Source organism: Arvicola amphibius, chromosome 6, assembly GCF_903992535.2.
Source record: "Arvicola amphibius chromosome 6, mArvAmp1.2, whole genome shotgun sequence".
In the NCBI taxonomy this organism is placed as follows: domain Eukaryota; kingdom Metazoa; phylum Chordata; class Mammalia; order Rodentia; family Cricetidae; genus Arvicola; species Arvicola amphibius.
In genome coordinates this window covers 18,615,482-18,686,011 of record NC_052052.2, presented here as the reverse complement: position 1 = coordinate 18,686,011, position 70,530 = coordinate 18,615,482, and the positions used below count along the sequence as shown (strand labels likewise).

The 70,530-nt window shown below is 47.0% G+C and overlaps 3 protein-coding genes across 5 annotated transcripts; all 3 read right to left on the bottom strand.

Annotated features, from left to right (window-relative positions):
- Positions 1–17,635: 17,635 nt before the first annotated feature.
- Hmgn2 (high mobility group nucleosomal binding domain 2) lies at positions 17,636–20,895 on the bottom strand. The gene is made up of 6 exons (XM_038333959.1): positions 20,709–20,895; positions 19,881–19,925; positions 19,656–19,685; positions 19,318–19,368; positions 18,862–18,957; positions 17,636–18,497 (listed from the first exon to the last, which is right to left on the bottom strand). Exons 1-6 carry the CDS (start codon positions 20,721–20,723, stop codon positions 18,462–18,464), a joined length of 273 nt encoding a protein of 90 aa, XP_038189887.1. The 5' UTR covers positions 20,724–20,895; the 3' UTR covers positions 17,636–18,461.
- A 1,101-nt stretch (positions 20,896–21,996) lies between these two features.
- Dhdds (dehydrodolichyl diphosphate synthase subunit) lies at positions 21,997–52,236 on the bottom strand. Of its 3 annotated transcripts, none has more exons than XM_038332910.2 (9): positions 52,056–52,236; positions 51,624–51,737; positions 49,986–50,102; positions 47,806–47,948; positions 45,984–46,100; positions 44,814–44,915; positions 36,955–37,069; positions 34,222–34,329; positions 21,997–24,150 (listed from the first exon to the last, which is right to left on the bottom strand). In XM_038332910.2, the coding sequence occupies exons 2-9, from the start codon at positions 51,684–51,686 to the stop codon at positions 23,911–23,913; spliced, it is 1,005 nt and encodes a 334-aa protein (XP_038188838.1). In that variant the 5' UTR covers positions 51,687–51,737; positions 52,056–52,236; the 3' UTR covers positions 21,997–23,910. The 3 variants fall into 3 exon arrangements, with proteins under 3 accessions (XP_038188838.1, XP_038188837.1, XP_038188839.1); XM_038332909.2 differs by having other exon boundaries at positions 52,063–52,236; XM_038332911.2 differs by having other exon boundaries at positions 21,997–24,147; positions 52,063–52,235.
- Positions 52,237–57,062: 4,826 nt separating this feature from the next.
- Positions 57,063–68,887, bottom strand: Lin28a (lin-28 homolog A). The gene is made up of 4 exons (XM_038335424.1): positions 68,857–68,887; positions 68,199–68,395; positions 58,316–58,500; positions 57,063–57,279 (listed from the first exon to the last, which is right to left on the bottom strand). Exons 1-4 carry the CDS (start codon positions 68,885–68,887, stop codon positions 57,063–57,065), a joined length of 630 nt encoding a protein of 209 aa, XP_038191352.1.
- Between the last annotated feature and the right edge of the window lie 1,643 nt (positions 68,888–70,530).

The window sequence follows — 70,530 nt, the reverse complement described above, 5'->3', positions numbered from 1 at the left end:
TGAGACCCCCCCTTACTTCCCCATTGTCCTTTGGCTGGAGCTAGAGGCAGCGTCTGAGTGGCTGTAATTGTACCCTTCCCCATTTAGGCGGTAGGATCCAGAAAGGAACTGTTTCTCAAGAAAAAAATCAAAGAGATCACCACCAACAGAGGTGGTGGCACACACCTTTAATCCCAGCCCTTGGGAGGCAGAGACCAGTGGATCTCTGTGAGTTCGAGGCCAGCCTGGTCTCCAGGACAGTCTCCAAAGCTACAGAGACACCCAGTTTTGAAAATCAAAAAAGAAAGAAAGAAAGAAAGAAAGAAAGAAAGAAAGAAAGAAAGAAAGAAGAACCTGAGGACTGAGGGGTGGAATGACGGGGGTTCTGTGGTTCAGGAAGTGTGGAGTTCCCTCTCCTGACTCATCTGCAAGCAAGCATTGAGACCAGACCTCATACTTGATCCTCTTTGACTTCGCTGACCCTTGTCTTCCATCCTGGTCACAGTCACCTTTTCCTTCATCTGTGTGAGTCCGAGGACCTCAGCAAGGCTTCCAGGCAGCTGCCCCTCCAGCCTGTACATTGTGTAACCAGCAGGAACTGCGTGTGTGGGCAGACTAATCGGTAACCAGAACAGCTCCAGGCTATGATGATCTTTGTTCTGGAGATCTGCAGGACTGCAAGGCAGCCAGTGATTAGGTGATAAGGATCTGAGCAGCAGCATCAGGCCCACCAGCTGAGAGAAGGTGCCCACCAGTCTGGGAACAGCCACCAACGGCCTAATGGCTCCTAACACAGCGTCCCAACAGGGCAGTTTTTGAGAAGTGTTCCATCTTTTCTCCTAATAAAGTCTCGTTCTTTGTCTAGGACCTTTTTCCCTACTCAACTGCCCTGCCACAATTAAAATGAAGACTTTGAGTAAATTCAGTAATACTTTTTTGAAACTCAAATTTAGAAATGGGGAGGTGGGGTTTGTGGGGGAATGGAGGCTGTTGGGGGGAGTTCTGTTATTCTGATTCTGGGGAAGGTCTGAGCCAGTTTCAACATCTGCACTACATCCCTGGAGGAAAAGGAGCCGCAGGTGATATCTGAGCTGTCCCAGGAAAAAGCTTGAGGCATCCACACCAGAATGCGGGTGTTTGCCTCTGGGAGCATAGGTTAGGGAGGCAAAGGATTTTATATACGGGAAGTTCAGTGGGTAAAGTGCCTTATAAGTGCAATCGGAGAGATCATGTTAAAAATGAATAATTGTGGGCATGGAATTGAACACTTATGATCCCAGCACCAGAGAAGTGGAGGGGATTCTTGGGGTTCGATGGGGGCCAGCCCAGCCTACTTGGCAAGTTCCAGCAGGAAAACCGACTAAAAGAGGTGCTGGAATGACACCTGAGGATATCCTCTGGCCTACACACGTGTGCTCATACTTGTGCAGAGAAACCAAGTGTTTGGTACCCTGCTCTATTACCTGTCCCTTTTGTCCCCTGAGATAGTCTCTCACTGACCCCTGAACTCCTGGGTTTTGGTTACACTGGCCAGCAGTCCTAGAGATCTGTTTGTTTCCTAGTTTTGACCTGGGTGCTGGGGATTTGAACTCAGGTCCTCATGCATTTTATGGGCTCTGTGGCACACTTGTCCAAGGCCTGTGTTAGACCCCCAGCAGTAGAAAAACCCTCGGACATCTCCATTGTGAGCAGGCGATAGTTTTAGAAGGAAGAGGATAAAAAAAAAAAAAAACCCGCCCCACCCCCATCCCACTGGGAATGCCTGGCTGCTGTGGCAATCCAAAATGTATGGGGAGGAAACAGGAGTAGGTGAGAAGTCATTAGCACACTCGCCACTGCTATCACTGCTCTCTCCGGTGACAACTGTTAGGTTCTGGGGAAATGTCCAGACTTTGGACAGCTCTGTGTGGTGTAGGTCTGGCAGAATCCGCTATGATTTTGCTCCTCAGCCAGAGCAGTCAAAGAGGCCAGAATCACAGAGGTCTTGATCTTTGTGTCTGAGTCGTGTTGTCCTTGCTCAGGACTGCTTGGCTTGGGTATGTCTGAGCTCAAGTTAGGGACCGTGCTGGGAAGATGGAGCCTAAGGAAGCCCAGAGCTGTGGGCATCATTAAGAATGCTGGAGGAGCCGGGCGGTGGTGGCGCACGCCTTTAATCCCAGCACTCGGGAGGCAGAGGCAGGCGGATCTCTGTGAGTTCGAGACCAGCCTGGTCTACAAGAGCTAGCTCCAGGACAGGCTCTAAAGCCGCAGAGAAACCCTGTCTCGAAAAAACAAAAACAAAAACAAACAAACAAAAAAAAAAGAATGCTGGAGGCCAGCCTGGTCTACATAGTAAGTTCCAGAGTAGCCAGGGCTATGTAGAGAGACCCTGTCTCGAAAAACCAAAAACAAAACAAAAAGGTCACTGGAGGTTCTGAAGTCATGTCCTGCCTGTGGCAGTGACCACAAGTTTGGCCAAATTCTTGCAAACAAGTTCCTTAAGTTTTCTGGCATCAAAATAGCATTATATAGCAGGGCGGAGGTGGCACACGCCTTTAATCCCAGCACTCGGGAGGCAGAGGCAGGCGGATCTCTGAGTTCGAGGCCAGCCTGGTCTACAAGAGCAAGATCCAGGACAGGCTCTAGAAACTACAGGGAAACCCTGTCTCGAAAAACCAAAAAAAAAAAAAAAAAAAAAAAAAAAGAAAGTGACCAGAGGGATGGAGGGATGGCTCAGCAGTTGAGAGCACCGGCTGCTCTTCCAGATGATCCAGGTTCAATTCCCAGCACCCACATAGCAGCTCACAACTGTCTGTAACTCCAGTTTCCAGGGATCTGACACCTTCACACCAATGCACATAAAATAAAGTCTGTATGTCACTGGATCCATTCACCGAGGTGCGGTCTGGAGCCGTGATAAGGCCTGGTGCTCTGGTACATGCCTGTAATCCTAGTCCTATGGAGGTGAAGGCAGCACTGGGGAGTTCAAGGCTAATGGGGCTGTGTGAAACCCTATCTCCAAACAAACAAACCTATTAGAGCCAGGCATGGTAGCTCATACATGTAACCTTAGCACTCAGGGAGCTGAGGCAGCAGAATCGCAACTGTGAAGCCAGCCTGGGAGTACATAGATAGTTCCTGGCTAGCCTGAGCTAGGAAACCAGACCATGCCCCCCATCTCCTCTCTCTGAGGTGGGGAGGTAAGAAAACAAAGCAAAAAACCAATTGCCAGGCTTGACCTGTAGCTCAAAGATCCAGCACGTGCTTGGTGCATACAGAGAGGGTACGGAGGGCAAGGCCCTCTCAGGCATCTCCCAGGACAATCTCAGACTAGTCTCAGTCTCTTATTGCTGCTATCTCTGAGGAATAGCGGAGGAAAGCAGTAAGGGTACTTGTTTGCCTTCTGTAAACATCTGGGGCTGAGCGGCTGGAAGGACGGCTCTGCCCCCAGCACGGTGACTCTTTTTGTCTCTCCCCACCTAACTGTTCTGACAGTTGGCCTCATGGTCACAAGGTGACTGGCTCAAATAACAGGAGTGGGAAGCAGCAAAGGGTCTCCCTTCTAGACACTTGTTCCCTCCTGAAAATCTTTCCCTAGGGGATCCAAGAATTGCCTGGAGATTTTTTTGAAATCAGAATGTTGGTCCTAATTTGTAAAGATTCTGACTTGGGTCATCAGAGCAGGGCAGGGCAGGACAGGGCAGGGCAGGGGAGAAACACACTGGTTCCCAGGAGCATTAGGAGGCTTGGGTGGGATTGTGTCCTGCTGAGCTGTCGATTTCTGTGCTAGTTAGTTCTGTGTCAGCTTGACACAGCTAGGGTCATTTTGGAAAAGGGAAACTTAACTGAGAAAATACCCCCACTAGATTGGACTGTGGTGCATTTTTCTTCATTGATGGCAGACATGGGAGGGCCCCCATCATCGTGGGTGGTGCTGATCCTGGGCTAGTGGTCCTGGGTGTTATAAGAAAGCAAATGGAGCAAGTCACGTGGAGCAAGCCAGTCAGCAACTCCTCCATGGCCTCTGCATCAGCTCCTGCCCCCAGGTTCCTGCTCTGACTTCCTCCAGTGGTGGACTGTGACCGGGGCATGGAAGATAAGATGATTCCCCTCCCCCCCCACCTCAAGTTGCTTTAGGCACAGTGTTTTATCACAGGAATAAGAACCCTGACTAAGGCACCCTCTTGCCTTGGGCAGCTGAAGGAAGAGCTAGGAGAGGCTACCACATTTGGGAAATGCAAGCCCAGACTGAGGAAGGTGGGGAAGAAGGAGGCTGCAGAGCAGCGAATGATGAGCCGGCTGCAGTCTACACAAGTTTTACTCAGGATTCTCTAGACTAAGGTGCAAGCCCTTGATCCCAGCTCTTGGGAGGGAAAGGCCACAGAGCCAGCTTCAGGATAGCCAGGACAAATGGCCCCCATAGACTCGTGTTTGGATGCTTCATCCATTGGGAATGGCACTATTAGGAGGCGTGGCTTTCTTGGAGGAAGGGTCACTTTGGGGTGGGTTTTGATAGCTCCTTTGCTCAAGCTACACTCAGTGTGGTACACAGCTCCTTCTGTTGAGTGCAGATCAGGATGTAGAGCTCTCAGCTCCATCTCCAGCACCATGTCTGCCTGTGCACCACCATATCCAGCCATGATGATAATGGGCTAAGCCTCTGAAACTGTGAGCCATCCAATCAAATGTTTTTCTTTATAAGAGTTGCCATGGTCATAATGTCTCTTCACAGTGATAGAAACTAAGATTTGTCACAATGGTTTATAGGCTATGATCTACTAATCCAACAATGGCTGCCTGTGTCTGTAATGGAAGGTCCAAGAATCCAGTAATTGTTTGGTTCACAAGGGTAGATGCTTCACTGATCTCCAGGATATGCCAATGAATGAATGGGCTTGCTAGTGAGGGCAGGAGGGGGTAGGCAAAGAGAGAGTTTCCCTCTTCCATGTCTGCCATATAGGCTTCCAGCAGCAGGTGTGGCCCGGACTAGAAGTGTGCTTGAATTAAAGATGTGTTTCCACCACAAAGATCTAGATTAGACAGTGGTTCTTCCCGCTTCAAATGATCCAATTAAGAAAATAAAATCCATTACAGGTGTGCCCAGCCATTTTTGGGTTTTAGTTCATTCCAGGTATAGTCAAGTTGACAACCAAGAATAGCCATCACAGTACACAGCTGCAGAGTCAAAACAAACCCATCTGCAGGTGACTTTCCTCACAGAAGACTGAGGGGCCCGCCTGGCTCCATTTTAGGATTAGAAGCCATCTTATTACAAGGTCAAAATAAGTTCATTCCTGTTTCTGTAGAATGTTAATTTTACCAGGTCTTGACCCATTTTCTGGAATTTGACATTTTCCACTGATCTTCACTCCTAAGTTCCTACATAACCAAAAACCCTTAAAAATCTATAAAAATCCTTGAAAACTCCCTAGCCTTGAAGTTTTGGGACTAATATAAACACAAGCTTCTCCTATGTTTAATGCTATTTTCTCAAATTCCACTTTAGGAAGATAGCCTTGTTTGATTTGCTTAATTAGACTAAAAAAATAAAGCTTGCTTAATTAGACTTAAAAAAAATGGCTAATGATCTCTATTCTTGATCAGTGGGATTAGCAATTGGAGGCCCCAGCAAGATCAAGACCCCAATTCAAATTCTGAATCTGGACCTTCAATCCAGGAAGGTGCAATTGTACCTGACAAGGGACATGATAGACTAATGTTCGGGACACTAGCAAGATGTCCACTGCCCACCTGGCTTTTGGTGCCTGGTTCTTAGCGTCCTGTGTTTTTTGTTTGTCTCTTGCCCAGGGTATTAGTGAGAAGTCATTCTGCCTACCTGGTTCTTGGATACTGGGATCTAAGACAGAAATAGGTCAAGCCCGGTTAAAGGTATGGATGAAGCTGGCCATTACATGTTTTGTTTTTGACTGGTTTCTTTTGTCTACATGCACGTTCTCTGTTTTATGTTTACTGGCTTCTCTTTTGCTGCCTCTGTCTCCGCTAATGTGCCGCCACATTTCCATGCCTTCCACGTCCCATTCTTCACCACCCCACTCCACCTCTGCTGCAGGGGCTGTCCCACCTCAGCTCTTCACTTGAACTGCTTTGTTTTCCTTTCTGGAGTCCACTGCTAGGTGCTGGCTGGAATAAAATGTTGTGCAGTGGCAGGTGGAAGGGGGGGGACAGTGGGATGCATTCAAGGGTTGCAACACTGCTGGAAAAAACCTGCAGCCTTGTGGTGGTTTGAATGTATTTGGCCCCCATAATCTCAGGGAGAGGCACTACTAAGAGGCCTTGTTAGAGTGGGGTGGGGTTGAGGCTTCTTATGCTCAGGATACCACCCAGTGAGCCAGTCGATTTCCTGTTGTGTACAAGATGTTGCTGTGGAACGATATTCATATATATTGTAAAGCTTTGTCACTCGAATTGGTTTACTAAAACTCTGATTGACCAGTAGCCAGACAGGAAGTATAGGTGGGGCAACCAAACTGAGGATGATGGGAAGGAAAGGAGGGAGTCAGAGGAGTCACCAGCAGATGCAGAAGGAGCAAGGATGAATGGGCCATGTTAATGAAGATACTGCCACATGGCAGAGAATAAATAAGGAATTTGTGTTAATTTATAATGTAAAAGTTAGCAAAAAGCCTGAGCTATTGGTCGAGCATTCATAATTGACAAAGCCTCTGAGTGTTGTTTCAGAGCACCTGTGAGACAGGAAAGGTTCTTTTACCAGATGTAGTACTCTCAGCTCAGCTCCAGCACATCTGTCTGCCTGTCATCACGCTCCCTCTATGATAATAATGGATTGAACCTCTGAAACTATAAGTGAGCCACCTTCAATAAAATGTTTTCTTTATAAGAGTTGCCATGGTATTGGTGTCTCTTCACAGCAATAGAAACCCTAACTAAGAAAAGCCTACAAACTGGGAGGGGGGTGGACTTGGCAATGGAAGAATGACCAGTGCATTGCCATTTTGGCCACTGGCCATGGCTACTTGAGTAAACAGAGCTTGGAATTTCTCTCTATGAGCCTTCTCTATTCCCAGATTGCTTCCCCTAGTCATAGAATTCAGTTTTCAGATATGGATAATATTGGAATATTGTTTTATGCTGTTCTGGTTTATTGAAAAGCTAGCTCTGGAGCTGGATATGGCTCCTCCTTCCCTAGACCTACACATGTTTATATAAAAGTTCTCAGCAAGGCAGTGGTGGTGCACACCTTTAATTTAGCACTCAGGAGGCAGAGACAGGTGGATCTCTGTGATTTCAAGGCCAGCCTGCTCTTCAGAGTGAATTTCAGGACAGCCAGGACTACACAACAAGCCCTATCTTGAACACCCCCACCCCCCGCTTGTCCTATGACAGGTAAGCTACTTGATTTTGTGACAGAAAAAGAGAGCAAAATAAAACAGCCAGTGACAGCAATGACAACTACTACATACATAAATCAAGATTTTTAAAACTATTATATGAACATTCTGTACCTCAAGATTTGTAAATGTGTTGGGTATTGTAGACCCCTGAAGGCTTGAGAGTGGCCAGTTCCCACCCTGAGGGCCTTCGGTCAGCAGGCTCTGCCAGGGAGCGCTCTAATGGCTGGACCCAGACCCTCCAGAAGCAGGCAGTCACGTTCCACTCGACAGAGTAGAAAGCTGAAGCTAAGACTTGAGATCCCACCAATCCCCACCCTGGAGAGCTCTACCCCAAAGAAACTTTCCATAAACCCTGTTTTCTGCACAGTTCTCTGCTACTTCTCACCGGAGCAGAGGCAGCCACCTTCCAGGGTTTTGTTCTTCAAATAAATCTTTTGTGTGATATTTGTTATATGGTGTGACCTTGTAATCCTTGGCTGCTGACTGCCAGGATCCCTTTACCCTTCAGGGCTGTAAGGTGGCACTGGGGAAACATTGGGGAAACTTTCCCCTCAGAGCTGTGACCCTTACAGGGATAGTTAAAGATTTATAAAGTCAATCTCTGGTGGAATTCCACTGCTCTGGTGCAGTCCCCAACAGTACATGAGCAGGCGAGTGACCCACCTGCCACCTGGACTGGAGTCACAACCTGAATTCTATTCCCCTAAGAACTATTCCAGCGCCCAACCCATCCAGCTCCACCATCCTCCCCGTGATCATCCCTTCTACACAACTCTGAAGACTCCATAAGCCCAGGTACAGCTCACACCAGTCAGAAGAACAGCACCCCTCCCTGAGTTCCATATTCTGGTCTACAACTTCGGCCTTATTGGAGGCCAGGCTGGATTTAGGGATCCAAGACCTCCAAAATCCCAGCAGAGATAACCCCTCTGGACCTGAAGACTTGTTAGTCACCAGAATCCTTGGCCACTTAGGCCAGAAGACCAGAGGAAACAAAGGAACAAAACATCCATCCAACAAATGCAAAAGCAGAAATCAACACCTACACCTATAATCACCCAAATGCCTAAACACCTAAACACCAATATGAAACCACAGTAACAGAAATATGGCACAACCAGAACCCAGTGATCTTCCGACAGCAAGACCTGAACACTCAGTGCAGCTGAAGCACAAGAAAACAACCCTAGAAATAACTTGACAAAGACAATAGAGGTCCTTACAGAGGAAACGAAAACACTTATAAAGAAATCGAGAAAAAGGCCAGGCAGTGGTGGTGCACACCTTTAGTCCCAGCACTCGGGTGGCAGAGGCAGGCGGATCTCTGAGTTCGAAGCCAGCCTGGTCTACAAGAGCTAGTTCCAGGACAGGCTCCAAAGCTACAGAAGAGAAACCCTGTATCAAAAAACCAAAAAAAAAAAAAAAGAAAGAAAATTCAGAACTATAAATGAAAGCATCACCGACAGAATATGAGAGATGGAAGAGAGAATCTCAGGCATTGAAGATGTGTAGAGGAGGGCTGGAGAGATGGCTCAGTGGTTAAGAGCACAGGCTGCTCTTCCAGAGGACCTGAGTTCAATTCCCAGCAACCACATGATGGCTCACAACCGTCTGTAATGAGATCGGGCGCCCTCTTCTGGCAAGGGGGCATACATGGAGGCAGAATGTTGTATACATAATAAAAGTAAAAAAAAAAAAAAGATGTGTAGAGGAAAGAGGTTCATTGGTCAAAGAAAATGCTAAATCTAATAAATTCCTCCTTCAACCAATGGTGCTGGTATAACTGAATGTTGACACGTAGAAGAATGCAGACAGATTCTGCTATTTACCGCCATGCATGAAACTCAAGTCCAGATGGATTCAAGATCTCAATATGAATCTATCCATACTGAACCTCGGAAGAGAAAGTGGGAAGTACCCTCGAATGCATCGGGAACAGGGAACCACTTCTTAAATATAAGATCAGCCGTACAGACACTGAGAGTAGCAATTAATAATGGGACCTCCTGAAACTGAGAAGCTTCTGTAAAGCAAAGGACACGTAAGTAAGAGAAATGGCTGCCTACAGAATGGGAAAAGATCTTCATCAAACTCATATCTCACAGAGGGCTGCTCTCCAAAATATACAAAGAACTCAAGAAACTAGATATCAAACTATCAAATAATCCAATTTTAAAATGGGTACAGATCTAAACAGAGAATTCTCAACAGAAGAATCTCAAATGACTGAAAGGAACTTAAGGAAATGCTCAACATCCTTAGTCATCAGGCAAATGCAAATTGAAACAACTCTGAGATACCGTCTTATACCTATCAGAATGGCTAAGATCAAAAACACTGATGACAGCTTATGCTGGAGAGGATGTGGGGTAAGGGAATTCTTCTCCATTGCTGGTGGGAGTGCAAACTTCCACAGCCGCTTTGGAAATCAGTATGGCGGTTTCTCAGAAAATTAGGAATCAATCTACCTCAAGACCCAGCAATACCCCTTTTGGGCATATACCCAAAAGAGGCACATTCATACCACAAGGATATTTGCTCAACTATGTTCATAGAAACATTATTCGTAGGCTGGAGAGATGGCTCAGAGGTTAAGAGCATTGCCTGCTCTTCCAAAGGTCCTGAGTTCAATTCCCAGCAACCACATGGTGGCTCACAACCATTTCTAATGGGGTCTGGTGCCCTCTTCTGGCGTGCAGGCATACACACAGACAGAATATTGTATACATAATAAATAAATAAATAAATAAATAAATAAATAAATAAATAAATAAAATAAATATTAAAAAAAGAAACATTATTCGTAATAGTCAGAATCTGGAAACAACCTAGATACCCCTCAACTCAAGAATGGATAAAGAAAATTTGGTACATTTATACAACAAAGTACTACTCAGTGATAAAAAAAAAAATAACATCGGCCAGGTGGTGGTGGCGGCGCAAACCTTTAATCCCAGCACTTGTGAGGCAGAGGCAGGCGGATCTCTGTGGTTAGTTCCAGGACAGGCTCCAAATCTACAGAGAAACCCTGTCTTGAACCCCCCCCCCAAAAAAAAAGCAAACAAACAACAATGACATCTTTAAATTTGCAGGCAAATGGATGGATCTAGAAAAAAACATCTTGAGTGAGGTAACCCGGTCCCAGAAAGACAAATATGGTATGTACTCACTCATAAGTGGATACCAGACATTAAGCAAAGGATCTCCATCCTACAAAGGATAACCCAGAGAAGCTAGAACCTTCTTCCAGAAACAGATGGAAGCAGATGCAGAGATCCACAACTAACCCTGGACCAAGCTCTAGTTGAAGAGAGGTAGGAGTGATAATATGAATAAAGGAGTCAAGACTATCATGGAGAAACACACAGAATTCACTGACCCGAACTAGTGGGAGATCACTGACTCTGGATTGACAACTGGAGAACCTGCATAGACATCAAAAAAATCAAATAATCCAATTTAAAAATGGGGTACATAGCTAAACAGAGGTTTCTCAACAGAAGATGAGATACACTTAAAGAAATGCTCAGCATCCTTAGCCAGGGAAATGCAAATCAAAACGACCCTGCAATTCCATCTTACATGAGTCAGAATGGCCTAGATCAAAAACAGAAGTGACCGCTTATGCTGGAGAGGATGTGGAGGAAAGGGGATGCTCCTGCACTGCTGGCGGGAGTGCAAACTTGCACAGCTACTTTGGAAATCAGTATGGTGGATTCTCAGAAAACTGGGAATCGACCTACCCCAAGACCAAGACCAAGCTTTCCCATTTTGGTCATATACCCAAAGCATTCTCAGTTGTACACAAGGAGACTTGCTCAACTATGTTCATAGCAGCTTTATTTGTGATTACCTGGAAACAACCTAGATGCCCCCCAACTGAAAAATGGAGAAAGAAAATGTACATTTACATAATGGAATATTACTCAGCTGTTAAAAACAATGACATCAAGAAATCTGAAGGCAAATGGAACTAGGAAAAACCATTCTGAGTAAGGTAACCCAGACCCAGAAAGATAAACATGGTATGTACTCACTTATTTGGAGATTTTTAGCTGTAAAGTACAGCCATTTTGTGGGGGAACTGGGGGCAGGTGGAGATGGGATGGTAGATTTGGAGGTGTACTGAAAGAGAGTACTGGAAAACGGGGGGCATTTGGGGATCAGGTGGAAACTTGAGGCAAAGAAACTCCCAGGAATCTACAAAGACGCAGCAATGGTGGATGTACAGCCCGAACTTGCCATCTCCTGTGACCAGGTGGGACTTCCAGTGGAGGAATCGGGACACCGGCTCAGTCAAACAACCTTTGACCTACATTCTGTCCTGCCTATGGGATGTGCAGGGGGTAAGGAGGTCACAGAGATTATGGGAATGGCTAACCAATGACATCAGACCCATAACAAGAGAGTGAGCCCACTCCTGACACTGCCTGGACCCAAGGCTGCATGGCACAGACCCAGGATAGGACCAAACATGATCAGAGAGAGAAAAAAAAAATGCCTAATGATATTCTGCAATAATCAGAGATCCCTGACTGAAGGGCTGTGGGACCAGGTGTCAACACCTAAATGAGGTCATTGATATTTAGGTATACTAAAGGAATTAGCAATCAAAGGTAAGTGAATTGTATCTTTACCAGAACAAGTTTTTTGTTTTGTTTTGAGACAGGGTCTTAACTATGTAACTGTGACTGTCCTCCAACTAACAAAGATCTGCCTCTACCTCCCAAGTGCTGGATTAAAGGCTTTCATCACTACATCTGGCTTAAACTTTTTTTTCCCCCTGAGACAGGGTTTCTCTGTCTTGAAACACACTTTGTAGACCAGGCTGGGCTTGAACTCAAAGATATCCTCCTGCCTCTGCCTCCCAAGTGCTGGGATTAAAGGCGTGCGCCATCACTGCCCAGCTTTAAAGAAAAATTTTTATGTGTGGTACTGAAACTGAACCAGAACCTTAGATGTAGTAGGCAAGAGTCCACCACTGTGAGTCACATCCCCAGACATAAAGTTTGCTCTTCCAACGACACTCTCATGGGCACAGTAGCTGACTGCTGTGACCCAGTTCCAGGGAGGCTGAGGCAGAAGGATCAGGAGCTTGGTAGCAACCTGGCTACAGACAAACCTCATCTCATAACAAACCAGCTCTACGTGTGCAAAAAACCTGGCTACGCAGACAAACCTCATCTCATAACAAACTGATGGAGGATTCTCATTGGCTAATAAAGAAACTGCCTTGGCCCATTTAATACGCCCGCCCTTAGGTGGGTGGAGTAGACAGAACAGGAATAAGGAAGTGAGGTAGATGGCTCAGTCAGATGCCATGCCTCTCCTCAGGGAGCCAGATGCCATGAAGCCAGCCACCAGGTCAGACGTCCTGAATCTTTCCCGGTAAGACACCACTTTGTGGTGCTACACAGATTATTAGAAATGGGTTAAAGCAAGATGTGAGAATTAGACAATAAGAGGCTAGAAATAATGGGCCAGGCAGTGTTTAAAAGAATACAATTTGTGTGTTGTTATTTTGGGGCATAGGGCGGCGGGAAGCCGGCCCACAGTTCATCACTACAACAAACCAGCTCTACGTGTGCAAAAAAACCTGCACTCGAAGCTCTCTGAAAGTAGAGGCAAGATGACTCCAGAGTTCAAGACCATACTGGAGCTGGGCCACCGGTGGTGGCGCACGCCTTTAATCCCAGCACTTGTGGGACAGAGACAGGTGGATCTCTGTGAGTTCAAGGCCAGCCTGGTCTACAAGAGCTAGTTCCAGGACAGGCTCCAAAGCTACAGAGAAACCCTGTCTCAAAAAACCAGAGAGAGAGAGAGAGAGAGAGAGAGAGAGAGAGAGAGAGAGAGAGAGAGAGAGAGAGAGAGAGAGAGAGAGAGAGAGAGAGAGAATGAGAATGTAAAAACTGGACCCTTCAGAGGTCACTAGTTCAAACATTAAATGGTGCGGCTCCTTTTAGGAACCTGGCAAGTCTTCAGAAAATTGAGTCACCATGCAGTACAGAAACTTCATTCCTGGGATTATGCCTGAATGAATTGCTAACATGTCCACACAGAGCTGACACAACTCTTAAAATAGCCCAAAGTGGAAACCCAAATATCCATTAACTAATGAGTAGATAAAATGCGGCGTGCCTCTACACCATAGAGCATCCCGTCAGGAAGAGCATTGGAGTGATTCTATAAAATGAATGGATCTTGCCGGTGGTGATGATGCACGCCTTTAATCCCAGCACTCGGGAGGCAGAGGCAGGCAGAGTTTGAGACCAGCTTGGTCTACAGAGGAAATTCCATGACAGGTTCCAAAGCTACAGAGAAACCTTGTCTGGGAGGGAGGGGTGGTGGAAACAACCCAAAACAAAAAAAGATGAATGGATCTTGGAAGCAATGCGACATTTCAAAAGAGCACAGAATCTTATTCTATTGAAAGAAATGTTGAGAACAGGCAAAACTATAGATGATTAGTGATTGCCGGGTTCAGGGAGGTACGAATGGGGTATTAACCGCCAATGAGCATGTGGCTTTGGGGGATGGAAAGGAATGAAGGAAGCACTCTGGAATTAGGCAGAGTAGTGATCACTACCCAGCCACGCAAACCACACACGGAACCTCAGGCTGTAAACTTTGTTTTGTTTTGTTTTTCAAGACACAGTTTCTCTTGAGTCCTGGAACTTGCTCTGTAAAAACCAGGCTGGCCTCAAACTCAAGAGATTCACCTGCCTTTGCCTTCTGAGTGCTGGGATTAAAGGCATGTGTCACCACTCCTTGGCATGACTGTTAATTTTATATTTATCTCTCAAGAAGGGGAAAGATTTCACTCAGCAGTGCCCCATGGTCCAACAAATCAGATGAGGCCAGGTCTAGAGGTCACAGGACACAGTGAATGAAGCCACCCTTTAACAGCCCTTGCGTCTCGTGATCCTCTATTCCTGGGGTTCTTCCCCTTCCTAATTCTCCCCCTTCCTTTAGTACAGTTCATGATGTGGTAACCCCAACCATAAAGTTATTTTGTTGCTACTTTGTCTTTTATTTTTATTATTTTTATTTTTATTTATTTATTTATTTATTTATTTATTTTTTGGTTTTTCGAGACAGGGTTTCTCTGTGGCTTTGGAGCCTGTCCTGGAACTAGCTCTTGTAGACCAGGCTGGTCTCGAACTCACAGAGATCCGCCTGCCTCTGCCTCCCGAGTGCTGGGATTAAAGGCGTGCCCCACCGTTGCTACTTTGTAACTGATGTGGGATTCCCCTCTGTATGCTGGGAATATCATTGGTGAATAAAGAAACTGCCTTGGCCTGTTGATAGGGCAGAATTTAGCTTGGGGGGGGGGGAAACTAAACTGGATGCTGGGAGAAAGGAGGCAGAATCAGGAGAAGCCACATAGCCCCCATTGGAGACAGATGCCAGATGGAACTTAACCCAGTAAGCCACAGCCACATTGCAATACACAGACTAATGGAGATGGGTTAGTTTAGGATATGAGTTAGCCAGAAATATGCTTAAGCTATTGATCAAAAAGTATTGCAAATAATATAGTTTCTGTGTGATTATTTCGGGAGTCTGGGCAGTCAGGAAATGAACAAGCAGCCTCCAACTACACATAACTGTAATTTTGCTGTTATGAATCATAATGGAAATGTTTTCTGATTGTCTTAGGCAACTCCTGTATAGTCGTTCCCCCTTGAAAGGGGTTGCAACCCATAGGTTGAGAACCACTGCTTCAGTTCTAGTGACTGCGTTTCAGCAGTGTGTGGTTCCACTACTCTTGAGGTTCAGCTGGAGTGCATGAGCCACTTGTTCTTAAGGAACCCAGGCTGGCAAGAAGTTTCCTGGAAAGGTTTTTTTGAGGAAGGAACCCTAAAATCCTGCTTCTGGGCATGGCTTAGTATGTTATATCAATGGAAGACTCAGGTCAGCTGGGCAATATGAGGTCTATGGAAAAACTGGGTATACAGCCTTCCTTTTTAAGAACTGAGACTGGGTCAGGTGGCAGGGGTGCACACCTCTAAGCCCAGCCTTCAGGAGGCAGAGTTCGAGGCCAGCCTGGTCTACAGAGTTCAGTCCCAGGACAACCAGGGCTACACAGAGAAACTGTCTCAAACAAAACAAAACGAAAACCCAAAAAACAACCTAAGATGGGAGTAGGGTGGGGCAGAGAGATGGCTAAGTAGTTAACGGCAATGACTTGTTTTTTCAGAGAACCCAGGTTCAATCTCCATCATCCAACATGGCAGCTTATAACTGCTACTCCAGTTCTAGTGGGCCTGAAACTCATGGCAAATGCTAATGCATGTAAAAACAAAACAAAACAAAACCAAAACTATGGGGGCTGGAGAGATGGCTCAGTGGTTAAGAGCACTGGCTGCTCTTCCAGAGTACCTGGGTTCAATTCCCCGCACCCACAAGGCAACTCTCAACTGTCTCTAACTCCAGTTCCAAGGGATCCAAGAAAAAAAAAAGGTAAATTTTAAAAAGAGAGAGCTGAGATTAATTACATAGTTACAGCAGGCTTTGAGTTGGGAAGGGTCTACTTTTATTAAAAGTGCCAGGTATTAGAAGGTTATGTGTGTGCCTGGTGTCCATGGAGACCAGGAGATATTGGATTCCCTGGAGTTAAAAGTGACAACTGTTAGCATGTCACGTGTGTGCTGGCCACCAAACCTGCACCCTGTGGGACTCACTAAGCACTCTTAACCACCGAGCAGTATCTCCAGTCCTCTAGGGGCCCACCTTTGCTTTTGAAATGGTTTTCATGTGGCCATTTATAGACTTGAACTCATGCAGCTTAGGATGACCCTGCACTCCTGATCTTGACTAAACAAGTACTCAGGCCCAAGTATAAAATATAGCCAGGCAGCACACGGCTACATTCAGGCTTTAATTCACACAGGGCAGACAGACCAGGTCATCAAACAGACCAATCTATAGGAATAAAAACCAAAGGTGGCCGGGCGGTGGTGGCGCACACCTTTAATCCCAGCACTCAGGAGGCAAGGACAGGTGGATCTGTGAGTTCGAGGCCAGCCTGGTCTACAAAAACTAGTTCCAGGACAGGCACCAAAGCTACAGAGAAACCGTCTCAAAGAAAAAAAAAAAAATCAACGGTGAAGCTCAGCATACATATCCCAATTATTTGGCAACACGAGTCCAGAACAGAAAAATACTTCCACCCAGCTATCCAGCTATGACGCACGAGGTGATGTCTCTTTATAACTGGCCCAAAGACTAGCACAGCATATGGGAGAGCTACATGCCGTCTCCAGGTAAGCAAAATGCACAACGGGAACCCTGGTAACCCAACTACAGCTTCAAGATTTGCTTCAACTCCAGCCTGGTCACAGCAACCCCTAGAACTGTTTCACCAGAAAACAAGTGGCCTTCGGATAGAAGTCTAAGATTCATTTCATTGCTCAGAGTGTTGTCAAATTTAACTACGGTTTCTTCGCTCAGAAAGGAGTTAAACAGGGGCTGGAGAGATGGCTCAGAGGTTAAGAGCATTGCCTGCTCTTACAAAGGTCCTGAGTTCAATTCCCAGCAACCACATGGTGACTCACAACCATCTGTAATGGGGTCTGGTGCCCTCTTCTGGCCTGCAGACATACACACAGACAGAATATTGTATACATAATAAATATTAAAAAAAAAAGTTAAACACACCTGGTACCAGTTGCCTCAGAACACCCACCCCAAAGCTTCTAGATCCAAAGTGTCATCTCAACCTTTGACAGAAGGGAATGAGGCAGTTTCTGTTGTCTCCCAATTAATTTCCCTCAAATTTGAGCCACACGAACTCTGTGAAACAAGCTCAAATTACAGCCACAAATTACACCTGTATTTTTTTGTTTATCCAGACAGGGCTTCTGTGTCATAGTACTGGCTGCCCTGAACTAGCTCTTGTACACCAGACTGGCCTTGAATTCCTGCCTGCCTCCCGATTAAAGGCACCACCACAGCCCACCACCTGTATCTTCACACCTTCTGATTAGCCAGTTAACATTGTTGCAGGTTAGCAGAGTGGCAGACCATGTGACTCACTGTCAAACACAGCACTGCCCAAAGAGACAGCAGAGGGTCAATGCTCATCAGAGGGACACAAAGCTCTGCATACTTTGATTGCCACACCCTTCAAGAACCATTTCCCTGCACCCACTAACCATTGGGTCTACTTCTGGAACGCATACATACCTGTTACCACTTCCCACTGTGTGTTTGCAAGACTGACTGGATCTATGACCATCCAGTTAAACCAAGAGAACTGGCAGCCAGGTTCCCCAATGTGGAGGAAAAGACCAGAGGCAGCATTTCCAAGCCAAACCGTATCCAGCTTTATTAAAGACACTTTCCATAAACAATCATGGTTTTCCAGGCAGAACATGGGCAGACAATCAGTAACAGTATACAAGAACTTCCAAATTCCCTTCTTGTATCAACTACCAAAATCAGAAAGCCACTATAAAACCCGGTGAGTCTTCATTGGATGCTCTGAAAAAGGGGAGGAGCTTAGAGTGAGGGCTGACATTTCACATTGAGGATGTTGTTTCACAACTTTTCACAAGCCGACCCTGACTTTCAGGAAATGAAATGAAAATAGCAGAATTATCAATCTGCAGATCCACAATCTTCTATAAAAGGAACCACTGCCCCTTTGAGGACACTCTGATGTCACTGCAAAGTCCAAGATTGCCCAACAGACTGGCAAAACCAATTTTGGGGATCAGGTTCCAACAGGTCTCTGGTCTTAAGGGAGATAAGTCTATGTTGATGGTACAGGGGGAGGAGGATATAAAAATGAACTGAGTTTTCCCACACAAGGCATGTGGTGCCATGGGGGCCACATATGTCAACATGTCCCCAGGATGTCTCTCCTGGGAGCCAAGAGGAGTCTTTCAAAATTATCAGGGAAAGATGTTTTCCACCATGAACCATCATTCATCCAGCTTGGGAGACACTGCTAGTGACACGTGTTCCTCCCCACCCCAAAACAATGAAGTGTTCTGTGTGCTAACAACATAGCTTAAAAAAAAAAAAGGTAAAACAAAATTCTGCATTTTTATAAAACTTGATAAAAAATAGTATTTCAAACTGTACAGTCACCAGAAGTACACAGTTATCAAAAACGCACACATTTCACTTGGCGTCTCCAGCACCTTCAGCTTTTTGTGCCTAAAAGAAGAACAAGTAAAGTCAACACACAAACTAAACTCTAACTTTGCTTCCCCAGTCTATATACACGGTATTGTTCCCATGATAAAATTCAGGTTTCAGTCCACTTGGGGACACCAAGACTGCACTTCAAGAACAGCCCACTTTACTAAATCACCCGGCCCACTGACTGACTGATTGGGAATAGATAGGATCAGAGGACCCAAGACCTTATCACATCAGGATAAGCCAACACAGCAAGTGCCTTTTAGATTATAACAGACTTTTGAACTGAGGACTTCAGACAGGAGGAAAAATCACACCACACACAGTGATCTAGATATAAGGGGTAATAAACAATTTTGGGATGAAAGACTCACTGTACCTGGTCTGTTTTGGCGTCTCCATTCTCTGCAGGATTATTGGCATCCTTACCAGCATCGGCCTTCCCCTTCTTCCCCTTGGGTACCTTCTCTCCCTTCTACCGCCAAGGAAAGACAGATATTACAGTTTTTCATTCTGTATACCAGGATGTAACCTACCAAGTTCTACAGGCTTGCCTACTGAAGATACACCCCATTCCACTAGGCTGAAGTATAATTTCAGCTACCTTTTGCTGAGGAACATAAATTAGGTTACAGAAATCTAAGTTAGCTAAAAACACTCCTTTCCCAGCCAGGGGTAGTTTCCTGTAATTTGGGCCACAGACACTAACATGACAAACACCAGGAATAAGGACAACATCCACTGGTGGACGCCCCACTATGGTGTTAGGTTAAGGTGGGGAAGGACAGTTCTCTTTCTGCTGGTATCAGCGCCGAAGTCATGCAGTCCCGCTTACCTTTGCAGGGGCTTTTTTAGGCTTGGGCTCTGGCTTTGGAGGAGCAGGTTTCTTATTTTCGTAGCAAAGGGGAAGAGGAAACTATTAGTACGAAGGACCAAAAGAAACAACCTCCCAAACCACATCTAGGAAAACTATCTTTGGGGTTGCCTTTCTTTTACTATCTAAGAGTGATCTCCCACTTTGGTCATAACAATCACAACTTAGGACATCGACAAACTCCAGATGTGCCACACCACAAGGTAATTTACTCAAAACCAATCACAAACTATAATTCAGTGAAACCAAAGGGATCCCAAAAATGTTTCCCAACCTCAGGGTCAAGTATACACACTTACAGCGGACAACCTTGCCGATCTTCTCTGTGGCTATTAAAAAGAAAACAAAGTCAGAAAGATAAACATAACACAACTTCTGCACCAGTTTTTCCACATTAAAGACAGCGAAGAAAGAAACTCTAGGGTAACTCCAGATGTGGGGCTGAGGTCAAACAATAGCAAAGGAGCCCGTGGTGTTTACTACCCAAGGCCTTGTGCGACAAGCCCTGTGTGGGTAAGACTCACCTCGTCCTTCACCTTGGCTTTATCTCCTTTAGTATCCCCTTCAGCCTATAAAGATAGAAGACAAAAATTTGTACCCTCTGAGGTAAACCTCGGCCATCGGGAACAGAAAGCGACACGACGTTTCTAAAACGCATCGACTCAGTTTCTCTTAAACGTAGTCTTAGTGGGGGATGGAGCCCCAACGAAGGCCGAGGCCCGCAAGGCAGACCCCGCAGGTCGGCCTCCGGGAAGCGCGGGAGAAGCTGGAGCCGGGCCGGCGAGTCGCCGGGCGCCACCAGCCAGGCAGGCGCAACAGCTGCAGATTGTGCAAACAAACCCCTCCGGAGGCGGAGCCCAGCGCCGTTGCCATGGCAGCCGTCGAGGGCGGGAGCTCGGGGAACTCGTGGGCGGCGGCTCGCGGTCCCTGCGCCGGGGACGTGGGCGGCCGGGGGCGGAGCCACGCCGCGGCCCCGCCCCTCGCGGCGTCAGTTTTTTGGCGGCAGAGCGCTCCCCCGCCCGCCCAGCCGAGCGCCGCCTTCCCGCCCTTTCGGGTTTGAATCGCCCGCTCGCCCGCCCGAAGGAGAGGAGGGGGCGGCAGGTGGGGGAGGGGGCGCGGGCGGCCGAGGGAAGCGGGATAAACAGCGGCCAACATGGCTCCTCCCGCCGTCGCCGCCGCCGCTCCTCCAATATGGCTTCTGGTGCCCGCGGGCAGCGCGCCGCGCAGGCTTTGCCCGCGGCCGGACTCGGGCTGGAACCCCGCGCCGCGCCCGCTCTCCCCGCCGAGTTCCGCGCTCGAGGCGAGCGACGGCAGTGGCTGCGCCCGGGCGCCCACGCGCTCGCGCCACGTACCTTTCTTTTGGGCATGGCGGCGGCAGGGGGGACGTCGGCGCTGAACGCGGGGCTGCAGCGGTGCGCGGCTCGGGTCCGTCCGGGGGTCGTTCTCGCTGCTTCTTCACACTGCTCGGGCTCCGGGGGGTTTATAAAGTTTTTATAGCGCTGGGAGCCTCGGACCGGTTAGAACCGGATTTCACCTCCCGCCGCCGCTCATTGGCCCAGCTGGGGTCACGTGGGCGGGGTTTAAACTCACCTCCTCTGGAGTGAGGAGGGGGTGTCGGGGGAGGGTGAGCGAGACGGCCGCGCGCCTTGGGGGAGGGGGCGCGTTGGGGGGGAGGCGCGCGCCCGAGACAGTAAATGAGGGGCGCGCGAGGCGGCGGGCTCGGGGTTCCGCTCCCGCCCGAGCTGGCTTTTGCAAACTCCCAAGTTCCTTCCACCTTATGCAACCCTGCTACCCACTTCTCCAAGCCGTGCGACATTGGGCACATCTCAGCCGCTTTCCTTTTTGCTCCCGCTGGGGGCCCCACAAGAGGGGATGGCGAGGCCTGGCCGCGCCGCCCGGCTCCATAGGCGACGACGGGAAGCGGCCCGCTTCGGGTGCCACGGGCTCTAGTGGGATGAGAGCGAGGGGGCTGGCTTGGCGCAGTCAGACGTGCATCCTTCTGAGCTGCCACCTCGGGGAATCCCTCCGTGCGCCTCACCTGGGAGGCCGTCCACTGAAGGTGGGGGCGTAGGCTCCAAGTGGAGAGTTTGCACACAGGGGTGCCTTTGGGTACGGCCAGGCAGGTAGGAGCTGTCCTTTCAGCACCTACTGCTCAATGGCCTCCCCAAACGCTACACAGCCCCCCAATATCGGCCAGGTGGTTTCCTTAAGCCCCTGCACGTCCGGCCCCCTGGACCCTTCACAGCATGGTGGAAAAAAGCAGCCAACACGGTCTGCGAGCACTCCCCTCCCCCTAAGCCTTCTGGGTCTCGGATACAGCTAGCCCAGCTGCCCCCACTCGACAGAGGCCACCAAACCTGGGCTGTGCAGATGCCACAGCTGGCGAAATCCTCCCCCCCTCCCCAACACACTATCAAGCCGGCTTGTTCTCGCTTGCGTGAGGAAGAAGCCGTTGAAGGAAAGCGCCGGAAGATTAGGAAACAAGTAGACGAACAGGTGTGATGGCCAAGGGGCCCTCCCGTGCACCCCAGTCCAAAGCCCGGCGTTCTAGAGCTGGCCAAGCGCACCCGCGGGAGGGTGCCAATCGCAGAAGCAAAGCAAGGCGTTCTTTCGTTACAGACACGGAACAAATCTTACATCTAAGAATTTAAAAAAATTCTATTTGACACCCAGAACACAACCAGCTAAACATCTGTAACAGGGTGTTTGGCGCTCAGGTGGAAGACGCATACATAGGTCCCACCTTATTGAGGCAAGGGTGGAAGCTAGTTTGCACTAACCATTCCAGCAGAAAGCAAACATCCAAAACAAGCTTTTTGCAGCCTTTGCTTCTGGTAGCAACGGATTTGCCTCTTCTTTCCACTCGCACAGCGCCTCCTGAGGCAGCCCCCACCCCAGCCACTCCGCCCTGTGCACTTTTCCCAGAATACAGGTCCCCAGGCTGGAAGATACCTTGCCCATTAATCACCTGTACTGTACTCCAATCGTAAGAGAAAGTCAGCCAGGACTCAACAGCCATGCTTGCTGGGCAGATTCCGTTTGCTGCCTCCAGCCTCTCATTCCCGCCTTAATTGTAGGGCTCTGTATTATAGCCACATAATTCATGCCTCCCTAATTAAGGCTGTCAACAGCCTCATTGTAAAGCTGGAAAATGTACAGCACCTGCTCTTGGAAAACTCTGTGCCAGGATTTGGTTTTGGGGAGTGCCAGGTGTAGAGGGGGCCTTGCCAAAGGGTGCACTGATTGGCTTTTGGTTATAGTGTCAGGCTCTTATCCTTGATTCTGAGAGGAAGAATGGACAAAAGGTCACCAGTGACAGGTATCTAGGCGCAAAACTGGGTGGGTGGGGGGCAAGACTAGAAGTTAGGAATCTAAAGAGTACATTTACCATGGCTTATAATAGCCCACCTCTTTCCAGGAGGAAGGAGCTGCAGAAAGGATTTGGAGACAATGAGAATACCAGAGTGGCAACTGGTCAGTGTTCCTGGCTGGTATTTACTGCTCTGGGGCACCTGATGCAGAATAGCTCTGCAGCCCTCTCTTCAGCCCTAGGGGGAGACAGGCAATCTTGTCTCTTCCTGTAAGGCAGTGTTGGCCCTCTTGGGCAGTCAAGTGTCTCAGGGCCTACTTAGGGAGTCAGGTCAAAGAGCTGTGAGGAGCCTTGAAGATTGGGAGTGGGAATCAGTCTGAGCTGGCAACCGGAGACAGTAAATCAGGAGATGCTTGGTTCTGTTCGGTCCTGATGTGTTCGATTGTACTCTAGAACCTCTCTAGGCCCTTCTGCTACCCCTGTAGCCATGGAGGGGGTTGGGTCTCACTGGGGAGTGGAGCCTGGCCCCATGCCCTGCAAGGGGGAGTAAAGCTTGTGTGGGCTGAGTCAACAATAGGTAATTGGATTGTAATCACCCGCCTGGCTTCCATGAGCCATTGGGGGCGCCGAGCCTTTCAGTGAGCAATCAGTACTGGTGGTGGGAGGGGTGGAGATTCAATAGCAAATCCCAGGTGGAGAGCCAAGGGGAGGAGCAGCAGATGGGCAAATTTTCTTCCTGTCCTTCCCACCCCTTTCTTCCCTGCCCAGCGATGCTGGCTGCCTATCAGTTATTTACCAGTAGATTCATTCTTTTGTCAAAGTCACGTGGTGGGGGGCTTGGGCAGGATGGGTAATGGCCTAGATTTTGGGAAGACCTCTTCTGCATGTTTTAGGATATGCTAACGGAAAAAGAACATGCATCTAAAACGGGGTGGGGGGAGCACGGACAGTAAACACAACTAATGAGTTAGGGTCCCCTGTTCTCCAGATTATCAGTGACTGGTCTTGGGTTTAGTGTAAGTATGGGAGACTCCCTCAAACTCTAGGTGAGTCACTGTCACAGACAACCCAGAAGTGTCTGTCTATAGGCAGTAGGCCTTGCCTTTGGGGCTCCCTGCAAAAAAGCAAAGGGAACACAATTCATCAAAAACAGGGAGGTGCCTTTCACCAAGAAAATAAAATAAAAAGGAAGTTGGGGCCCAAGAGGCAGAGGGCAGGGCAAAGTGGCCACTAGCCAGCCTCACTTAGGCAGGTGCAGTGCCCAAAAGTGCCAGCCAGTCAGCCCGTTTAAGTTCCAAGGCCTTCAGGAAGCTTTGGACTCGCTCTTCCCGTTTGGCAGAGAGTCTGTGCAAGCGTGTCCGTCGGAGTTGGGCATCCCCACTGGCCTGGAGCCCCTCTCGAAGCAGCTGCTCTGTCACTGCAGCCTGGTCCCTCTCCAGCTGGTGTCTCTTCCGCTCCTCAGCATACATGTCTCGGGCCTTCTGCTAGAGAAAAGTGGGGTTTGGGAAGATAATTTTAGGTGTGGGTGATATGGGATGGAGAAGGTGGGACTAGGGTACCAGAGTGGCCAAGCATACTAACTCCAGAGAGTTTCTACTAGTGTGGAAAGGCAGTAGATGGTGCCGTGTTACACAGAAGTCAGCAGCAGTCCGTCTTGGCTTGTTTTGTGTGGAAATATTTGTATTTCTTAAAATTCTTTCAAGCTTAAACTTGGAAACAGGTAAACAGTCTGACTTCTGATTCGCTGTGCCCGCGGGAAGATCCTCCCTGTTTTGTTCATCTGTAACATGGGGGCTGTGTCTACCTTGAAGAGAGGTTTAAGGGATTAGGGATAATAATGTAAACCCCATTCTAACATATTAGCAGGCAGAGATTTTATGTGTTGTTGTCTACTGTCTGAGACGATATTCACTGGGTCTTCTTCTGGTCAGTGTGAGGTGCTGTTCTCCAGCTCCCTAACCTATTTTTCAGGGTCCAGCCTCCTATACTGAAGTCAGGCTTGACTCTCTGAGCAAACAGCCCTCCTAGGAATGATGAGAAGCAAATTCAACTCTTAAGCCACTTATGCTGCCTAGACCAGGTATTAGTCTTTAGTCTGATCTTTCTGTTGGAAAGAATCCCTTGGCGGCTCCAGAGCCACCAGGGCCCCTGGCCTGGATTCTGACAGCTGGTGGCAATCACAGGCTCTGAGTGCCTCCCAGACTGTGCATATGTCTTCAGACAGATTCTTTACGAGGGCAGAGACTTTTTGTCTCTGGCACTCAGAACACTCTGCATATGCAGGGGTCACTCAAAAGGACAGGAAGGGTGCTGGTGACCAAAGTGGGGAATCCTTTAGAACAGAAGCGGCTTGAGTGTCTCACAGACGAATCCTGACACTATACCTGGCCTACAGAGTCCAACCGTGTCCTAATCATCTACAAGCTCACTGCTTTGTCCTCACTTTGTTTTGAGAGAGGGTTTCTCTGTGTCACCCTGGCTGCCCTGGAACTCACGGGCCTCAAATTATGAGTTCTGGGAGTAAAGGCATGTGCCATCACGTCTCTACTTTTTAGGAGCAGCCTATGTTATGTTCACAAATACTTCACCCACTGTCTCACTGACCTTCAGAATGGAGCTGTGAGCAGCCAGGTGTGGTGGCACACACCTGTGATCCCAGCACCAAGAGGCAGAGGCAGGTGATCTCTGAGTTCCAGACAATCCTGGTTTACACAGCGACCAGGTCAGCTACATAATAGGGTTCCTACATAATAGGGAGGCTGTCTCAAACCCCCCCAAAAAACCAAAATAATTACTTGGGGGGGGCTCAAGTTGGAGCCCCAGAAACCAAAGGTGGAAGAATATGCCTGTAACCCTAGCACTGGTAGAGAGAGAAAGGGCATCCCTGAGACTTCCGGCCTGGCAGAATAGATGAACTTCACCTTCAGAGGGAGATCCTGTCTCAAAACAAAGGTGGAGGGAGGGAGGGCTGGCAAATGCATTGGTAGGGAGAGGGGCTGGTAAAGCCTGACAAATGGATTCCATCTGCGGACGCCATGCAGGGTGACAGGAGAGCTGGTTATGGTAGTCCACTTTTTAATCCCAGAACTCAGGAAGCAGAAGCAGGTGGATCTCTGTGAGTTTGAGGCCAGCCTGGTCTACAGAGGAAGTGGCAGGCTAGCTCAATCTACAGTGTGAGTCCCAGACCATCTAGAGGTACATAGTGAGACCCTGTCTCAAAAATAATAACAAAACAAAATAAAGGTAGAAAAAGAAAACCAAAGTTGTCCCATAACCTCTGCATACATACTGTGGGACACTGTGTGTGTACCCACATTACACTTAAACACATACACCGATAATAAATAAAATAAAAATAAGAATGGAGAAGGATCAAGGAAAGATACCAGATGTACACTTACAGGCATGCACACACACAAACAAGTACACACATACACACACACACACACACACACAAAAACACGCATTAACCATACCACACACAAAAATATTGCATGAATTTTCTCAGGTCAGAATGAATTTGCTTGAAGCCCTGAAATTTGAAAAATTCATGTCCAAAAGACTCTTGCCTTTCTAAGACTATTATTTCTTCTTAAACAAAAAATAGTTTTTATAACTTTTCTAATTGAGTGTGTGTGTGCACACGCGTGTGTGTGTGGGGCAGCTGTACTAGAGTAAGAATTCAAGTACAGATGCCCACAGAGACTAGAAACACTGGCTTTCTCTCGGAGCAGGAGTTACAGGCGGCTGTGAGCCTGTGACTGCCGGAAACTGATCTTCATCTTTGGAAGAGCAGGAAGCCCACTTAACAGCTCAGTCATTTCTCCTATTTTCCCCTTTTTCATTTTTTTTGATTTTTCAAGATTGGGTTTCTGTGTACCCCTGGCTGTTCTGGATCTCACTCTGTAGACCAGGCTGACCTCGAACTCACAGAGATCCGCCTGCCTCTGCCTCCCACGTGCTAGGATTAAAGGTGTGTGCCACCTCCACCCACCCGTTTTCCTTTCTCTTTCTTTCTTTCTTTCTTTCTTTCTTTCTTTCTTTCTTTCTTTCCTTTCTTCCTTCCTTTCTTTTTTTTTTTTTAAAGATTTATTTATTTATTATGTACAAAGTGTTCAGCCTCCATGCCTGTGGGCCAGAAGAGGGCACCAGATCTCATTACAGATGGTTGTGAGCCACCATGTGGTTGCTGGGAATTGAACTCAGGACCTCCTGAATAGCAATCTGTGCTCTTAACCTTTGAGCCATTTCTCCAGCCCCTTTCCTTTCTTTTTCAAGTAGACTTCTTTTATTTCTAGGAAGAACTATAAATCATCCATATCACATACAAGAAATTTTAAGGGCTGGAGAGATGGCTCAGAGGTTAAGAGCACTGGCTGCTCTTCCAGAGGTCCCGAGTTCAATTCCCAGCAACCACATGGTGGCTCACAACCATCTGTACTGAGATCTGGCACCCTCCTCTGGCGTGCGGGCATACATCAAGGCAGAATTTTGTATACGTAATAAATAAATCTTTAAAAAAAAAAAGAAATTTTAAGAGTAATGCTAGCTGGGTGTGGTGGTGCATGCCTTTAATCCCAACACTCAGGAATCAGAGGCAGGCAGATTTCTGTGAGTTCGAGGCCAATGTGATCTTGGTCTATAAAGCAAGTCCCAGCATAGCAAGGGCTACACAAAGAAACCATGTCTCAAAAAGAAAGAGAAATCCTGAACAACTATACACTTTATTTTTATAGACCAGTTATTGAGAATTGAGATTTGGTAATATAACAAAAAATCTCTAATCAAAATTTACATTAGATATTAAATATCTTACACAAAACTTTTCAGTTAAAATAAACAGCCAGCTATAAAATTATACTATATTTTACTTTTGTTTTATAGCATGATTTTAAAAATGGCGTATTTATTTAAAGACAAGCTCTTGCTATGGTCCTGATTGGCCTCCTGAACTTTCTTCTTTCTTTCTTTCTTTCTTTCTTTCTTTCTTTCTTTTCTTTTCTTTTCTTTTCTTTTCTTTCCTTTTTTTTTTTTTTGACAAGGTTGCTCTGTGTAACAGTCCTAGCAGTCCCGGAACTCCCTTGTAGACCAGGCTGGCCTCAAACTCACAGAGATCCACCTGCCTCTGCCTCCCAACTCTTGGGGTTAAAGGGGTGCGCCACCACCGCCTGACTGGCCTCAAAGCTGTGGTGATCCTCTCTCTGGAGCCTGTGCTGGGATCACAGCCTTTGTCACCAGGCTCCAAGGCTTCCTCTTCTTAAAATAATTTTTACTTTAATTAATTTTATGAGTATGAATGTTCTGCCTGCATATTTATGTATATGTACCTGCGTATGCCTGGGGAGGTCAGAAGAGGGCACTGAACTCCTGAACTAGTTAGGAATGGTTGTAAACCACCATATAAGATGCCTGAAGCTGAACTTACTGAAGAGCTGTAAGTATTCCTAACCATTGTGCCATCTCTCCAGCCACAAAGGCTTTTTTTTTTGTGTGTGTGTGTGGTGGGGGCTTGTGACAGAGTTTTCTGTGTAACAGCCCTAGCTGTCCTGGAACTTGCTTTGTAGACCAGATTGGCCTCAAAATCCACCTGCCTCTGCCTCCAAGTGCCGGGACTGAAGGCGTGCACCTTCACACCTGGCTTCAAAAGTTTTTCTTGCCGGGCGGCGGTGGCGCACGCCTTTAATCCCAGCACTCGGGAGGCAGAGGCAGGTGGATCTCTGTGAGTTCGAGACCAGCCTGGTCTACAAGAGTTAGTTCCAGGACAGGCTCTAAAGCTACAGAGAAACCCTGTCTCGAAAAACCAAAAAAAAAAAAAAAAAAAAAAAAAAAAAAAAAAAAAAAAAAAAAAAAAAAGTTTTTCTTTATCTGGGAAATGGGGATGACAGTGTCCACCTCCATGGGCTGACACAAGAAAAACGAGATAAAGAATATCTCACTTAGAATTATCCGCTGTCCTGTCCCAGGAAACAGCCACAGAGGAAGGAAAGGCAGAGATGCCTGAGGGCTCAGGGCTCCTCTAGACAGCAGCCACAGCTCAGGGCCAGAAGTAAAGCAGGAGTCAAGGCCAAGCCTGAGCGTCTGTAGGACTCAGGCACCCACCAAGACCATGACAAGGGGAGACGCTAGGCTGGTTTCCTCATTTCACAGACAAGGACACTGCGGCTCAGACACAAAGGGACTCTGTGTCACCCAGCTGTCTGAAATTTTGTTGGTTTATCAAAAGTGGCTTTTTAAATTTCTAAAAAAAAAAAAAAAAAAAAAAAAAAAACCCACAAAACAATTGAGAAAGGGACTCTCTATATAACCTGGGCTTTCCTCGCACTCACTACACAGACCAGGCCTGCCTCTGCTTCCAGTGCTGGGATTAAAGGCTGAGCACCACACTGGCCCAGCATGGCTTCAAGAGAGGATGGGGAGTAGTTCTTGTACCTGCGGATAGCTACGGTTCCTGGGGGTGGAAAAGCCACCTTCTAGATACCTTCTGAGCACACCATGTGTCTGGAGCTACTCTCCCAATACCGGGGGGCCCTAGGCTCTTCTCAGTTATTTGCCCTCAGAAAATCCAAGCGAGCAGGACACACTGGCAGTTCCAGCACACACCTGAAATCACATCACAGAGGAGACCCAAGCAGGACTGCTGTGAGTTCAAGGCTGTCCTAGGCTACATAGTGAGTATCATGCTAACCAAAGCTATTATTAGCCTTACTTCAAAGAAAAAAGGAAGAAAAAAAATTAAAACAACCCCCTTCCAAAAAAAATAAAAATAAAAAAAATCTCCAAGTTTACCAAAGTCCTTATTTTCCCTTCTCTTTCCTTTTTCTTCTTGGACATGTGTATTCAGGTACATGTGACTGTGCAGACGTACATGTACACGCGTGTGGAAACAGAGGTCAACCTCAGATGTTCTTGCTCAGGCACTGTTTTCTTTTTCTTTCTGAGGCAGGGTCTGAGCGCTCACTGAGTTCCAGGACAGAGGCTTGCACCAACTTGCCTGCTCTGCCTTGTTTTTAAGACAGGGTCTCACACTAGCTTGACACTTATTAAGGCTACAACGGCCGACCAGATAATCCCAGGGTTTTGCCTGTCTCCACCTCCCCGCACTGAGATTACAAAGACATGCTACGACACCCAGGTTGTTTATAATTATGTACACATGTGTGCCTGGTTATGCGCACGTTAAGTACAGGTGTCCATGGAGGCCATAAGCATCCGCTCTCCCTGGAGCTAGAGCTGCAGACAGTTGTCAGCCATCCAGTCTGGGTCCTTTACCATCTGACTGACATATCTCTTTAGGCCCCCACCTTTTTTTTCTTTACTTTTTGTTTGCTCGATTTTGGAGTTTTTTGAGACAAACTTTTACAACTTAGCCCAGGCTACCTTAAACACATGGCAGTCTTCCTGCCCCTGACTCCCTGGTCCAGGGGTGGCAGGTAAGTACAACCATGCCCAGGGGACAGAAGTCCTAAAAGTCAGCGTCTCTCATGAGCGTATGTAACGTCCTATATAACAACAGTCAAAGAAACATTCTTTGAGACAGGATCTCAGATAAGCCATAGCCTCAAATGTGTTATGTAGCTGGGGATGACTCCTAGATCTTCCTGCCTCACCCCCACATGCCCTAGTGGGCACTGCCACTCCATCTCAAGAACACCGATTCTCACAGAAACGTTTATACAGGTTGGAGGCAATCTCGTGCCAAGACTCTAAGGAAGGTCACTCTGAAAAACGGTACTGACCCTCTCTGTCCTTCCACCCTCAGGAGACACAGATAATAAGATGGAGCAAAGCTTTGAGTTCTTCATCACTTTACGGGTGCCTGGGGTTCAGAACATTTATAAAGGATGGACAGGGAGAGCTCAGCAAAAACATTTGAAAAAAAAATCACAGGGCTGGAGAGATGGCTTAGAGGTTAGGAGCACTGCTCTTCCAGAGGTCCTGAGTTCAATTCCCAGCAACCACATGGTGGCTCACAACCATCTATAATGAGATTTGGTGCCCTCTTCTGGTCTGGTGGCATACATGCAGACAGAACACTGTATACATAATAAATAAATAAATCTTAAAAAAAAAATCACACCAGGCAGTGGTGATGCACACCTTTAATCCCAGTACCAGGGAAGCAGAGGAAGGTAGATCTCTGTGAGTTTGAGGCCAGCCTGGTCTACATGAGTTGCCAGGACAGCCAGAACAACAGAAAGAAACCCTGTCACAAAAATACTCTCCCCTCCCCTCCTAAAAAACCAACAACAACAACAACCCCTCCCACAGTGTATATTCACACACACACAAGCAAAACACTCACACACACTAAAAATTTATCTATTATCTATTTATTTATCTGGAGGGGGTCTTTTTCTTTTTTTCAAGACAGGGTTTCTCTTTGTAGCCCTGACTGTCCTGAAACTCAGCTGTAGACCAAGCTGGCCTTGAACTCAGAGATTCTCTGCCTCCCACCGCTGGAATTAAAGGCGTGCACCACACCATACCCAGCTTAATTAAATCTTTTTTTTTTTTTTTTTTTTTTTTTTGGAAACAAGTACAGATGAGAAAGAAAGTTTTTTTGAAGACTTATTTTATGTGTTTGAGCGTTACTTACATGTGTGTCTGCACTTTGTGCAAGCCTGGTGCCTTCGGAGGTCTGCAGAGGGCCCTGGATCCCTGAAACTGGGGTCAAGGATGGCTGTGTACCTCCGTATGGGTGCTCTGCAACAAGTTCCCTAAGCTTCCAAACCATTTCTCCAGTCCATAAATAAAGTCTAAAAATTAATAATAAAAGGAATGGAGGAACAGCTCAGTGGTTGAAAGCGTGCACTGGTCTTCTTGAGCTTGGGTCCCAGCACGCAGAGGGCAGGCAGGTCACAGCCACCTGTAACACCAGCTGCAGAAGATGACACCTCTGGCCTCTGTGGGTAACTGCACTTACGTGTGCATACCCAACCATTATTAAAAATAGTAAAAATAAATTGAAAGAACAAAATGCAGATGTAGGGCTCTTGTAGACCAGGCTGGCCTTGAACTCACAGAGATCCGCCTGCCTCTGCCCCCCAAGATTAAAGGTGTGCGCCACCACTGCCAGGCAGGTTTTATTCATTTATTTTTTTACCCAAATGCCCTATCAGATTCTGTCTGTCTCCTAAGTCCTCTGGTTGTGTTACTTCCACCCACCTAGCTTTGCGTGATTAGGAGGCCTGACTGACTGGCTTGTTCCCCGCCTCCCACTGAGCACTTCCAGACTCAACTGCAGAGCTCAGGCAGCCTCTCCCCCTTCTGTCATCACACTGTGTATTCCTTACTGCCTCGCTACAGCTGAGAATTTCCTTACTTTTGTTTGCTTGTTTACTGTCTGTCTATTCAACTAGAAATGTAAGCTCCATGAGGGCAGAGCTCTTGTCTGGCTGGGTAGCTGCTGGTGCTCCTGTGCCTAGCAACCTGCCTGACTCAAACTTGAGACTCAATAGACATTTATGAAGAGGACAGAACCTGTGGCACTGAGAAACCTGAGATAACAGAGGCTTCTGGGCATTCAAATTATAGGACCACACACAGGAATACCCATGCACAAAGGGTTCACACACCAGGCTCTCCGTGTTGCATGCAGAGGCAATTTACTCTCAGTTTATACACACAGCTCCACTGTGCTTAATTACCTGCTTTCTCTGCGTATAGCTGATTTAAAACAGTAAACAGGAAGGAAAAGGAAGGGGGCAATGCTGTCAAAATTAGCCGACACAGCAGGAAACAAAACAGGAAGGACTTAGAAGTTATCTAAGACTCAAAGTCAGGTATTTTGGGACCATCGGATGGATTCACACTGGCTGGCACAGCTGTACAAATGAAACCTGAGATGGCGGTCACCACCCGCATTCTCATTAGAAAGTGGTTGTTCTTGAGATGTTCACTTCATTAGAACATTAGATGAAGTGAACTTCATCTTCACTCATTAGAAAGTGGTTGTTCTAATCTTCGCTATGAGCAGCTGCTAGGTATATTGTAGGTGGCAGTGGATTACAAACTTACTTCAGAAATGTTTTCAGCGAAAAGTAAAGAATGTTTTAGTTTCAGAGGAAGCTTCAGTCATGTAGGAGAACCCCATGGCAGCAGGTAACTGAAGTTTTGCTGGCCTTCCGTTCACTTGTTCTAAGTCGCCTTGTAGAAATTACTCATATTTTGAGACTCATAATTCAAGTGACTAATGCCAGGAGTTCAGAATGGGATTTCAGGGGTTCTGTGAACCCCAACAGTATTCTATGTAGAAGGAGCCCTGGTTTTCACTGGACACATTCTATGATTTTTATTAGGTTCACGAAAAGGGCCCAAAAGACTAACAGACTCCAGGCTTACATCATTCCTTCTTCCTGACCATTATCTCTGCAGACTTAAGAAACAGCTCATTTCAAAATCCAGGTTCCTAGCTCTGTGGCCTTGGCATAGTTAGTATCTCTGCCCCTGTTTCATATCTAAAAAACGAGGACACCAAATCTGTTACATTTAGGAAAGGTTAAATAGACAAATATCCAAGAACCACCAGAGTACCTCAATGTTAGCAGCGCTGCCCACATAAGCAGGGTAACCAGCCGTGGACAGGGCAGCTATGAAGGCTGCTGACAGCAGAGACGACGCTGCTCATGAGTGCTTCTAGAGGGGCTACAGGTCTGCAGACTTCCCGTCACACGGTTATTTACTGCTAGCCTTGTGAAGTCCTCCTGACTCCTGCCTGATTACCACTAACAGTACAGGTGGCTGTCACCAGTTACCAACTCCAGGGACTACTGGACAATCTGAGATGCTTTCTCCTGTGTTTTTAGGACACCTTATTTTTTTTATTATATTGGTCCCTAAACAATGTTTCTCTTTCCTTTCTTTTGTTTCCCCCCTGGCAGGCCTGAATTTGATATGTAGACCAGGCTGGTCATGATTCAGAGATCAATACCTGCTCCTGTCTCCTGAGTGCTAAATGATGAGCCTACAGCACCATGTCCCAGCCATTTCTCCTCCATTTACTCATGTGTACAGAGCAGCTAAGAAGACCTACTGCATGTAAACTAGTCAGTGTCCATGCACAATAAATAATCAGTGGGTGGGAGGTACTATAATTATAATGATCATCACTATGTGTGTCAAGAAATGTTTGGTAGGCTGGAAAGATTGCTCAGTGGGTAAAGGACTTGTCATCAAGCCTGACAACCTGAGTTCAATCCGTGAGACCCACAGAAGGAGAGAACCAACCTCCAAGGGCTGTCCTCCACACATACACTACACACGTGCACACACACTCCCAAAGGCTGTCCTCCACACACACACTACACACGTGCACACACACTCCCAAAGGCTGTCCTCCACACACACACTACACACATGCACACACACTCCCAAAGGCTGTCCTCCACACATACACTACGGCACAGGCATACATTAATTATGGCACGTCTATGCACACAAACGCATATACAAATAAACGCAATAAAAAATTTTTAAAAAGAAGTACATAGCAAGGTATAGTACAAGGTGGGTCTGTCAGGGCCAACTTCGTCCATCCCATCCTGCCCGACTCATACCTGAAGTGCACTATGGTTCATCTGAAACTGCAGGATTGCCTCACAAAGGTTCCAAAATGTGTATTCTGGCCACAGAACAGGCTGGAACACCAGGCAGGAATGAGAGGTCTGGTAAAAATAAGGAGTAGGAGTTAGTCACAGCACAGAACTGCACTGCTGGTCAGTCCTCCAATGGAGGCAGGCTGTGTGGGAGAAGGCCTAAAACAAGACAGCACAGCTTTCCAGAGGCCTGGATGTTTCTGCCGTCAGCCCATTTCCCTCACTGTTGGAAAAAGGACCATGAGGCAATGAGATCACCTGCCTGTGGCAAGGCAGAACCAGATTAGGTAAATGTTTATACCAGGTCTTTTCCTGTTTTTCTTTTTGTTTGAGCAGCAATGGCTGGACTGGAACTCACACTGATCTGCCTGCAGCCTGAGGTCTAGGCCACTACACTAGCCCCACCATGTCCCTAAAAGCCACTTTTAGGACTATGAAATAGCATCTGGATTATGGTATTGGCTCATGAAGGTCATCTGAGATGCATGCAATTTGACAGAGTCAGCCAGAAGGAATGGTAGCTGCTCTTGTTATTTTAAGTAGCAACAGTGTGGCACCATGTTTAAGCCCAGGAGTTCTGGAGCCAAACCGCCTGGATCTACCATTACCACTGAACTGGCTGAGTTAGTTAACCTCTCTGGGACTTAGCTTCAAGTGTAAAGGAAACACCAAGAGTCTGGTTTTATGAACTATGAAGATTAAATGTGCATGAAGGAAAGCTCAGACAGCAGAAACATAAACTATAATTACTACAGTTGAGCTATCCCCAGTCCCAAATACTCCTTGACAGCCAAGGCTTACTGTCTACAATCAAATGCCCCACAGGGGATAACTTGTTTGCTATTCTAGACCAATGGCACCTTCCCAATAGCAGCTACCAAGACACCAAGTACTTTCCCTGGAATACATACATCCTTCCCTTGCAAACACACACACAGGATTTCTCTATGTAGCCTTGGCTATCCTGGAACTTGCTCTGTAGACCAGGCTGGCCTCAAACTCATAGTGATCCGTCTGCCTCTGTCTCCCGAGTGCTGGGATTAAAGGCGTGCGCCACCACCTGTCAGAAAGTGTCTTTGTTTTTAAGCTGTGAGAGTCTCAGTGTAGAACAGACAAGCTCAAGCGCCTCCTCCTTCCTGTGGCCTGATGACTTGCTCAGAGTCCGGACTCCTCCAGCAGTTTCCATCTGCAGAGAGCAGCAACCACTGCTGAGTTCATCACAGCAGCACTTCCAGCACAGAGGAACTCGTGACTTTTCTGAGCCAACAGTCAGCTTTTGTAGATCACTGTCCACTGCTAAATCTCCTTTTCAAAGACTTGGGATTGTTTCATCGGGTAAGTCCTCTTTTTGCCAGTATGACTCTGTCTTTTTCTTTGCCATCTTCTAATTCCTTTCCTCTCTCTTATACGTTTTGTCCTTCCCCAAAAGTTTCAGGGGTCAAATCAGGGCACTGAGCGTGCTCGGCAAGCAGTGTAACAATGAGCTACGTATCTAGCCCCACTGCAGTTCTTAAATCTCAGCTCAATGTAAACTCTTAAAATGTGATCTGAGTAAATGGCTACAGAACCATTAAGTACACTGTACCTCCTTAAAGATACCCAAAGACTAAACAAAAGCATTTTCAGTAGCTAGCTGTCAGTTTGTGTGTGTCTGTGTGTAGAGGGCAGAGGTCAATCTTGGCTATTGTTCCTCAGACATGGGCTCTTTCTCTGGGACAGGGCCTTGCAGATCAGGCAAGGCTGGCCGGCCAGGGCTCCAGGGCTCCTTCTGTCTTCACTTCTCGAGCACTAGAATTTTGAGTGTGCCCCATCACAGCAGGCTTTTTTAAGGGTGCAGGCTCACATTCGGGTTGTCATGTTTATGCACCAAGGATTATCAAATACACTATCTTCCTAGCACCTCACTTTTAAAAGATCAATCCATTAAAATTTCTGGACTTTGACACATGAGATATTTCCAAGCTGTCTCTCTTAACCTTTCCATCTTCTTTCTTTTCTTTTTTGTTTTTATAGTTTTTGCTTTTTTTTTTTTTTCCTGAGACAGGATCATTCTTTGTAGCCCTGGCTGTCCTGAAACTCCTTCTGTAGACCAGGCTGGCCTCAAACTCTGAGATCTGCCTGCCTCTCTCTCTTCCTAGTGGTGGGATTAAAGGTATGCACCATAACGCAGAGATTTTTAAACAACCAACAGTCCTAATTGAATGCGAATTCTTAGGGACTACCTACGCTGGGATAACTGAGCAAAAAGACAACAGTAATCCTGAGAGTTTGGATATAGTGTTAAGTCTCAGGAAATAGGCCTGCAGAGATGTAGCCCATGTTCTGAAGAGGAGACTACTAACAGAAAGGTAAGGTTCTTGCCGTGCCAGAGTGACTGCCAGGTTAACCAAGGTTTCAAGGGCCCATTCCTTGAAAAGGAGCATATGTGAAGCTTCCACTAGGGTAGCATGGCTTTGTTTTCTCTTTAGGACAAAAGCCCTGAATGTCAGAGAGCAAGAACCACATCATATGCCCAGGTGAGGAAAGAAAAGTACATGCTACCAAGTACAGCCTAGAGGGATTGCTCTAGACGTTAGCCCTCTGCCCCTGCTCACATAATGGTGCTCAATATGAATGAATCACTCTCATTCAGGGTTTATGTACGGTTCTAGGGTTCAGCCTAACACCCAAATAACATGCTCCAAAACGACCCACCTGCCAGAGTAAGAAGTCACTCAGCCGCACTTCTCCGGAGGTCCGTATCAAGATGTCGGGATGAGGAGAGTGGTTGCTATAGAGGCACTTATCAAGCAGAGTCTCAGAGACATCACTAGACGATCAGAAACAAAGCACACATCTCTTTCTGTAGTACTCTCTTGGTGAACTTCCGTGCACAGCCTCCCAGTTTATAGGCCATCATCAAATGTATTTGCCAGGAGATCTCCAACCCCAAGAATGACTCTAAATCTAAACAACCACATACAATCCTTTTTCTGGGGGGTGGGATAATTACTGGGGATTGAACCCAGGGCCTTGGTACATGCCAGGCAAGTATTGAACACTATACTACATCATCCTATGCCCTATGTAGGATATTCATAACCTGGTTTTATGGATACAGAAAAGTAAGGCTCAGAGATGAATGATTTGCCCAAACTCATTTACCTACAGGTCTGAAACCAGATGTGTTCACTAGACTGTTGTTCTTCACTGACGTTGTGCTTTTAAAAGGCACCCTGTGACCTAGCAGTGTGAGGTTTTGTTCTTTTGTTTTTTTTCTTTTTTTTTATATTTATTTATTATGTATACAATAGTCTGTCTGTGTGTATGCCTGCAGGCCAGAAAACGGCACAAGACCCCATTACAGATGGTTGTGAGCCACCATGTGGTTGCTGGGAATTGAACTCAGGACCTTTGGAAGAGCAGGCAATGCTCTTAACCTCTGAGCCATCTCTCCAGCCCTTCTTTTGTTTTTTTTTAAAGAAAATTTAAGCTTTATTTCTGTGCCACTATTGCTTCCGCCAACATGGTGAACGACCTGCCGGATGTTTTGCAAGAAATGTGGCAAGCTCTGACCCCACAAAGTGACACAGGACAAAATGGGCAAGGATACTAAAACTCCAAAAAATGTTGTGCTGAGACTGGAGTGTGTTGAGCCCAACTGCAGATCAAAGAAGATGCTGGCTAACGAGAGATGCAAGTATTTTAAACTAGGAGGTGCTAAGAAAAGAAAGGTCCAAGTGATCTGATTCTAAGCTGATTTTGTTAGGAAGATAATAAAATCCTGAGCTTTTACTAAAAAATAATAAAAAAATTTTAAAAAAATTTAAGGCCAGGCAGTGGCACACACCTTTAATCCCAGCACTCAGAAGGCAGAGGCAGGCAGATCTCTGTGAGTTTGAGGCCAGCCTGGTCTACAGAGCAAGTTTCAGAATAGGCAGGGCTACACAGAAACCTTGTCTCAAAAAACCAAAGCATACTTATTAGTTGGGTGCTTTGTGCTATATTTTTTCTTTCTTTCTTTTTTTTTTTTTTACCCTAAGAAGTGTTTGTATCAGCTATATTTTTTTCAAGCCACAGAGGAAAATGCATTTTCTGTATTATCACACAGCAAACAATATTTACTTATGACTAGGCAATAAGAAAGGGTCCTGGGTAGTTTTCCCGTTAACCAAGTTTTGCATAGGCTTTGTATCCATGGGAAACTCTCAGACAAGATTCACACAGGGCATCAAAAGATATCTGTAACACAAATGATGAATTAGGGGCTGGGAGCTAAGCCAGGAACGACACAGCGAGGGTTATGGCTAGCTAAGGTAGCTTGCTAACACTCTGGCACTGGCCCGGCTGGACTCTGTTACAGAGGGTATACTCTACAACCACTAAACATGGGACCATTCTTAGTGTATGATTGTTTGGGAGAAAACGAGAAAAGTACCAAAGGTAAAAATGGATTCCCACCTTCATACCCATGGAGACATGCTGCCTTCTTATATAGCCAGAGCTTATTCAGGTAGCAATGTACATCAGCTGCTGAAAATTCTCGAAGCCTTTTTGTGGTGGGTTACATTTGCATATAGGAACCTTGCTCTGCTTACGAAACCTCACTCATCAGTTGTATTAAGTTGGGAACAGATATATTTCTTACCTAAAAAAAAAAGGAAGGGTCCTAGGTCCAGATTGCCCTGGCAATCACATATTGTTGTCTTGACTACATGGTCCTAACGCCCTAACCAAGGTATTTAAGACCGGTAAAATCCACATGATTATTCAGCTCCCTCATCTTTCAAGTAAGTGCATTCGCCCTGTCTACCATAGGTTATACTGAGAGTCAAATGAAATGACCTGAGTGTACCTTGGAACTATCAAGTGCCTAAACAAATAAGAAATAGAAATAACATTATTTCTAGCCTCATTGCCTGGTTGTGTGACTTTGGATATCCACTCAGAATCTGAGTTTTAAGTCTCTCACAGGCTGCTGCTACCTGCTTCAAAGCTATGGGCAGAATTTACACAGGAAAGGAGGGAACGCTAGGGAAAAGATAAAACAAGACTGACCAAATGGAAACCAAGCATCTGTAGATTACGGTAAGACAATCCATCCCCAAACTGGCTGTATTCACCAAAATAAAACAGACGCGAGGGTTGGAATGGTAGAACTCTTATCTAGCATATTTAAGGTTCTAGATTTGACCGCCAGCACTAGGAAGATGAAAAACAAGACAAGCAATCCTGTCAACCCTGGTAACAGCACTGTGAACAGGCATCTCCAGCCCCAGCTCCAGAGGAAGGGATGAAGATGCAGACAACAGTTAAGCTCAAGGATTTCACCATTTGTTTTTGTTTTGTTGGCTAACAGGGCTTCTCTGTGTAGCCCTGGCTGTCCTGGAACTCAGAGAGATCTGTCTGCCTCTGCCTCCTGAATGCTGGGGTTAAAGGCGTGCGTTACCATGCTGGCTGGATCTCACCATTTGTAATAATGAGAAATTAGAATCATCCCTCCAGCCTGTTAGCTGCTTTCATTATTAGATTCCTGTGTCCTTCCTATAAGGCAGTCATTACACCAAACTGAAAGACCACAAGGCAGGTGTGCCAACTATGTAAATTTAGAAAAAGTACTCTTTCTGTTTTTATGTTCTCATCTTTAAAATGAAGATAAGGGCTAGGAAGATGGCTCAGTATGTGAAATTGTTGCTGATGACTGGAGGCTGGCTCTCCAGATCCTGTAAAACCAGATACAGTGAGTCAAGTGTCTGTATGGGGAGAGGTAGACACCAGCAGAGACCCCATCTCGAGTAAGGTGGAGAGGCAAGGAGCCAGACCTGGATGCTGTCCGGACCTTCACTCATGCACTGTGGCATGCAGAAAACTGCCCCCACACATAAATTAAACAGATAAATAAGATAAAAACAATATATACATTATATAGTCTAGGGAATAAAAGTATCTGAGCACTGAGTACGGCAGCAAATGCCTATAACTTCAGCATTCAGGAGACTGAAGTAGAAGGATCAAGAAATTAGGCAGTGCTCTTGAAGGGCACTTATTTTAAAACTGGAACAATGCCGGGTGGTGGCACATGCCTTTAATCCCAGCACTTGGGAGGCAGAGGCAGGTGGATATCTGAGTTCAAGGCCAGCCTGGTCTACTCTACAGAGTGAGGTCCAGGACAGCCAGGGTTGTTACATAGAGAAACTCTGTCTTGAAAAACCAAATAAATAACAACAACAAAAAACCCCACAACACAGAAAATTCAAATGGCCCTCACACTTACTCAGTAAACAGTCATATTATTACCTACACACAGAGGACAGAGGACTGCAGGAGGCCAAACAGCCTATTCAAAGTAACTCCCTGAGTTTACTGAGGTCAACCCTGAGGGTCAACCTGATTCCTTCCTCTCTAATCCCAAACTAACAAACAACTAGTAAATTTGTTTTGTTTTGTTCTTTGTTTTCTGAGATAGGATTTTTTTGTGTGCCCTAGCTGTTCTGGAACTCACTTTGTAGACCAGGCTGGCTTTAAATTCAGAGATCCACCTGCTTCTGCCTCCCAAGTGCTGAGATTAAAGGTATATGCCACTACCAGCTACCACCTGTTAATTTTCTTTCTTAAAAATAAAAAAATAAATAAATAAATAAATAAATAGTCTTTATCCTAAAGAAAAAAGGAGTTGGATAATAGCTAATAGTACCAAGAGAACAGAAAATCTAGCTATTTGATTTAACCTCATTCTAATAATGCTGATATAAAAGGAGACTTGTCTCAATTTGGAGTACAGAATACAGCCTATGCCCTAATGAGCTCAGTACAAGCTAAGAATCAAGCTGCAGAAGGTACTGGGCTGAGATGTCGGTCTCGACCCTGGTGATTCTATCTACCCGGTAACATGACAGCCCCATAGAGGCAGATTACAAAATGCTGGAGTCAGGAAGACGGTTAGGAAACACTTCCTGGGAGGTGGGCAAGACGCAAGACGCAAGACAGAGTAGACACTGAAGCACAGGGTGAGGTTAAAGCTATACCGGGGTCAGATCAGAGTTCCGAGGAGCAAATACATATTAAATTGGCCTGCTAAGTTAGAGTTTTCCTTCTAGCATAGATATTTTCCACTATCACTTCAATGAGTATTTTATACATATAAGACTAGTCAAACCATGAATCATAAAGCATAATATAATGAACTATGAAATTACTCCTAAGCTAATTACCAATAACTTGCATTTATATATGTATGTTCTCATGTTTTCTCTGTCTCTCTGAGGCTAGGAAGTACAAGAAATTGAACCCAGGAACTTGCACATACCAGGGTCAAACATATCCCCACTACTGTATGTTCTTCTCCTGCCTGAACAGCTTGACTGCCTCCTAGACCTGTCCACTTAGCCAATGTTTCCGTTCCCCCACCAGCCAATCTTTAATCTACAACCTAATTAGCACTGTCATGCCAACCTGTGCCCACCTCCTTCTCAATCTTTACCAACAAATTTCATCTTCTGGGTTCTGTAACACAGACTGCCCATTTTTCTTCTAAGTGCCAATCTGTCCTACAGGCTCCCAGACAGTTTCTCAGAACTCCACCCTCGGCCTTCTACTCACAGCAGACTTTCTAGCTCCCTCTTCCTCTCCACACCCCATCAACCTTCCTGCTGGAGTACTTCCTGACCCCCCTGGACCACTGATCCAACATCTTTGTTGTGTGACAAGCCCAGAACCAAACTTGGCTCTGTTCCTTAAAATGGGATCCTGTCCAGGGTTCCCAAGCACAGTGGAGGGCACCAATGCCCACTGTTAAAACCCATGGGTCAATATGGGAGCCCACCTCCTCTAAAGATCAGAGTTCAGGCCTATTCTTGCTCCTTCAAGGTTACTGAGGCTTGACTTAAGGTGTGGCTACTAACAAGGTATCTTGACCTTAACCACGGTGTGGTTACTTGGTGTTTTGGGTATTAAAATGGGTATCAAAGAGGTAGATCCATTCCACCTTGAACAAAGGTCAGAGAGTTCAAGCCTATTCCTGCTCCTTCAAGGTTCTGACAGAAGGTTTGACCCAGGGAGTTCCTGCTTACAGGATACTTGGCCTAAGGTATGGTCGCTGCCTGTCCTGCCTAAACAAACAGAATATTTTTTTTTTAACATTTATTTATTTATTATGTATACAATATTCTGTCTGTGTGTATGTCTGCAGGCCAGAAGAGGGCACCAGACCTCATTACAGATGGTTGTGAGCCACCATGTGGTTGCTGGGAATTGAACTCAGGACCTTTGGAAGAGCAAGCAATGCTCTTAACCGCTGAGGCATCTCTCCAGCCCCCCAAACAGAATATTTAACTCGGTATCAGCTGCTCGATGCTTCAGGTACTGAAGAGGTATCGCTCTGTTTGTTCTTTGTATCATGCTAAAGCCGTCTTTTGCCCTCTTCCGCCTTTTTGGATTAGGATATATAAGCATAAGGAAAATAAATACGGAAGAATTCAATATTCACTTAATGCCCTCCTGGTTCTATTCTGTCTCTATTTCTTATCTCTGTTTTGTGTGCCTGGTGCTTCTAATCCACATGGCCCCTACCCTGGAATGTGCAAACCCTGTCGAGGTTGGACCCCAACATATGTCACTCCAATGTGGGACCCTAACAGGTCAAACATCCTGGACAACATATCCTTTCTCCAGAACCAGTCCACTGAATTCTATTCTTCCCCTCAGTACAGGTTGCTTTGTCCATTCCAGCACCACGACAATCCAAGCTCCCTTCAAATGGCACCATTATTCAAGAGCTGCTATGACCAAGACTCACCTCACTCATAGCTCTGCCTTGCCCCTAGTTACTGCTGCTTCTTCCCTCTTAGGCCACTTTTCCAGGAGGAATAAACTTCTCTACCAAGTTTATTCCATTTATCATAAATCCTTGCAGTACCGTGACCAGTGCCTTTGCGATATGTGTCATCATTATGTGTGCTAATTTGTATTTTGATTAACGTCTGTTTTCTTTACTAGAGCTGCAAACACAGAAAAAAGTAGATCTTTGTATCCTCACCACATATCTCCTTATATAGAGCAGTGTGCTTACCTAAAGCTGGCATTACAAAAATGAATAAATAAAAGGTTGAGCCAGGCATAGTAGCACACATCCTTAATCCTGGCACATGGGAGACAGAGGCAGGCAGACCTGGTGATCAGCAAGTTCCAACCAGCCAGGTGCATAGTGAGAGCCTGTATGAAAACATGAAGAAAGAAAATAGCACTTTGTGGGGCCCAGCACCACAGGCAGCTCCAGCTCCAGGGGATCTGATATTCTGGCCTCTGAGGGTTCCCTTCTGGCTAAGCATTAGCCATTTCTTTAAAAAAGGACAAATAAAATGAAATAAAATAAAAAAGGGCAAGCTGTCTTCTTGTTTGTTCATGTGATTTTCTTTTACAGCACCGAGATCAAGCCCAAGGTCATCACCTACTAAGCAAGTGCCCCACAAACAAGCTCCAGCCTCGCTGGAACTCTGCTGCTTATGCTGTCAACTTGCAAGCCTCTCTAAGTCCACAGGATTATAGGCCTTGGCCACCATGCCCAGCCCAACTTCATACTTTAGTTTCCAGCCAATCATATTATACTAGAAAAAGAAATCAGAAAATTGCCTGCATCCCAAAAGGTCACATAATAAATATAAAAGACAACGACTGGAACTGGTGCTGACCTCGGATATGCTATCACAATTTTCACATCGATAAAATAAAAAGACCTCTGGGTGGTGAAACAAAAAAACAAACAGACAAACAAATAAAGAAGGCTGGACTGTCGCACAGTAAACAGGGAACACAACACACTACCTCAGCATTTCTGCTACCATTCATTTTACTGTCGCTATTACTAATTTACTAATATCATCAGAAACATTAGATGAGCCAACTAGACAGATGGCTTCAAAAATTCCTCTATTACTCCAAACCTTAATAATTAGGATTCCATTATGCTGGTAATGATTAAAAATTTCCCTTCCTAGCCAGGTGGTGGTGGCACACTCCTTTAGTCCCAGCACTCTGGAGGAGAGACAGGAAGATCTCTGCAAATTCAAGGCCAGCCTGGTCTATGGAGCAAGTTCCAGGACAGACTCCAAAGATACACAAAGAAACTCTGTCTTGAAAAATAAAAACAAACAAACAAACAAAATTCCCTTTCTTTCTCCCTCCACCCATGCTTCACAATATCTTAATCCTGTGTTATGAAACTGTAATATGAGAAGCCTAAAAGATTCTCTTCCATCAAAGCATACAAAAGAATGACTGGGAAAGGGTTAACAAGGGCAAGGAGGGTGTCACTTCTTACTGGACCGGAACAAGGGGCAAGGAGGGTGTCACTTCTTACTGGACAGGACGGCTTTGGCAGCTGCTCTGCTGTTTCTCAGTGGGTTGTTGGTGTGCAGTATATTTAGAAGATCCTAACCACTATTTGGGGAAAATCTCCTAAATCTTTCCATACACACACCCTGATTTGAGCTCTGGCCAAGTCCATGGCTCAGAAAAGGTTTTAACACCTGGTGGACCCCAGCTTTCCTCTCAGCTCCCAGGAAAGACACCCCAGCTACCTGGGTTCCAGTAGGCCCTGCTCCACTCCCCAAGCCATCTCTCTCACAGCGCTGGTGATCTCGTGACGGGATGTGTATGCAAAGCAGACGTTGAGGAAACACCTGAGGACGGCAGAAGAGAACAGTTCACCAGATAGGGACAGGGTCTGATAGCCGCAGTCTGATGCCGGAGCAGCCATTCCCTGGAAGGACACAGGCACTTCATATTCGCAGAATATTTTTGAAGGGTGAGATTGTGTGGTTGTTATATGATTTCTAAGAGCTCTTGGAATAAGCGTTCTTCATTTAATTAGATCAACACCAAATGACCTTTCTTTGCCTTCCTAACCATCTCCCCCTCTACTGGCAACCAGCTCAAAGGACAGAAATTTACTGTGATATCAGCATAATCAAAGGATAGCTGGAGACTAAATATAAAATATAATCACTGCCAAACAGTATTATTTCAAAGCCACGCACAATGCTGTACGGACTGCTGAATTCTGTCCTTTAAATTTGTTAATGGGCCAAAGAGCGGGACAGAAAAGATGCTTGGTGGTGGTGCACGCCTTTGATTCCAGCATTTGAGAGACAGAGGCAGGCGGATCTCTTGAGTTTGAGGCCAGCATGGTCTACATAGCGAGCTCCAGGACAGCCAGAGCTCCACAGAGAAGAACCCTGTCTTGAAAAATCAACCAAACAAGATAAGATTCTTAAAAAACATAGAGACAAGGATTAAGCCATTGGATTTCTTTTTTGAGGCAGGGTCTCTCCATGTTGCCCAGGTTGCCTTAAACCCACAGAGCCATGCCTGTTCCTGCCTATTGTGTGGTGGGATTAGGGGATGTACAACCACACCTGGCCTGTAGCGATCCCAACTCTTGTCACGTTAAAGGATGTGTGGTGTGTCTGTACATGCACACTTGAGGGAGGGGTGAGCATGTGATGAGGAACTGGGTTTGTGCATGGGTCAATGGTATGGCAGCTGTCTCCTCCCCAGGTGTGCACACACTTGGGGCGGTGGTGGGCATGTGATGAGGAACTGGGTTTGTGTGTGGGTAAATGTTATGGCAGCTGTCTCCTCCCCAGGGTAAGCAGCGTCCCAAACTACTGACCCCCTGGCTGGACTTCATGCCCAGCACAGACTGAGGAGGCTCTGGGCACCATCCTTAAGGGACAGCCTGAACTTACTTGTTGTAGCTCTTAGTAGCCTGGACAGCCTGTGCAATCTTCTCCTGGAGGTCCAAGGGCAACAAATGCAGATCGCCTAAGACACGGATACAAACCCCATGCTTCTTTAGCTTCTCCCTGATGGAGGAAGAAGAGGGGAAGAGGCGGCACTGTGACACGGCACTCGGGCAAGAACCAAGCAGAAGCTTCTGAGTGCTCGCCATGCCAGGCACTGTTACGAGGATGACTTCAGAACTGTGGCAACACTCTGACGGTCAATCAGCATAGCCCGGAGACTCTGACAGAGACTGTCCAAGGCAACTTATGTCGCATCTGGCTTGAACCAGCTCTGTCTGCCCTGAGAATACAAACATGTTATATTCTAGTGAAGTAAGATAATGAGAGTGGAGAGTGCATATTTTGTCGTGTTAAATGACGGTCGAAATACTCTAACCAGCAAATTCAATCCCTGCACCAGACTTGGAGGTGCACACTCTACGTCCCCTTCACAGACAAGGAAACTGAGGCCCAGAAGACAAAGTGTTCAGAACTCTGGATGGAAGCAAGGCCAGGTCTAAACCTGGGGCTCCACTTCAGAGCCTGCACACTGACCATTCACAGTGTCGTTCCCACAGTGACTCAGCCGCACAGCGAGTGCACAGCCTCTCTCTCGCAATGCCATAAGGAAACCGGTGCTTTATGTTTGTGAAGCACAAGCTAATTAGTGTGGGGTAGGAGCCATGGCAGGTCCTGAAGGATGTGACCCAGATTAAAGGCCACATTCATGACCCATCTGCCCTGTATAACCTTCAACCACATTTTGTCAAAGTCTGTGAAACAAGAACCATTTACCTATTTTCGAGGATATACTAGATTATAAAAGATCAATATGGGGGGCTGGAGAGATGGCTCAGCAGCTAAGAGCACGGGCTGCTCTTCCAGAGGTCCTGAGTTCAATTCCCAGCCACCACAAGGTGGCTCACAACCATCTGTAATGAGATCAGGTGCCCTCTTCTGCATGCAGGCATACATGCAGGCACAACAATATGTATGTGTGTATACACACGCACACACACACACACACACACACATACACTAATCAAATAAACCTTAAAAAAAAATCAATGTAGGGGCTGGAGAGATGGCTCAGAGGTTAAGAGCACTGGCTGTTCTTCCGGAGGTCCTGAGTTCAATTCCCAGCAACCACATGGTGGCTCACAACCATCTGTACTGAGATCTGGCGCCCTCCTCTGGCGTGCAGGCATACATCGAGGCAGAATGTTGTATACATAATAAATAAATAAATCTTTAAAAAAAAAAATCAATGTACAGTCTAATCAAAGCAAAATTTGAAAATACCTAGATTTCAATTAAAGTACCCCACTTTTGATGATCCTGGTTTCTCTGAGTTCAACCCCTATTTGTCTCTCAATCTCCCCTTACCTGTAAACTGGAGATAAGCAGCTGTGCCATTGTCCCCACAAGCTGGTAAAGTGAAAAGAAGGGCACAGGAATGCTCATTCTCAGAGAACAGAGGCAAAGAAGTCCTTGAGGTTTACAGAGGAACTGCAAAGGCCCCGGAGGAGCCAGGACTGGGTCCCCAACTGGGCTCTGTCACTAACTTTCTGTGGCCACCTACAAGGCCCTCTCTTCTTTACACAGGGATTTAATGTCTAAACAATAAACACGGGCAGAGTAGTAGTTCTGTTTTCCTGTGTGTGCGGTGGATGACCTTGGGTGTCATCCACCAGAACAGGTTTCGGGTAAAAGAGCTCAGGGCTTGGGGAGAGGGAGAGGTCAGAGGTGGTGGAAGGAGACATTTTCAATATGGACAGCAGCTTACTGTTCTTCCATCAAGCAACTGAACTTCTGTCGGGCTAGATCCAGTAGCCCGTCAACCTCACTCTGGGAACGTTTGAAGTTCTCAATGCTGAATGCATAGACAGTCACTTCTAGGATGCCCAGGTTCAAACACCAGCGTAGAGTCTGAGGGGGAAAAGGTAAAGAGTTAGGACTTGGGAGGAATGGGGAGAAGTAAGCAATGCTTCCACCCTGAGAACGGTTGCAACAAGGATTTGTCTCCTCCCTGACAAGTAAAGCGAGGGCAACGTCAGTACTTATATTAGAATAACAAACCAACTAGGAAGGAAGTCACCATTTAAAAAACTGAAAAGCCTGAGGCTGCCTATGGTGGCTCAGTTCTATTATCCCAGTATTTGAGAAGCTGGGGCAGAAGGATCAAAGCTAGCCTAGCCTATGTAATAAGACCCTGCCGCAAAATAAATAAAGAAATAAATAAAAATAAACAGAAAAGATCACTCCAGGCATGAAGGTGAACACTTACAATCTGAGCATCTGGGAGGTGAGGGCAGGAGGATCATGAGTTTAAGCTCAGCCTGGGCTACATATTCACCTTGAGGCCACCCTGGGCTATAGGAAACAAAAAACTGATCTGCATTTTATCCCAAAGCACTCTTCAGCAAGAACATAAAGTTCTACCCAGCCATTCCATCGTGGACTTAGAGTGAACTGCAGGCCTCTCTGGGTCTAGGCTTCTCTCTCTGCGGAAAGGGATTACAAAATCATCCTGACAGGATGGCCAAGACAGAATACAAAAGTGAGGGATTACTGCCCAGAACGGAACGTCTTGATGCCTGCGGCCCAAGGCTGGGAAGTCCGAGCAGAAACAACTGGAACGCCGGGTGGGACTGCACAGTGGCAAAGGCTGTCCTGTGTTTCACTTTCCAGACAACCATCTGCAAGTGGGCTGTCGCTGTCATCTATCTACTGCATGCACACATCAGTCAGCTCTGAAAGCCAAACCATGTCAAAAGGAGCTTCTGGGAGCAGTGACTGCACAGCGAGCTGAGGCAAGAGGGACCCTGAGCGCGCAAGTCCAGCACGGACACGTAGGGAAGTGCTCACTTTGTTGATTTTTGTTTTTGTTTTGTTTTTTGAGACAGGGCTTCTCTGTGTATCCCTGGCTGTCCTGGAACTAGCTCTTGTAGACCAGGCTGGCCTCAAACTCACAGAGATCCCCCTGCCTCTGCGTCTCACAAGTGCTGGGATTAAAAGCATGCACCATCACCACCTGGCCTGGCTAAAGTTCTTAAAAGTAGAAATAAATAAATAAATAAATAAACGATTGTTGGGGAGGTAGATCAGCTGGTAACAAAGCCCTGGGTTCAATGCCAGCACAATGCTAAAGTCACGTACAGTAGCACCATGCCTGTAATCCTAGCACTTCCAGAGCAGGGGATCAATACTGTCTTTGGTTACAGAGTTTGAGGGTGCCTGGCTATGTAAGACACTGTCTCTAAAATAAATATCACCACTTGTGATGTCTCATGCTTTAATCTCAGAATGCAGGAGCCGGAGGCAGGCAGATATCTGTGAGTTTGGGGCAGCTTGGTCTACAGAGGAAGTTTCAAGCCAGCCAGGACTACACAGAGAAACCCTCAGAAATAAATAAGCAAGCAAACAAATTTCTGTCACTAGGATATAGGTAGGAAGGGGAAAAACAAAAATCCAAAAGCCTGACAAGTATAAAGTCATCAGAGTGATGTATGCAATTAGAAAAGGTGATTCTGACATTTGTGCATGCGTGTGCGTGAGCTCATGCTGAACACGAAACGTCTACAGTGCTTAGAGAAAAAGTTGTCAGAGTTGGGCTGCTCCTTTTACAAGTGTTCCAGGGACTGAACTCGGTCAGACTTGGTGGCCTGTGCCTTTCCCTGCTGACCCATCAATTGTATAAATATCAAGATATTTAGTAGTAGCCCAGACAAGACACATAATAAAACAAGACAGTAAAACTAAAGACAGGAAAAGGCTGATGTGTATTATTAACTCTAATATTCTGTGAGGACAACAGTTTGTTAATGCCAGTATGAGACCCTTGGCTGGCAAACAAACAATACAGCAAAACAAAAATCAAAAGTACTTAAACTACAGCACCTCAGTTTCATTTCCAACTCCATCTAGTGCAAATCATTCACCTCCGGTTCTACTGCCCACACCCACCTCAGCAAGCTTGTTGAAGCCCTGAGAGTGGCCCTCCTGCCGTTCCACCTGGCACTTCTTGGCGTAGCGACGGTTTCCATCCATTATGAATGCAATATGTTTGGGCACTGGGCCAGCCTATAGAATAAGACAAGCGATGAGAAAATTTCATTCTCTTTGGGATAAAAGGGGAGCAGTACATCCTGAACTAATAGGTTTGAACAATCAGACAAAATCCCTGGGCTGGCAAGATAACTCAGTGCGTAAAGGTGCTTCCTGCCCAGCCCAACAACCCGAGTTTGAGACCCAGGACCAATGCACATACTAGAAGAAGAAAAATGACTACTACAAGTTCTTCTCTGACCTCCACATGTGTGCTGCGGCATATATGTGCCTCCAAACAACATGCATACACACACACACACACACACACACACTAAATAAATATCATTAACATACTTTGAGACAAAACCTCTGAGAAAGAGAACTCGGTATACTTTTGTTTTTCAATAGTATAAAATAAAGCAGTTCACTATAACTTTTTCATCCATGCGTGTTTTACATGCTATACTATAACAACTTTTCCATCCATGCGTGTTATACATGTTATACTTTGGTCATATTCATGTGCGTGTTATACATGTTATACTTTGGTCATATTCATCCTCCCTGTTAACCTTTTTTTTTTTCTTCCCAAGACAGGATTTCTCTGTGTAACAGCCCTGGCTGTCCTGGCGCTCACTTTGTGGGCTGGACTGGCCTCAAACTCACAGATATCTGCCTGCCTCTGCCTCCCAAGTGCTGGGGTTAAAGGTGTGTGGTCTTAACCATCAACAGAGTAATGCCATAGATATATAAGGTCAAGCTGATGAAGTTTCTCAACCCTCCTAATGCTGGGACCCTTTCATACATGTTGTGGGGACCACAACCATAAAATTATTTCCATTGCTTCTTCCCCACCATGATTTTGCTACTGCTATGACTCCTAAGGCAAATATCTGGTGTGCAGGACATCTGAGATGTAGCCCCATGTGAAAGGATCGCTCGACCCCCAAAGGGGGTCATGACCCACAGGTGAGAATACTGCTCTAGGGAGACAAATATCAGTTCACTCGTTCATATTCACATTCTCTCTCTTTTCTTCCAAACTCAGGGTCTTGTGTATACCAAGTAAACATCCTACCAGCAAGTTCTTTTGACATTCTCAACGCCAAATTTTCAATCATCCAGAAAGGAAAAAATCTAACAGTCTATGTTGTCCAATGATATTAAGAGATCCTGGATTGCCTTTAAAAATAAAAAATAAGACGCCTTTAATCCCAGCACTCGGGAGGCAGAGGCAGGCGGATCTCTGTGAGTTCGAGGCCAGCCTGGTCTACAAGAGCTAGTTCCAGGACAGGCTCTAAAAAAGCTGCAGAGAAACCCTGTCTCGAAAAACCAAAAAATAAAAAATAAAAAATAAAAAATAAATAAATAAATAAAAAATAAGTCACTCACTCGGAACAGTAAACACTAGAAATGCAGCCCTGCATTAAGATCATCTTGTTTTTCTTTGCTAAAATCCACTTAAGAACAGGGATTGCTAACATTTAACAATGAATTTTAATAAGATTACCCAACTATCCAAAAGGTCAACATGCCCTCTGGGCCACTGCTTACCTTTATGATATTGGCACAGAACCGTTCCCAAAGTGACAGCTCTCCTTCTTTGATCCATGACATAGTTCTTGCTATGTCAGAAATCACCCCAGAACAAAATACCAACCAGATAACCTTGAACAAATGAAAAGAGAGAGAAGTCATCCTTGCTTGCAAATAAATAAACCTGACTTAAAGGGGCTCTGTTGGACTTTGGCAAGAGGCCAGCATCTGAATCCCGAACACTGGTGTACTCTTTCACCACCCAGGCCTGTACAAATCAATGAGAGACCTTTGGGACAAGGGGGTTCCCGTTTTCTCTTCCATCTTCTGTGCACTGATTTCTTCCAAATATCCTGCACATCACGGTGCCTACAACTTCCTACTCAATTGCCCCTGCAAGTCATTTCTCACTCCGGGCTAAGCAATCACTACACCCATCGGCAGCCGCACCTGTTACCTTGGTGATCTTAGAATCACTCCTCCAGCTGGCCCTCAATGTCGCCCGTAGCCGACTCCTCACCGAGCTACCCCTCCCGCGGGTCTCTCCGTTCAATCTGCACCTAGGACTCCGTGGGAAGCCTACTTCTACCACTCCCGACGTGGCGCTGGAAGAACACGTCACCGCTTAGCGCGAGGACACACCTCCTCCGCCCCCCCGGTGGGCGGGGCCACGCCTTTTGCGCCTGCGGACTGGGAGGCGGAGGGATGGGAGCTCCGGAGATTCGACCGGTGGTGCACGCTCCCGCGGGGGCGTGGAAACGGCGGGCTGGGAAGCCGAGGTCACGTGATCCGGCGAGTTAGCGTCCCGCCAGGACAACTGCGGGCATCCAGAGACCAGCCCACGAAACGTGCGCGGCGGCTTCGGGTGCTGGGGCAGTTAGCCGCGGGAAGCGGGGCAGCTGCACCTCAGAAACGAGTTTCTCTGTGGACGACTGCAGTGCTTTTGGTAGACCCGCTAACATCGTACTGTCAGCCATCTTCCTGCCTAGTCTCCAGCTACTGGAATTATGGACGTAAACCGTGCAGGGCCGAAGTGGGCTTCTTTTAAAACTGTGCTACAGTTTCATCCTAACATTGTACTATTAGTAGAAAATGGTGGCGCCCTGTCACTCAGAACTCATGAGGCTGAGGCCAGGAGGATTATTAGCTAAAGGTCTTCTCTGCTACAAGTCAGCCTGATCTATATATGACATTGTCTTTTTATTAGTATTAACGTATTTCTGCTTATTGCCTGTTAGTGTTATTAATTGATCAGAAAGAGGTTTCTTGCTCTGGTCATGGTTTGGGCTGATTTAAGACATGCAGAGTTTTGTAATTTACAGATTCCCAAGATCCACGTTAATTGAAAAGCCGGAATGAGATTTACTTTACGATAACTGGCTGTTGTGCTGGGGAATATAGCACAGGTGGTGTTTGCCTAGTTTCCCAGTCCTGGGTTCAATGTCGAGCCCAGCATAAAGCAGCACGGCGGGGGTGGGAAGCAGGAAAATTCGCCGTTTAGGTGACCTAGACTTTGAGGCTAGCATGGGCTTCCTTAAGAAAGCCAGCCTCAAAACGAAAGAAAAATAAAACAACAGAAAGACCATAGTCAAGGAATCAAAAGCATTGCTTGTATACCAAATCTTCCAAGACTTCTGGATATCGAACTTAACAAAATTGGGGCTATCGTGGGCTTCAGGAGACTTCTCAAAAGTATTACCTATTGCCTGATGATACAGATTTGGAAGAGGTTGTTAGTTCTACTTTCTCAAAGGTTAAAACACAAAACTTCAAAAAACTCCCTGAACTTTGGATATCTGTTGCAACTAGCATTTGTTTCAAGTGGTACTCCCATTTGTCACAGAACTTCTGGCCCCAGCGGACCTTCTTACCTCATTTGCCCTGCAGTCTCAGTGACACCGGGCAAGGAAGCAATGCCACCTTTCAGTCCTACCTGATGAAAGCAAAATTTTCACGGAAGTGTGATTAAACAAAGCTGTAGCGATGAATAACCCATTCACCAGGTCTTATGCTTCCATTCTCTCCCCTTTGTGAGCTGTGAAGTTTCTGCTAATAACACCGGTGTTTCAGGAAGCCCGTTAGCTCACTGAAGCCCAGTAGTTAGCGTTGCTAGGTTTAACTTTTGGTACAATTAGTTAAAGGGTCACAACCCCCCTGCTCTGCCGACAGGGCGCGGATTTATTTAATCCACTTTCTGTTAATACTTAGGTTTCCCTCTCGTCAAGTTCTTTTCTCTCCCTCTTCCTGTTAAAATCTTCCTGTCCTTTGGAAAACATTTAAGCGTTCATTAGAAAGCTAGCAAACTGTATCTCAAAATATTGGTTTACAGTCAGTGAATTGCCTTTGGCCTCAATTTCCCCAGTTCTGTATGGTATTTTCCTTTTTTGGGGTGTTGCAAGGGGTTAATTAGGATTTGTAAAGGGCTTTGAGGAGTAAAGGACAAAGTATTATTAGGGTCTCATGCCCTGAGCCCTGGCCCCGTCCTTTCATCCCAGCCAGTAGCACAGCCACCCCCATTCTTATGCATGCCAGGCCTCTAATCCCCTCTTGAATGTGGCAGCTTCCAAGGAAGGGACAAGAGGCCTTAACTAGAAACAAAAATCCAGTGTAATGAGGTGCTATAAGGGCTGAACTTTCAAGATTCATCCCTAACAAAGTGGGAAGGGAAAACCTTAATGGTTCTGTGCCTTCCCTATCCAAGGTGGGGATTATGCGGAGAGAAAAGCATCCTAAGTATCCAATGAGAACAGTTTGAGTACCAATAAGTCTTTATTTTCCCAAGAAAGAAGGGAAGGGAAAGTCAGCACGTGTTACAAAATGATTATACGATAGGAATATAAGTACCCCGGTACAGTAAAAGTCAACCATGAAATAAACACCCCCGTGGTGGGGCCACCAAAGCCCAAGGGGGCTCAGTCTCCTGCAGTTCAGGACAGAGAAGGGATCAGGGAAAGGACAGACAAATACACACTTTCCCCACCCCTCCTTGAAAATTTCCCATAAATTCAAGATTTCTCACAAAGCTTTGGTTTCTAGCAGTAAACATGGAGTTACATTCGTACGTCTCCTAGTAACAATCTTGTGGCCGCTTTGACATAAGTTTCTTGCACCTGTATTAAGTTCCTGAGTGACTTATACATTCATTTTCCTTTTTCTGGTCTTTAGACGGAAGGCCCCACAGTTGCTTCTCTCATAGACTAGGTCGGTTTGATTCATCCAAAGGCGAATCGCACCAAAATATGGTCTCCCCAGGGAGAAGTGGCTCACCTGCAATGCCTGCATTGAGGAGGCTAAGGCAGGAGGATAGCCAAGAATCTGAGGTTAACTTGGGCTACGGAGAGACCCTGTCTCAAAATAAACAACCAAGATTCTTGACTGCATTTGGGAACAAGGGGTGAGGTTCATGGCTTCCTCAGAATTCTTACATGGGTCTTTCAAGAGTTGTACAGACTTCAAGAAGTAAATGTGTCAACATTTTCTTATGAGAGAGAAGAGGGCAGTATAGGAGCGATTTTAAAGTCAGAGATGTGATCCAGAATGGGAGACATGGGAAAGAGAATATGAAAACCATGTTTCAGAGGCTCACTTTGAGAAGAGGACCCACACTTAGGCTTCATGCTGTCATCTGGTGCAGAACTTTCTGTCAAAGATGCTTTGGCTATTTTTCTCTCAATACAAAAACTTTTGTAAACAATAAAACCCCAAAAGAACATGAAGACCGACATCCTATTTACACAGCTAGGCCGCCTAGCAGTCACCGACTCTGACAGTGAAGTCCTACAAAGGCCAGACGAACACATCAACTAGGGGGGACAGCATTTGGGGGCGACGAGAAACCAGGATCAGACACACACACACCACCCAATGTGTTCTATTGCATTTGCCCCGTTTCAACACAGTGAGGTAGGTTTGCGGTGATCTCACAGCATGTAAACGAAACCCCCCTTTTTCTTCCTTTAGCAATCAAGCCCTATTACACTGCAGCAGGGCAGGACACTTGCCACAGAATCCCACACACTCCTAGAGTCTCTCCGGAAGCCGAGATTGTGAAAGGCTAAGGATTCGAGCCCTTGTTTCATGTCCCCATCCCTAAAAAGCAGTGTGGGAATAAGGATGTTGGTCTTAACCAGAACTTGGCGGCAGGACACATCCTAGCACAAATGAGGCCCCAGGTTCAATCCCAGTATCCAAAAATCAATCAAACAAACAAACAAAAAAAACCTCAACCTTATAAATTTGCATTAAAAAAAACAAAAACAAAACCGACACTCCAGCAGACGTATTCGCACCCTGCTGTGTAAGGCCGGGTGGACTGATCTGGTGAAGGGTGGATTTGGGATGGAAAATTACTCTTGTGCCTTTCACCTGGCCCAGCCTTTTGAGATCTCTGTACCAGCTTTTCCTGTTTAGACTAATTTCCTATTTTTTGCCAAAATCTGAGACCAAGTCATGTGCAGCTTAATTAAACCCTAGCCTCCTGCGAAACATCTTAAGAGGGACAGAGGTTTTAAGGACTATGTGGCGGAAAAGCCATCCGTAATCGGCAAAAATGAGGTAGTTCAGTAGGCTGTGCATTCCAAATGGTTGGTCTCCATGGTGATCGAAACAAAAAGTATTCCTGCTGTGCAGACCTGGAGCTGCAGGCGGACTTATCCCTGAGATTGCTCGTGTACCTGAGAACACAGTGCAGGAATGAGGGCCTTAGATTAAAATATACAAAAATACAAACCGATTATTTATATTAAGAAAAAAAATTAAAACGCACAAGATACGTCATTCGCACACAGATAGTGCAGTTGGCATCCTGGAGAAAGTGGGACCCAAGGTGCAGTTACCCAAGGGAGTAAATAAATTAAAAATCACATTGGCCTGTGAAAGAGCTGGGAGTGAGGCAGAAGAGCAGGTTATCCCCAACCCCCAAACACCCTCATTGCTGCCACCACAACCCACAGCCAGATACCCCCCCTTCCTAGCAGGGCAACCCAGGAAGGGGCTGAGTAAGCAGGATGTGAAAAAAAAACCCTTGCCTGGCTCCCGAGAGTCCCTCCCACAGTGTAGTAGCTGGAGGGTTAGGTTCATTAATGTGGTATTACACTTGCTTCACACCCTGTCTGGCAAGGGAAATATCACACAGCCTTCTACAGAAGAACCTTCCTATCCCAGCCACTTTCAAAAGCATGTCATTTTGGGTTAAAGCCTCAGCTAAAAGCATGCAGGTTCTAGGGTGGTTCCCCACAAAAACCTTCACTTGCCTTTAGATAAAGCATGGTTGGAGTTTCCATTGCCTCCCCTTTCCCCCCACCAAGGGAAGACAGGGTGATACTGGGAACCCCAGCCTGAGACACATGGCAGTGCCAGCTACCCGTAACCCACCCTATCCCCACTTTCTCCACTCTGCCCGATTGATGCCTCCTTAAACTCCCCGATAGCAAAAGAATAGCCCCCCACTCCTGTGCCTCAATTCTGGGCTTCTGGGAGCAGGGCAGGGCTGTGGATCTCTTCCTCTTCCTCCCGGAAGTAGGCAGGCTTTCCCTGAGACGTGGGGGCCTGCTGGGCCTTCAGTGGACAGGAGGCCACCATATGGTTGATGCTTTGACAGAAGTGGCACTTCTTGGGCTGGGGTGGCAGCTTGCATTCCTTGGCATGATGGTCCAGACCACCACAGTTATAGCACCTGGCACAAGACAGAATGGTAAAGGTGAGGGAAACATGGGAAGAAGTTTGAAGCCCCTTAAGGGATGACACCCCATCCATGTTCATCACTGTAACCACCCCTTCCCTTTATTATGCCCTTTCTAGATCTATCCGATGGCCTTCAGACTCACATCAGCGGTGACACACAACTTGATGGATGGATGAGACCTCCCCTGGGTCCCATTGAACCATCTCTTCTAGCTTTTGTTTTCATTTTGGGACAAGGTTCCATTACATTTCAGCTGGTGGCAGAACTTTTTTGTCCCTGCTCCCAATTCCTGCATGTTCCACCAGACCTGGCTGAGGAAAGGATTTCTCCCTTTCCTTTGGTGACAGGGTTTCTCTGTGTAGCCCTGGCTGTTTTAGAACTCACCCTGTAGACCAGGCTGGTCTTCAACTCAGAGATCCACCTACCCCTGCAGCTGTCTCTGTTAGGATTAAAGGCATGCGCCATCACTGCCAAGCTAAGAGTTTCTAAAGCCAAATTAATATTACCTCTTTAGAGCTAAGAGGTTTTAAGTCCCATAGGAAAAACGCGCAGTAACCAATTGGCGAGCTGGTAAGGAAACAGTAGATAACACATATGCAACATCTTACAGCATCGCTCACATACATATTCACAGGAGCCTTTGCTTCTAAAGTCAGTATGGACAGGCAGCATCACCCCAGCAACAGAAGCTGGTCCGAGGGCAAAGGGAGTTGCAAGCAATCACTGACTGCATCGTTGAAGCTTCAATTCACTGGTAACCGGATTCAGGGGGGACCTGAGGGAGCACCATCCTGAGCAACTTCTTCTTCTTCTTCTTCTTTTTTTTTTTTTTTTTTTGGGTTTTAAGAGACAGGGTTTCTCTGTAGCTTTAGAGCCTGTCCTGGAGCTAGCTCTTGTAGACCAGGCTGGTCTCGAACTCACAGTGATCCGCCTGCCTCTGCCTCCTAAGTGCTGGGATTAAAGGCATGCGCCACCACCACCCGGCTTCATCCTGAGCAACTTCTACAAGCCGCCTCCTGGGCCATACCTGTCTCCTTTGGATCTTCGTTTCTGTGTGTTCTTCCCCTTTGGCCGCCGCTCACTCCCAATACAGAACACTCCACCAGGGCCAGTGACACGGATGGATTCCAGACCCTTGGCCGACTTCTTAAAGGTGAACTCTACGGCCTCCCCCTCCTTGAGGCTTCGGAAACCCTCCATGTGCAGCTTACTCTGGGCAAAGGGAAAGGCAAGATTTTACTGTAAGACAAAACTGCGAACATTTACCTGTTCCGTGAGAGAGGAAGGGAAGTTAACACACCCATTTAACAGATGAGAAAACTCGAGCTGAGCGTGGCAGCCCATGCCTGTCACCCAATCGTAGGGTCACCATAAGAACAGCAAGCAATCGCCTCCATTCTTAGGAAATACAGATTAAGATAGTTAATGCTGTATTTATGGTTACTATGGTGGCTTTTTTGTGGTGGCACAAGGCTTTAATCCCAGCACTTGGGAGACAGAGGCAGATGGACCTCTGAGGTCAAGGTTAACCCTACCCATGAATCAGGATGAGTTCCAGGTGAGCCAGGACAATAGTGAGGCCCTGTCTCTCCCCTCCACATACATACCCCGCAAAAAAACAAAAAACAAACAAACAAAAACCCAAACAACACAGAGATAAAAGGATACAGTAAAGAGGGCGAAATGTTAACGGATGAATCTGGGGGAAAAGACTGAGAATATGTCTGTCTATTCCTGTAATCTTTAAATCTGCAATCATGAAAATGTTACTGAAAACTGACAATCAGTTTCAGGGCAAGGATTAAAATGGAATGTCATGAAGAGATTCCAGGAATGTGTGGAGAAGCTAAGAGGCCTGGAACTCCCATCTATTGACCGGGCTGACCCTAACTCAGATCCACCTGCCTCTGCCTCCCAACTGCTGGGATTAAAGGCATGCACCACCACCCCACCACTGTCCAGTTCAAATTTATCTGAACTAAATACCTATTTGATAAGAAAAAGAATGGCAAGCCTGCATTACGACACCACACTACTAATCTCAAGGCTCAGGAGGGAGGTTGAAACAGGAAGAAGGTAGGTTCAAGGCCAGCATGGTTTCAAAACCCGAACTGAAAGTCAGACACAATCAGACAAATCTACAAGAAGCTACTACTTGGGGGAAAACTAAACACATACAAGTGTACCAGGTATGGTGGTAACCTCTAACCACCCCACAGTGCCAGCACTCAGAAGGCCTGGACAGAAAGCACTCCTGGAGGCCAGCCTGGGCTGCACATCTTCTTCAAGGTCAGAACACACTGAACGTGAGCCATGCACATTTAAAAAAGGAAGCTGGGAGGGTGTGGCTCAGTGGGTAAAGCCAGTTGCTGCCAAGCCTGAAAACTTAGTAAGCTCAGTCTCTGGGACCCATGAGATGGAAGGACAGACGGTGGTCTTCTGACCGCCACATGTGGCACGTGTACTGTATCCACACAGGCATACACAAATTAAAAAATTACAAAAGCCAATAGGTTTTGTTGTTCATGCCACATTTTGGTACCTCATCTGGGTACATTTTTGGATGAATTAATGACAGGGTCTCATTGTGCTGCTCAGGCTGGCCTCAAATTCGTGATTCTCCTGCCTCAGCCTCCAAAGTGCCATAATTCCACATGGATTCCACGGCAATGAGTTAGATTTTTATCTTTTGACACCTGTGTTGCCCAAACTGCTCTCAGATTTGCGGGCTCCAGAGTCTTCTGCCTCTTGAGCAGCTGGGGCCACGTGTGCACACCCAGCAACAAGAAAACAGACGCTCAACTACTTGATTTGGAATGATGATCATGACCGGAAATAAAGACTTAAAGAGCAGTTTGCAGAGTCCAGCTCCTTTAAAAAGGAGCCCGAAGCCCCACGCCCACGGCTGCCACAATTAGCAGACCAGACCCACTGTTTATTAGTTCAGGAGGTAGCACTTCCCAGAACAGTCTCGACACAGCTGGAACTAGAGGAAGCAGTTCAGTGTGTGATTAGGTCAAAAGGTCCTCATCTAGAACACAGGACTAATGGTAGAGTGTGCTCATATAGCAGTCAGTGGCTCTCACTTCCCCAAGAGAAAAAATGCTTGCTAGTGCATTACTTTGATTCCAGCAGAAGCAGTGTATGTATCTAAGGCCAGCCTGATCTACACAGATGGTTATCTAGAGACCCTCTTGCCAACACATAAACAGGCACAGAAAAAGCACATGAGTTCAGAGAAACAAAGGGACCGCTGTACACCTAGCCAGGACCATCAGAGCATTAACGAGGTCCACTTGTATTCTAGCTGGTAGAATACTTCACACTAGGACTCTAGAAAAATAAGCGAGAAAAAAGAACTATTAGCCAGGTGGGGGCACAAATTCCTCCATCATTCTAACTTTTGGGGTTCTTTTTGGGGGGATTTTGTTTTGAAGACAGGGTTTCAAGCTGGCTGTCCTTGAACTCAAGAGATCTGCCTGCCTCTGCTAAAGGTGCATCTCACCAGCATCCGACCTAGCTTTTGTTTTAATTTAGTTGGTAGTACACAAACCAGACCTCCATCAAGGGTGTTGGTGAAGAAGAGCAGACTTGGGCACCATACCCATCCTCCAGGCTCAATTAGGCCCTAAGTGGGCTCGCAAAATAGGTAAGTCCTGGTTTCTCCTCTTTTTCTTTCTTTTTAAGACAGGGTCTCACTATGTAGCCTTGACTGGCCTAGAACTCACTATGTAGACCAGTCTACCTAGAACTCAGAGATCTGCTTGTCTTTTTTTAAAAAACATTTATTTATAAAGCTGCAGAGAAACCCTGTCTCGAAAAAACCAAAAAAAAAAAAAAAAACATTTATTTATTTATTATGTATACAATATTCTGTCTATATGTATGCCTGCAGGCCAGAAGAGGGCACCAGACCTCATTACAGATGGTTGTGAACCACCATGTGGTTGCCAGGAATTGAACTCAGGACCTTTGGAAGACCAAGCAATGCTCTTAACCACTGAGCCTTCTCTCCAGCCCAATCTGCTTGTTTTTTTGTGTTTTTTTTTTTTTTTTGGTTTTTTTCGAGCAATCTGCTTATTTTTTAAGTGTTCACCCTGCTAAGTAAGTAGTTCAGGTTGGCCTTGAACTGGAGATCTTTCACCTCAGCCTCCTGAATGCTGAATTAACAGATTAGGCCCAGAGTAGACATTTCAACCTAAACAAAGTCCAGACTCTGCAGGGCATGGACTTACTAAGCTTGCATTAAATACTCATGACTATAGGATATAGTCTTTCACTTTTTATAAAGGGTGCTTAGGATTGAACCAAAATCACACACATATAAAGCATCCTCTACCCGGTCTCTCCTAGTGTTTCACACCCACAGGAACAGGCAGGGATGGTGACTTCCTAACCTCCTGCCCCAATCTGATGTGAGCAAGGGGGAAAAAAAAACTTAGGACCCACCTCTCGGACCCCACTGCACAGAAACCACCCGAAAACCCAGAGGAGCTAGCTAGGGAGGTGCTGGGGAGCCAGACCAACATACCACCTTCCCCTGGGCGGGCGACTCCAGCTGTGATCCATCAGGTAGCTGGTTAAGGATTGAGTTTAGGCGCTTGTTCCCTCCTTTCTCATTTGTAAAATGGAGTATACCCTGACTTCATGGTGAGGCTCTGAGGTTTTACACATGAAAAGCAGCTACACTTCCCCAGCCACATGAAATCCTCTAGGAAGACCAATTATCTTACTTTCAGACTAAATGGAGACAAGGTACCAGTAAGAGCCAAGTGTTGGGATGCTCAGATTAACTGTTTTTATTACTAACCATTCTTGGGAACTCAAAACAAAAAACAAACAAAAAAACAAAACCCAACCCAGCCCCTCTCTGAGATCCAGCTTAGGGAGAGCAACACCTCCCTCTTCTACCCACTCTTAAGACTTGTGAGACCAGGGGTGGGGGGACAGTATAAATGGTAAGGCAATGAGACTGACTAACCCCCTCAGCTCCTCTACCCCTAGAGATCTGCTTAAGACCGCCCCTGCAAGCACCTCAACATAAAGGCTAGGCAGGATTTAAACTGGTGGTCTCCAGGGGTGGCTGCCCATACCCTCCCCCCACTCCTTTCTAAAACATAGTTTGAATTCTTCCCTTATCAGATAGGTAAATCAGTGTGCAGCCCCACCAAGCCAGACTCCCAGGGCCAGCATCTAAAAGGAGCCTGAAAATTCTTCTTCCACCCCCAACCACACACAAAGCAGGGCCCCGCCTCTCTCCCCATCCCCTCAAAAAAAAAAAAAAAAAAAAAAAAGAAAAAAAAAAGAAAAAAAGAAAAAAAAAAGCAAAGGCCCTGGGGGGGAGGGGCATGGCCTGAGCTCCCCCAATAGAGCACAGCCCCAGGGAACAAAGGGTTGACACTGGTTGGTTCTGGTGGTCGGATTCCTGGAGTTCCAAGGCACGGATCCCCCTAGGATGGCTCTCTCCCACCCTCCCCCACATTCAAATCGGACCAGTTCCTTCCTTCCTCTACACCACGGTCGGGGTGAGAGGAATGGCTTCAGAACCTCTCCTCCAGTCAGACCCCAGGAAGGGGAAGTTTGCTAGTCAACTAACAGCCATCTTCTCTCCGTCCCCCCCCCAGCACCCTCCCTGTACCTCCAGGATGGACTAATAAAGAGGACGCTTCCCCTAGGGCGCCTTCTGTCAAATCCTTCCCGCAGCAGATAAATATTTCAAGGGGAAGAGGGCCAGCAATCCCATCTTCCTTTCTCCAACCTGTTGGAGTTAGTCATGTGGGCAGCCTGCGGGGGCCACTGCTGGGGGTGGGGGAGTTACAGCATTTCCTCCCCCAATGCTGCTCCTTTCAGTTACACACTTCCTGGCTTCTCCTGTCCTGAGGAACCCCCACCCGCCCCCCCACATCAAATACCCCACTCAAGTATCAACACCTGACTAAACCCACATATACCGTGTCATCTAAGAAATGTGGACCAAAAAAAGTAAATAAGCTAAGGGTCAGATTGAGCTGTGCCTCTCCTGTCCCCTGTGGCTTGCACAAACCATTCACTCTGCTGCTTTCTTGGTGGGAGACTTTGTGAGAGAATTCCATCGTATTCCGCCCAGTTGACCAGGACTAAAAGAAGGGTTTCTTTCTTCTTTTCCAGCACCTTGGGACATTCCAGGTTTGGGTGACCCTATGCATGTCTCTGACCAATCCTAAATTGAGTAACCAAAATACATATCAATGCTCACTTTAGACTGAGCAGGGTGCAAAAGCACTCCTGTCAAAATCATGCGGCATTACAACCAGAAGATTCATAAATGCCTTGAAGGTTAGCAATGCGCTTAAGCGGAGAAGTCTCACCAGAAAACCCTAAGTGGGGAGATTAGCCCAGTATGTATTTGGGAGAGCCAGCCAGAGGGAGTGCCTGGGACAAAAGCTCCAAGGAAGAACTACAGATAAAAATAAGCACCTTGATCATAGTATCAAGAAAGGACAAGTGTTGGGCTGACTGCCACGAGCCTGGTCTTGCTGGGCAGCAAGGTCCAATAAAGGCAAGTCGGACATCTTTGCTTCTAGCTGTGCTTTTAAACTTCTAAATGCCTTTTCATCTGAAAGATTCAACACAGTGGTGACACTCTGGGGTCAAGGCTTTGCCCAAGACTCGCACAGAGCTTGGTATCATTAATGTTCTAAGGTTAGCTGCCTGCCATTCACCTCTGCTCAGTAGCCCAGAACAAATGCTCCTCCGCAGCTCTCCACCAGATGGGGTATCAGCCTGCGCGAGGCTCTGAACGGAGGGGACTGTCAGCACCTACACCCCGGCTCCTTCCTCAAGGTGGTTTTCCTGGTCCTTCCATTCCTCAAGATGCTGGAGATACAAGGACAGCGAGCTCTCTTCCCATCCAACCCCGATCCTCAGCTGTAAGCAAGGAGTGCAGGGTGCGAATGGGAATGGAAAGCTTCCTGAAGTTTATGCCAAAACCAAAGAAAAAGCCATCCTACTGGTTTCTAACAGCAACGTGAAATCATGCTTAAAAGGACTGCACAATTATGAACGTTTCCTGCTGAAACCTCGCAGGCTTGGACTACACAGGCTTGCTGCTCTTCATGTGGGTGAGTTTCTCAAAAAAAAAAAAAAAAAAAAAAAAGGAATGTTTGAGCCCTGGCTATGTGTGCCTTACACCCTGGAAACCACTGATAGCGCAGGCAGCAACGTCACCATTCACAAGGCAGACATTTGCCATATCGAATCACCCAGAAGTTCTCTGGAGGCACACCACCTCAAAGAGGACACCAAATATTCCAAGATGCCAAAATAACACACGGGGTTCTTTATACCCACTCTACAAAACCCCGTATTTTTAAGCCACCTTTTCCCACTGACATGGGAATGACATGTAGGGTTCCTGGGCTTGACTCCAAGATGATCTTAATGAAGCCAAAGTTCTGGGGTTTGGAGTTGTAAGCTGTCAACATGTACCCCAATACTCATGGCACACTATACGGTGCCAAGCCATCGTAATCAGCCCAGAAAGAAAGCAGCAGCCTCCTCTACCGCCTTCCCCGTCTCCTCTGGTGAAGACACTCCCTCTACTCCTGTTCCTCCAGGGTCCTCTCAAGATTCCTTCATCTCTTTTCATTTCCATAGTCATTCATTTAGAACAAAAATGTAGTATAAAAACCACCTAGACAGTCAAGTTCCTCTCTTGAAAGGACATTCACAATGGTCAGTCCATGCAATGTTATAAACCAGAAAGGCAAGATCCTACACACTGTCCCACAACCCAACTATGGTATCCTAACCTCAGGTTATTCTCTACCATCCCTCAGGTATGTTGTGTAGATCTAAGCCATTGTGGCTTAAGCAGTTTTAGCTTCAATTTCTGTGTCAATGTTGAATTTTTGTCCAAACCCAACTTAGTTCATTATAGTCTTCACCTGGGCCAGATGGTAGTTGTACACACCTACAATTCCCAACACTGGAGATACAAAGGTAGGAGGATCGAGGCTAGCCTGTGCTACAAAAGAGCCTGCCTTAGCAAAAAGCTATGTTCTGAAAAGCTGCTGAAAGCCAATACTTCCTACAAATCTTGGGCGGCCTGCATTTTGAGCCACAGGAAACCAGACTTAAACCAAAACTTAAAGCGGTCAGCAACTTCCCAACCACTTCGATGAAGATCTTGCTGTTTCCCAACTAGAAGTTACTCTGCCTTCCAAGAGATATCTGGCAAGATACGGAGACTAATCAATTCCCGACATAGATTTCAAGATCTAAAGGGACCTATGGCTGAACCTATGGTATTATGGGTATTAGAGAAACCTGTGCCATAGCCCCTGATCCGCCTACTCTTCTTCTGGAACAGGATGAGGTATATGCAGATCATACACAGAAGGCCAAGGCAAAGAAAGGAGTGTCACCAAACTATAAGTCAGCTTGGCTAAAGTGACTTCCAGGCCTGCCTGTACTACAGTTTAAGCTGCTGCCCCAAAATATAAGAATGTATGGTATGTGGATCAGCACAAGGACAGTCTCTAACAGGGTGTTGAGAACCTATCACCTCACTCTTGGAAGGGTTGATCTTGAGCCCCTCCCTTTCCATGGCATGACAAATGTTACCTTGAGTTTCTTTCTTCCCTTCCACCCCATCGCCAGAACAAAAAGTTCCAAACACTTTCTCTGCCTCATGTACACTCTCCTGAAGTAAACAAGTTTCAGAGATTGCCTGTTATCTACAACATTCCTCCAGCATAGTTAACTCGGGTCACCAGCCTCAATTATGCTAGAGTGTGGGACCAGCCTGAGCAAAAGCAGGCTGCGGTAAAATACCAATTACAGTGAGGGGAGAGTGGAGGTTAGGGAGGCACTTCTTCAAATATGGGTGCCAGCCAGGAGCCGGGGCTTTTAGTCCCAACATCCAGGAGGCAGAGGCAGGGAGATCAAGTTAGAAGCCAGCCTGATCTACAGAGCAAAGTCCAGGCCAGCCACAGTTAAAGACAGTGAAATTCTGTACTCCCCCCCCCCAAAAAAAAAGGAGGAGAAAGAAAACATAGAAAACCAAACACACAAAAACTTCAAATTTGGGCTGGTAGACATAGCTCTCCAAGCTGGTCTGTACTGACTGCTGCTTCGCCCTGTGACACGCTACAGAGTCCCTATTGCTATGATCCTAAGACTAAGTCTGAGGCACACCTCTCCGATTTGTTCCACCACCAAGGAGCCTTAGCCTTTGGAAGGAGTCAAGAAGGCTTTGCACCTCCTTTATATCCCAGCCTCCCCAAATTGGGAAAGCTGTCCAGCCCATCTCCAGACCAGGAGAGATCTGAATCTCTGTGATCTGATAAATGGGAGAGGAGTGGGGGCGGCTTGCCACCACCCGCGGAGGAGGGCCATTCAAAGTAGGTTCCTGCAATAAAGTGATTTAATAGATCTAAAGAGGCCAATTCCCTTCTCTCTCACAATTACTTCCTGGGAGTTATCATTCACATATGTAAATGAGATGGGGGGGCACAAAGCCACCATCCAGAAACCAGCAGTCTGGTGGTAGTGATGGGGGGTGGTATTTCAAGGAAGTAGCTAAAGGTACCGCTGTAGGTCCCTTAAACATGTGTTCCAGAAGCCCAGCGACCCCAGCACACCAACAGCAGAGCAGAGAGCTGGTCCCCAAATTCCTTCAACCCAAATCTACCTAGTTTCCCTCATCAACCTCCTGACTGGAGGGCAGTCTTCACTGCAGCCTCCAACCAGTCGGTCCAGCATCTCCTTCCCCACCCCTCCCCCTCAAGAACGCCATCCCTCAGGCTCCAACTCTTAATCCCCACATCCTCCTTTCCCCTCCCCCACAGCTCCTAAAGCTAACCTCCCTGAAGTAACCCCTCCCTGCCCGGACCGGGTGTCAAGCTCCCGGGCCAAGGATTAGCAATTTCTTCTCTCCTGGTCCAGCCTTAACCACTAACGTGGGAGGTAGGGGAGCAGGAACCTCCTAACCATCGAGGCTCGGGGCACACTTGAACAACCGTCGGATGCTGAGAGATAAAAGCGAGTAAGGAGAGAACCTGAAGACTCTACTATTCCCTTCCTTATTTAGGGTTAGGAATGTTAGGGACAGCAATCAATGGCTGTCTGGGGCCATAAATGCCAAACTGAGGAGAATAGGGCAAGAGGCCAGCCTCCGTCCACGGCCTGCCCCTCGACACTGAATTTCACTCCCCACTGTGCTGCCCTTCTTTAACTGAGAACTTGGGATTGCACCGACCCAAGTCTCCTTATGAAGGCTTCAGCTAACGTTTTCCTTCCTGGCAGGACCTGGTGGCCAGCAGAGTTGTAACCAGCATTCTAGGGAAGCTTTTTAGCCACACGTTCATCCTTCCGGGATCTGCCAAATCTATTCTGGCCACAGGACCTGGCTTTTTGGGTGGCCACCTGACTGAGATCTGCACTTAAAACCTGACTTGGCAGGTTCATGCCCGTGGGTAGGGTGGCAAATTAGCCACACTCCCCTGCCCCGTAAACTACATTCAAACCTTCAGAACTCAAGGCGCTAGCGCCCGATTCAGGCCCTGCAATGTGCTTCCCTGGTTGGCCTCCTCGCCCTCCCCCACCGGCAAGCACAATACAACCTTAGTTTCTGCCACACGGGGTCACCTCCCTGCCCCCTGCTCCCTTCCCAGGGGAAAGAGGTAATAGACACGTGGTAAGCCGGAGGGGTTCCCGGAAGGGGGCGGGAGGGGGTGCTGGTAATCAGTGGTGCCTCTTTGCGCCACCGTAGTTACTCGAAACTCAAAATTGGGGTGTCCCGGCAGATAAGGACGCACAATGAGTGTCCTTTATCTCCTCCAATCCAACAGGAGCGGCCATCAGCCAAGCCCATACATATAACACCCAGTTTTTCTTTTTCCTAGCAAAGTTACCAGAATCAGTCTCACCTGGTGCACAAAGACGTCCACAGGGGGGTCGAGCGCGACCCCGGCGCGGGCGGTCATGGACAGGAAGCCGAACCCCATGCGCACGTTGAACCACTTACAGATGCCGGCCCCGTGCAGCAGCTGCGGCTCGTCTGCCGCCCGAGCCGCGTCAGCCGGCGCCTCCTCGGGCGCCTTCTCTGCTGCCTTGGCGCAGCCACCTGGAGACAGGGAGGGCCAGGTGATCAGCTGGGGGCCAAGCCATCGCAGGGCCCTCTCTGGGACCCGTCTAGGAGATCTCGGTGTTGAGCCCGCGGATAGACACCCAGGAGGAGGCAGCTACCAAACAGCTGGTAAGAAGAAACCTGTCCAGGCTGCCTCCCCAAGGTTACACCGAGGATGCTGATGCCCCGAAAGTTTTGCATGTCTTCCCACAACATGTTGCCCGTGCACACGCGGCGGGACAGGCCCCTCCTCTTCTCTCCCTCCGCCCCCACAGACTCGGCGCGCAAGCCACTGGAACACCAGGGTTCCCTGCTCCAGAAATGGCCCCAAGAAGCAGGAGGCCGCACGGACTTGGGGTCCCTCGGGCAAGTCCGTGGGACACTTTCCCACCTCCCTTCTATTTAGCTCTTGGACGCCCTGCACCCTAAGGTGTGCCCGCTGAATCGCAAGCTCGAACCTGCAAACTGCTGGTTGGACACCGAGCCCATGGTCGTCGGCTGAGCCCGTGGCCCCGGGCCCCAGGTCGGGCGGCTGCTGGCCCCAGAGAAGTCCGGAGGCAAAGGGGTGGTTCGGAGAAGAGGCTGCTACATCTTCCCCCGCACAATAGCGGTGGGAGGGCCCACGGCTTTTCAAAGGCTCCCAAATTCTAAAAGACAATGACCCAACCCCCCGCGGGCAGCCCCCTCCCCTCCCCTCTCTCATTACCCCTCCCTTTCCCTCCGGCTCTGGCTCCCGCCCTCCCCCACTCCTCTGGTCTCTGACACCTCTGGGGTGTCCCTTCCCAGAACCTAGAGATTTGACACCCCCTCCACATACGCATATCTGGACATGGGGGTCTTTTGCCCTAAGAGTCTTTAGTACCCCAGAATTTAGGATACTGCACTTTGAGGACTCAATGCGGGTACCTAAAGCAGACACAGGTGGGGGACCTGGTGGGGGGGGTAGTTTTATAACCACGTGACCACACACACAGGTGGGGGACGGGGGGGGAGTTTTATAACCACGTGACCACACACGCTCACCCCCCCTAACCCCCCAGGCAGATAATTATACATTCCAGAGAGTTGGGGGAGGGAGGTGTGAGCCTGTTGGCGCTGTCCAATCAGAAACACAAACCACCTGTCAAGGGAGAAATGGATGAGCCCTCCCCCAGCCCCTCAGCGCCCCTCCCCCCCTTCCCTCTCAGGCCTCTGAGCTGACCCGGCTGCTTGGCGCTGACCTGCTCTCACCCCCCCACCCCCGTGTGCTAAGATAGACCTGGAGTTTTGGGCACTAGGAAGCCAGGATATGGGTGCAGGAAGGCGGCAGGAGAACCCACAGAGCTGATCTCTCTTGACCTAGGCGCTGCCTCTCAAACTCAGCCTGCCTCTGACTACAACTAGATGTCTCATCTCCAAGTCTCAACATCAGTTCCTCTGGGTTTGTTCCAATCAGAAACAAGCTGCTAGTTGATTTGTGCAAAGAATCCTTTGCTTCCTTCCCAGCCTGCATCTAAAGTTGGTCCTAGGTAGAGCTTCCTGGGAGAGCATGGGGGAGGCCTGGAAGAGTGTCCTCTGTGATAGCTGCCTCCTCATCCTGTCCGGTGCGTCCCGTCCTGTCTCATCCCTTGCTGGCAGAGGGTAATATTGTGGGTGGAGGCACTTCCTCCAGTACCCGGGACACTCTGATTCCCACACCCTCCTGCTCTTTTCAGTCACCATCCTAAATTGCGCTCCCCTCCGGGTAGCGTGGCTGGTGGAAGGACTGGATAGGGAGGTTTCTCATTTGAAGAGGTAAACTCCCTACTAGAAGATAAAGAGGGTGGACCGGGGGGTGGCCACTGCCCTGGTCAGAGATGGACAATGGCCCGGGGCTCAGTGCACGGCCCTGGCCCTGCCCCTTCACTTCCGGTGCTCAGTTCAAACTGGACAATGCCAGCTCCGGTCAGTTCCCCTCCCCCACGGCTACAACCCATTTAAAGGGACAGAGCCTGCTTTCAGGGGCATCCGCTTACCCTGAATTCAGTCTTCTCCATAAATGTGTAAGAATCTCTTGTGGTTCACACGCTGCAGCTGTGCGCGTGTTGGTGCACACTCATGGGCACGTGTGCATCTGAGAACGAGAAAAAAGATAATGGGGTAGGGAAATGGAA

Coding starts and splice junctions, on each gene's coding strand:
- Dhdds (XM_038332910.2), bottom strand. CDS start 51,686: ATGTCATGGATCAAAGAAGGAGAGCTGTCACTTTGGGAACGGTTCTGT. Junction 50,103..51,623: donor TCTGTGCCAATATCATAAAG/GTAAGCAGTGGC, acceptor CTTATTCTATAG/GCTGGCCCAGTGCCCAAACA. Junction 47,949..49,985: donor GCTTCAACAAGCTTGCTGAG/GTGGGTGTGGGC, acceptor TTTCCCCCTCAG/ACTCTACGCTGGTGTTTGAA.
- Hmgn2 (XM_038333959.1), bottom strand. Junction 19,686..19,880: donor AAGCCAAGGTGAAGGACGAG/GTGAGTCTTACC, acceptor TCTTTTTAATAG/CCACAGAGAAGATCGGCAAG. Junction 18,498..18,861: donor GAGACGCCAAAACAGACCAG/GTACAGTGAGTC, acceptor TTCTTCTTTTAG/GCACAAAAAGCTGAAGGTGC.
- Lin28a (XM_038335424.1), bottom strand. CDS start 68,887: ATGGGCTCGGTGTCCAACCAGCAGTTTGCAG. Junction 68,396..68,856: donor GTCCAACCAGCAGTTTGCAG/GTTCGAGCTTGC, acceptor CCCTGTCTCCAG/GTGGCTGCGCCAAGGCAGCA. Junction 57,280..58,315: donor CGAAGATCCAAAGGAGACAG/GTATGGCCCAGG, acceptor GTCTTGTGCCAG/GTGCTATAACTGTGGTGGTC.